At 40.0% G+C, this 62019-nt stretch overlaps 1 long non-coding RNA gene across 1 annotated transcript; it reads right to left on the minus strand.

Moving 5' to 3' along the window:
- Positions 1 to 31927: 31927 nt before the first annotated feature.
- LOC143434806 (uncharacterized) lies at positions 31928 to 43342 on the minus strand. The gene is made up of 4 exons (XR_013104568.1): positions 41508 to 43342; positions 41056 to 41167; positions 34149 to 34327; positions 31928 to 33179 (listed from the first exon to the last, which is right to left on the minus strand). It is a non-coding gene; the product is annotated as an uncharacterized LOC143434806 (long non-coding RNA).
- Positions 43343 to 62019: the final 18677 nt, after the last annotated feature.

Below are 62019 nucleotides of genomic sequence, written 5' to 3' on the forward strand. Positions count from 1 at the left end.
CTTGAAGAAATGTCAATCTTTTTCTGATTTTCCTCACCAAGCTCAGATTCCATCCCTTCTCTTAGTTCTCCAGTGCAACGTGTGGTTGCGCTTACACACAACACGCATAGTACTTACTTCAAAAGAGTCGACTGAAGGGTGTTGTACAACTAACACTATCTTCCTTGCAACACTGTAATCACAGCTTTGCTGAGGTGGTAACATCTAAAGGCACGTGTGGTCTAAGAAGATGTCTTCTTTAACAGGAAGACTTCTCACTGATTGCATATCTTACAAACTGGTCTGAGTGTGTATATAAACATGGAAATTGCTTCAGGGTTGAACACAGTCCTGATAGGGTGTTTGTATTCTGTTGCCTCTCTGGACTGACCATTAAGCCACAAGAACAGATGGTATGAAGATTTTTTTGGGGGGGGGGGTTCGAGACAGGGTTTCTCTGTGTAGCCCTGGCTGTCCTGGAACTCACTCTGTAGACCAGGCTGGCCTCTAACTCAGAAATCCGCCTGCCTCTGCCTCCCAAGTGCTGGGATTAAAGGCGTGCGCCACCACCGCCCGGTGGTATAAAGGTCTTATCAAGTCCCACTTGTGCACTGAGCCACCAGATCTGTGACTGGAGAAGCAAATGAGAATGGTACCAATCTGTGAGGTTTCTGGGACCTGAGGCCAAATGTTTTCATGTCCAAAGCTGCCAAGGAATAAACGCATAATGCATTTCAAGTACTTATTTTTCACAGGCAGCATGGGAAGCTTGTTTCCTAAACTCACCCGTTTGGTTCTTTATCTAAGTCCTTTAGGCAAGACTACTATTACTCCCATTCTAAATCTGAGGTGACTGTGGCTGAAAAACTAAGTAGTTGATCATAGTCACAAAAGTAGAAGGCAGAGAGAGAGAGCTGCCATGATGATGTAATACTAGATTTCACTAACCACTGCTCTCTCTCTATAGTCCTCCCTACTACATTATACAAGGATGTTGTTGCTGCTGCTGTTGCTGCTGTTGTTCTTGTTGCTGTTGCTGCTGTTGCTCTTGTTGTTGCTGCCACTGTTATTGCTACTGTTGCTGTGGTTGTTGCTATTGCTGTTGTTACTATTGTTGTTGCTGTTGCTATTGTTGCTATAGCTTTTGTTGCTGCTGCTGTTGCGGTTGTTGCTATAGCTATTGTTGTTGCTGCTGCTGTTGCGATTGTTGCTATAGCTATTGTTGCTGTTGTTGTTACTGTTGTTGCTGCTGCTGCTGCTATTGCTATTGTTGTCGATGTTGTTGTTGTTGCTGTTGCTATTATTGCTGCTGTTGCTGCATTTGTTGTTGTTGCTGCGGTTGTTATTGATGTTGTTACTGCTGGTGTTGTTATTGTTGTTGCTATTTTTTTCCCATTAAACTCGGGCAGAGTCACATGGGGTAAGCGGGACTTGAACCGGGAGAGAGAGAGCAGAGGGCACGGGCTCCCCCTCTGCAGGCGGCTACTTTAGCTGCTGCGCCACCGCTGGCTTGCTTGTTGTTGCTATTGTAATGGGTGAAAAAAGTCCAATAATTTAAGATAAAGTAGTTCAAAACATTGATAGCATCTGGCTTTTCATAAAGCTAGATTTATGTGCTCAAACAATATACTTTTCTTTTTTTTTAACAATATACTTTTCTTAATCAAAATATTTATGAGCAGTCTAGATCTAACTCTTCGGAGCTTCCTTTTTCCAGAAGTTGTAGCAGAAAGTCTTAGACTGATGTTCATAGCTGTAATTAGCCATCTTTGAACTGGCCTCTGTGCTTATAATCATGGACCATGATGGATTTTGTCAACTTTACACAAACCGAGATATACATGAGAAGAAAGAATCTTGAGAAAATGCCATCACAGACTTGACCTGTTGGCAAGTCTGCTGGATATTTCATTGATTAATGGCTGATATGAAAGGGCTCAGCCCACTATGGGTGGAGCCACCCCTAGGCAGATAATACTGTGTTATATAAGAAAGCAGGCTGAGAAAGCCATGGGAAGCAAGGCAGTGCTACTCCAGGGCTACTGCTTCAGTTCTTGTCATCAGGTTCCTGACTTAAGTTTCTACCTTGACTTGCTTCAACTGTAGCTTGTAATGTTGTAATGTAGAAGTGTAACATGAAATAAACCTTTTATTTATCACACAGTTGCTTTTGGTCATGGTGTTTAAAAGAGTGATAGATATCTTAACTAAGAGAAGGACATGTATGGCTCTCAACTGTTGTGTACCAACCATTAGCATCAGAACATGATTCTGCCCCTTGCTCCTGACACAAACCATAAACATAGATATAAATGAACCAGTGGTGGAGGAAGCTTCACTGAAGAGGTAGACTTGATATCATTATAGGTGAATGGATGCTAAGCAGAAATGAACTACAGATGTGCATTATATCCACCTTGTCATACTAGAAAAATCAACTGTGATCCTGTCATATAGCTGAGAAGATTTTAGTTTCTGCATCAAAAAGCTTTCCTATGATGAATTACCCTGTATTGAGTCAAGACAAGAAATAGTCTGTGGTATTTGAATGAGAATGACCTCCATAGGTTCGTATGTTTGAATACTTGGTCCCCAGGTGATAGAACTGTTTGGGAAAGATTAGGAGGTGTGAACTTGTTGGAGATGTGTCACTGGGTGTTGAGCTTTGAGGTTTTAAAAGGCCCATCTCTCTCTCTTTCTCTCTCTCTCTCTCTCTCTCTCTCTCTCTCTCTCTCTCTCTCTCCTTCATGGTTGTGGATCATGGTATAAACTGTAGCATACCTGCTGCCTGCCTATTGCCATGACCCCTGACATAATGACCTTGGACTCACGCTCTGAAACTGTGAGCTCCTTATATACTCTTTCTTCTATGAGTTGCATTGGTCATGGTATCTTATCACACAGTAGAAAGTAACTAAAACATCACTAAAGAAAATTAGTGACATCTCATTGGAAAGTTACAAGACATGCATGCATCAGATTTGCAGCTGTGTAAATAAACCAAAAGCAATACTACTGTTATAGGCAGCAATATCTTAACATGTCATAGGTTTTATGGAGGTAAAATATGAGGGAGCTTCAGTTCTCTCCTGTGCAGACAGTTTATGCTAACTTGACCCAATTTGTCATGATACATGTGCTTTCCTTCATTAAAAGTTTTAGCCACTCAAGGCTGTAATTTAGTTGGTACAGTATTTGCCTGCCATGCATGAAGCCCTGATTTCCATCCCCAGCACCACATAAAACTGGTCAAGGTGGTATATTTGTAATCAAGCACTCGAGTTTGAGGTCAACCTAGGCTACAAGACCCCTGTAACCTAAGGAAAGAGAGGGAGTTGGTCAACAAGTTCAGACAGTTCTGTAAGTCAATGAGAACTTAGATCTACTTTTCCATTGAAGACCTATTATGAAGATATCCAGGTTCCAAGGCTAGCCCAGGAATATTTGTCAAGTAATTTGAATACTCTCAGCATAGAGCTTTGGATGTTATAGAATAGCAGACTAAAGTTGCTATTATAAGTATTAACAAAATAATCAAAATCATTTTTCAGTAAAAGTTAAGGTGTTGGGCACTTATTAAGTCTTTTATTCCACTTCAAAGAAGATATTTAATATAATTCAGCTGGGACTTTTTTTTCCTTAATACCAAGGAAAAAATTAAGGAATTATTTAAATATCCTTTATAATAGAATATTTTATTAAAACTTTAATTAGTGAATTCATGTACTGTGGTTATAACTGTATCCATGCAAATAGAAATAGTATTTAATGAATTTCTTTTGTCTTAGCAGAATTTCTCGGAAGTCTCTTCACACATGTGCATGGGGATGCTGTCCACTCACAAGGAGAGGACCGGCTACTAGCAGTACCAGGAACAGAACTGCAGCTGGGACACAGCCTGAACTCACGCCTTCATTACCCACACCCTTCACTCTGCAGCCTGCAGGATCTATGCCTGAGAGCTGTTTGGGAGACGAAGTATCATCCGGGATTACTAATGCAGACACTCTTTTGACATCAGTGACAAGCACTTTTAGTAACTTGCATAACTTCTCAATGAAATTACCTTCATTTACTAATTAATTTCAATGATCTCTTATGGGATGATTTGATGCTGATTCCACTTTTAATTATATAAGTGCTGAAGATGAGCTATCTAGCTGATAAAATTTATATGACCACTGGTTAAATTTAGGAGAAATTTTTATTAAGTTTATTTTATGGTTGGAGGAGAATTTAGTGCCTGGGTCCTGTATTTACCTAATTTTTACCCCCTTTATCCTTCTGCAACTTCTCCCGTGGGCCCTTTTCATTCTCCTCTTAACTCATGGCCTCTTGTTTTAACTGTTGTTACACACACACACACACACACACACACACACACAAAATGCCAAGTCCAATGTATGTGCATATGTTTAGGAATAACAGTTGGGACTGGATAACATATCAGGGACCTCATCCTTTGTCAAAAATCACTCCTCTCCTCTCAGCAGCCATTGGCATGGCTCTTCATCTGTGGTAGGGCCTTGTGGAATTTCTTGGGGTGGTTTTTAAAATCAAATGTATGCTTAGGACATAATAAATAGCTGCTGTAGTGGTGCATGCCATTAATCAGAAGCAGGCAGATCTCTGTGAATTTGAAGTCAGCCTGGTACACATAGTAAATTCTGAGACATCTGGGGCTATAGAGAGAGAGACCCTGTCTCAAAGGAAAAAAGGAAGGAAGGAAGAAAAAATGGAAAAGGAAAGGAAAGACAAAAGAAAAGTAAGAAATGATAAGAAAGAAATAAAAAATAAATGTAGAAAATGATGTCAATGCTGACACTACTACTATCTCAATAAAGTTTGAGCTTCTATGTTCCAAGTATTTGCTACAAGATATATCAAAAGGATGAAATGGACATATAAGTTGACTGAAGTTTGCTTTGTTCTTTCATTCAATCAACAAACTCATTATTGAGTGCCTAGTATGTGGCATGTGTCAGTCATTTTTGTAGATCAAGGAAGATAGAAGAAAACAATACAAGGCCCCCTGTTTTCATGAAATTTATATTATGCTTGGTTAAGACGCATGAGAATGCATCAGATATTTGCATTATTTTAATATGGGGGTAATAAAGATACAATGGGGTAGTAGGGGGTAGTGATCAGGGGAGAACTTCCAGAAAAATGATAACTGAAAAGAGACTTGAATGGGTAGGCGAGCCACACAAACCCAGAGGTGCTGGGAAGCAAAGATCCTGACACAGAAAAGACGTAATTATGTTCAAGGAAGAAGGAGCAGCGTTATGGTGTCTACAACAAAGTGACGGAAGATGCTGAGAGGAGTGGGAAGGGCACATGGTTTAGGACCCTGAGAGGCATCTAAGACATGTTAAGGTTACTCCAGGTGTGAGGAGAACAGGGATGTTGGGAACTGGAGAATGCCAAGATAAGCAGAGAGCCAAGGAAGCGCTGCAGCAGTGGTTCTCAGTCTGTGGGTCACGACCCTTTCACAAGGCGTCGACTACCGGATATTTACATGATTCATAACATCAACAAAATTACAGTTATGAAGTCGCAACAAAATAATGTTACGGTTGGGATCACCACACCATGACGATTGCATTGAAAGATCAGAGCATTAGGAAGGGTGAGAGCCGCTGTCCTACAGAGACCAGTGAGCAGTTAACAAGGGTTGAGTGTTAGCATCTGCGTAATTGCAATCTTGACTCTTCACTGCCAGGTTTAAAATATGAAACATAAAGATCATTTCTGTGCAAATGGTGTGTTAAGAACAACACACACACCACACACATCACATCCCAGCTTTCTAACCAGAGTGTTACAAACTTAACTCAAAATAAAATACCTTTTTCGGGGGGCGGGGGGAATATTGTGGGAGAGGGTGACCCGGGCAGTGAGCAATATGTACAGTGAATAAGGAAAATAAATAAATAAATAAAAATAAAAGCCCTGTTTCTATTAAGGTTGTAGGGGAACTGCCTATGCAAGCTGCCTACTCACACAGTTTCTTTGTGGATGGTACATTAGAATATAGGAGCTCAGAATATTCTGGAACACCTCTCCCACCTTGCCTCTTGTCTCTTGCCCCTGTTGGCAGCCTGACTCCTGGGTGCTGCTAGAAAGTAAAGCAGAGCTGAGCCACAAGCACTCAGCCTCTTCTTCCGCAGGAAAACACTGCCATCTGGAGGCTTCCAGGATAAACAGATAAAATAAATAAATAAAATAAAGTGGAACCAGGGCCGCACGCACACACATCTGTTCATTTCTATAGACAACATCTTTTCTCTGGAGAAAAATTATACAGTCATTAACTTAAATAAGACATCTGACCACTTTATTGCTTTGACAGGCCTGCTGTATTAAATGGAAACCTCCGGCGTTGTATTTATAAACCTTATTTTTTTTGTGTGATCTGTTCACTCATTACCAGTGTAAAGTGGATGTCACTTTTCCACTCCTACTGTGCCAGGTCCCAGCCTCCTTTCTGATGGCAAATCTTCTCCATTTCCTCCATGTTTATTGACCAATTCAGGCTTTCCCTTTGTTTGATTCTGATTAATTATATTTTTCTAAATTAATCAACTCTTTCATCATTTCAAATATATTTTCATGGTTATATGTAATATTCTTCTATAAAATTTTACTTTTTTATTTGCCTATATTTATGAATAATTTTTAATCTTTCATGTTATCTTTAACTTCCCCTTTATGTAAAATTTGTTGGTGCTGCACTATTGGGATTGAATTCAGCGTGCCTCACACACATTAGGCAAGGACTGCACCACTGAGCTACACATCCAGTCCTATCATGGGATTTTTGCGTGGCAGAAGGATTTGGAGTTCACGCTACTCTGGGCGACAACATTGTAAGCTATTGTGTTGACAGACACAAGACTAAGGAGTATGGTTTAGGGTCAACTTCAAATTAGCAATGACATAAAGACTGGATCAATTAAATGTCAATAATTAAATCTTCTGTAAAGGGCTGGAGAGGTGTCTCATTGGTTAAGAGCACTGACTGCTCTTCCAGAGGTCCTGAGTTCAATTCCCAGCAACCACATGGTGGCTCACAACCATCTGTAATGGGATCTGATGCCCTCTTCTGGTGTGTCTGAAGACAACTACAACAAAATGATTTTTGAACAAAATCAAAGAGCAAATCACAAAAGTCAAATGAAAAAATATTTTTGTACAGTTTAGAAAAAGCATAGCACAAATGGAAATCAATTTAAAATAATGATCAAATTGGCTACATGAAAAGAAAAACTATGAAACAAAAGTACCATAGCTAGAAAAAACATTTCTGAGAAATATGGTAATCACAGACTAATTCCCTTAATATGCCTGCTAATTAGATTGCATCAACTTGATAAAAATTAAAGTCACCCAAGAATCAGATTGGCTTGTAGGCATGTTTCTTTGATTGCTGTGGGAGGGCCCAGCAGACTGCAGTCAGTGGCATCCTGGAGCAACTGGTCTTGGGTTGTACAAGAAAGTAAGATAAGCAAGCCATAGAGAACACCAGAAAGCTGTGGTCCTCCATCCTCTATGCTGTCTATAAGTCCCACACTATGTCCCTGTTGGCTTTCTTTGGTGATGGACTATTATTATAAACCCAATAAACCCTTTCCTCTCCCAAGATGTTTTGATCAGTGTTTTATCACAGCAACAGAACAGGGACTAGGACACACCTGAAACATTTATTCTGTGAGACACTGTGGTGTGATTATAGGACAAATTAGGAATTGAAGAAAAGTGTATAGACCTCATATGGGGACAAGGACTTTTATTCTGAATAAAGATCTCAAAAGTTAAGGAGGAGAAAGAGACAAAGGAGGAGACGGGAGAAGAAAAAGTAAATATACAATTAAAATGTGTAATGAAATGAAGAGTTGTTTATCAAGAATGTGGTAAGACTAGCAAGCAAATGCAATGAGAGACTGTCAGCATTGTTGGCTATTACAGAAACTCAAAGTAAAACCATGGTATGCTCATCACAGGACTCCTAGAACAGCTACAGAAAGAATGATGGCAGCATCCAGTGGTCCCAGCACAGGAAGACGATGCACCATTCATGAATTCCTGAGAAGAGTGTAAAATGATACAACTTTGAGAAATAATTTGGCAGTTTCTTCAGACACCAAACGTGTATAACCCAGCTGTCACACTTTGGGAGATTTTTTCCAGAGAAATGAAATTTGATACTTATACAAAAACCTAGGTAGAATATTCACAGCGATTTTACTTTCAACAGCAAAGGAGAAGGCAATCAAATGTTCTTCAACAGATAAATGGTCAACCATATACCAGTGTACTACCAATACGCAATAAAAAGAACAAAGCTCCACAACACTCAGCCAGGACAGATCACAAGGTAATTCCACTTAGCTGAAAGCCAGCCTCAGATGGTTAAACGCTGTACAACTGCATCCACTCACCACTGTCGAGATGTAGAGCAGAGTGATGTCTCGCTTCTAGGTGACAGCGTCAGGGCAGATGCAAAAACAGACTCGGCCAAAGAAATAAAATAGTTGATACGAGTCTACACGTGGGATGAAATCACATAGAATCTTATACGTAGGTAGATGAAAATTATACAATCTATGCAACTTGTTACTACTGGAGAAACTAGACAAATGTGTGCTAGACCCTGAGTATCCCTCCTCATCCTATGAGTCAATAGTCTAGACATTTTAGGTTAATGAGGTTAATGTTACAGCCTACAAATAGAGATTTAGATATTCTCGGCGTCTTAGTAAGAGTCGCTATTGCTGTGATCAAACACCACGATCAAAACAACTTGGAAGAGAAAGTATTTATTTGGTTTACAGTTACACATTGCTGTTCATCACAGAAGGAAGCCAGGACAGAAACTGAAGCAGGACAGGAACCTGAAGGCAGGAGCTGATACAAGGGCTGTGGAGGGTGCTGCGTACTGGCTTGCTCATTATGGCTTGTTCAGCCTGCTTTCTCATAGAACCCAGGACCACCAGCCCAAGGGTGCCACTATCCACCATGGGCTGAACCCTCTCCCGTCAATCACTAATTAAGAAATGCCCTAGAGCCAGATCTTATGAAGGCATTTTCTCAACTGAGGCTTCCTCCTTTTAGACAACTGCACCCTGTGCCAAGTTGACGAAAAACCAGCCAGCACAATTGACCCCTTGTCAACTTGACACAAAAATACATCTTCATTAAACCACAACCCTTCTTTTCTTTCCTTCCTCAAAATCACACATTAATACAAACATTCCCAAAATTAAAAAACTCACAGGCCTTAAAAATACAAATAAAAAGGCAAAGTCTTTTAAAATTCAAAATCTCTCTGTGGGCTTGTGTAAAAGCAAAATTAAATATTTTCTTACTTCAAAAGGGGATAACCAGGGCACAGTCACAATCTAAACAAAACAAAAACTACTCCGACAGAATGGATATCTCAACATCCAATGTCTGGGATCCACTCACCATCCTACAAAGGGCTTGGGTCACTTCTCTGGCTTTGCTCTCTGAACCATACAGAAGTTGTCTTCTAGGCTCCAGCTGGCTCCACCCTACGATGACTACTGTTCTTGGTGGTCATGCTATGATTCTGACTTCTCCAAAATGTTGGGGTCCCTGCTGCAACTAGGCTGCACATTTACTAATAACCTCTTCTGTGCTCTCTTCAGGGACTCCAGCCCTGCCACACAGTGCCAAGCCTCAGCTGTTCTCTGTGACCCCTTCATGCCTTCAAAACCAGTACCACTTGTATGATTCTTATACTACGAAGTTTGGCTGCAATGTAAGGCCACTCCTAGAACACAGCTTCTATGTGCTGAGCCTGAGGAAACACTTCCCAGAAGATTTTGCCTCGGTGATGATGTGACAAGCCTCAGCTGCTTCCATGACCCTTTCATGTCTTCAAACCAGTTGGACCTGGGTGACTCTTAAACTACCAAGTGTAGCTGCCAGCACATGGCTGCTTCGGGAACACAGTTTCTTTGTGCTAAGCCTGAGGAAACACTTCCCAGAAGACTTCACTCCAATGATGCTGATCTTTTCATAATCACAACTGAGTCTTTGTCCCCAACAATGCAGCACCCATTGTCCCAAGAAAGCAAAGGTTTTACGCTAGTGTTTTAGGCCTCCTGCTAATCACAGCTGAATCATCAGCTCTGGCTGGCCAGACACTAGAAATTCTTACACAAAAGGCCTGGGAGAATCTTTGCTTCCCTGTGAAACTTCACAAGCCAGGCCTCCATTGTTTGCACTGTTCTCAATATTCTTCTCTTCCTGTTCTGTTCCCACAGAACATCTCATCAAACTCTCAACATGCAATGGCTTTTCTAGCCTAAAGTTCCAAAGTCCTTCCACAGTCCTCCCCAAAACATGATCAGGTCTCTCATGGCAGTATCCCATACCTGGTACCAACTTGTCTCAGTTAGGATTACTATTACTGTGATGAAACACCATGGCCAAAGAAACTTGGAAAGGAAAAATATTTGGCTTATACTTCCACGTTGTAATTCATCACTGAAGAAAGCCAGGGCAGGAACTCAAGCGGGGAAGGAACCTAGAGGCAGGTGCTGACACAAAGACCATGAAGGATTGCTGCTTACTGGTTTGCCCATCATGGCTTACTCAATCTGCTTTCTTATAGAACCTAGGACTACCACCCCAAGGATGGCAGTACCCACCATGGGCTGGACCCTATCACTAATAAAGAAATGCTCCACAGCCAGATCTTATAGAGACATTCTCTCTAAGTTTAAGGTCAACTTGTTCTACATAGGGAGGTTCAGGCCAGCCAAGAAGACCCTATCTCAAAACAAACAAACAGCCCAGGAAGTAGCATTGTTTGGAGGTGTGGCCTTGTTGGAGTGAGTGTGTCACTGTGGGGGTGGCCTTTAAGATCTTCCTCCTAGCCACCTGGAAGACAGTCTGCTCCTGGCTTCCTTTGGATGAAGATGTAGAACTCTCAGCTCCTTCAGCACCATGCCTGCCTGGATGCTGCCATGCTTCCTGCCATAATAACACTGGACTGAACCTCAGAAGCTGTAACCCAGCTCCATTAAATGTCCTTTATAAGAGGTGCCCTGGTCATGGTGTCTCTTCACAGCAATGGAACCCTAACTAAGACAAGTCTTAAGACTGTAATTCCCCCACTGATTCTTAAGATCCCCTTATGAGGTTGAGCACCCTTGTTCTCTGTGACCCAGCAAGGGCTGCCCCTCATCAGTTGATCACCTTGTTTGAGTTGCTCCATCTCCTTATGACTCACTGTCCCCTTCCTTCTGAGTAGTAGAGACAAGTGTGCCGCGCCGACCACCCTGACCAGCAGGGAAGAAAGACTAGCACACCAGTTCCTTCCAGCGACAGTTTTACTCAGAATGACTTTCAGTTACAGAATCAAGGGTGTGCCCTCGTGACTCCCGCTAGTGCAGCTTAAGTAGCCTCCAGTGGACTGCCCATCAGCCCATACTACGTTCCACTCCACCACAGGCTGACACCCATGACGAGAGATCAGGCTACTGGCAAACTCAGCCTCCTCACCAAATAAGGACTTGTTTACTCCAAGAGGGCTAAGGCAGTAGGCACCATCTTTAGGGCGCGGCAGAAGCTTTCCACAGACAAGTACAATTTCTGCTTTACAGGAATGTTAGGGTAATTACCTAAGTTCATGTGTAGAAAAAAAATTAGGACAAAGACCCACTAAGTAGTTAGCACTAATCAAATGACTTATATTTTGTTGTATAGTTATAATCCAACTTTAAACTATACTCACTTCAACAAGGCCACACCTCTGAACAGTGTTACTCCTGGGCCAAGCATATTCCAACCACAACAAAACTCTACCAAGCACTGAGATTAAGTGATACATTGGTTACTCGGCATGAGCAACGCCCTAGATTCAGTCCCCAACACCTCAAAAAAAAAAAAAGATAGAAGCTTTGTCAAAATATTAAATAATGTAATGTTTATATCTAGAAAAATGAAATGAAAAGAAGGCAATTAATGAGTTTACTTCTGTATACACACTGTAGGGAAATTGAGCAAGATCTAAAATTTTCTCATATAGCATGCTTCCTATGAACGTCTCTTCCACTCCTTGGCAAATTATAATACTTCTCTTAAGTCTGGCTCATTTTCTACTGTTCAACCCTTTGTACCTTTGGTATTGTGATAATACACATACACATATATGCATAACACATATATGTATATATGTATATATATGAGAGATGTATGTATATGAGATATATGTATATATAATACATATATACATATATATGTATATTTATATATACATAAATCATATATATATGTATATATATGATTTTGTTAAGTGAATTTTTACCAGTGTCCATTCCTCTAGGACATTTTTTTTTCTTCACATCTACCCTCCCCTGCATTTTTATCTTTGCCAGATAATTCTAATCATGTGATCATGGGTTTTTGTAAAGTGTCATACAATTTTACCAATGGTAGACACAGAGGCAACACACCACGGTTTTGTTGTCTGTGTGTGAGCTGAGTAGCAGAATCTAAAACAATTGATGCTCTGGTTGTTAACCATGATGCCCAGCTGCTATTGATGTCATGATCTGTGGCCTCAAGGGCTAGAGGCTCTATTTGTTCTTCACACAGCTGCAGGTAGAATGCAGCTATGGTTATGATTGGGAGAGTACTGGTATTAACACATAACAACTGACATTTTTATTGAAAATATATGCTTTCAAACAATATTTTTTATCACAGTTTCCTCTATCACCTTCTTCTAGATCCAAATTCATGACTTTTTTCTGTCTTTCATTAGAGGAAAAAAGGCAGAATAGAATAAAACAGAGAAAGAGAAAAAAGGAAAAGACCAAAGGAAAAGCATGAGAACAGCAGAAAGAGAGAAAGGGTGAGGGAAAGAGGAAGACAGAAAAAGAGAAAACCAATAAAAACATAAAATCAGAAGCCATAGTATATAAGCAAATGACCAGTAAGGTGAAAAACATTTAAATCTCTAAAAATACTAGTGAGTTCATTTTATGCTGGCTGTCTCCTGCTGGGTTTGGGCCTCCCCTTAAGTGTGGTTTGTATACTGAGTGAGACTCCCTTAGACTAAACTGGTTTTTTCGTTTGTGAGCAGTTGTCAATTGGACACAGCTTCCTGGCTAGGGATGGGATATCATGTCCACTTCTGCCTTCTCAGCACTGTGGCCCCATCTGGTTTTTACCTGTGAACATGCCGTGTGTGCTGCCGCCACCATCACTGTGAGTCCACGATGACTCATGGCTGTGTCTAAAGGGGTTTCTTTCTATGATGTCATCCATCCCTACTGGCTTCTACAATCTCCCTGCCTCCTTCCTTTTTCTGCAGTTTCCTGAGCCCCGAGGGGAGACGTGTGATAGAGACATCCCACTTAGACTATCTCTCATTGCCTAGTTGTGGGTCTTCGTATGTGTTCCCATCTACTGCAGGAAGAAACTTCTCTGATCCTGACTGAGCAGGTCAGTGATCTATGGTCATAGGAGAATCTCACTGGGAATCACTATGCTGCTATATAGTGTCCTTTAGCAGAACAATGACATTTGGTGTTCCCTGAGATTCTTGGTCACCTGAGCAGTGACAGACATGGGTTCAGTCTCATGTAGTGGAGTGGGTCTTAAATCCACTCAGATAGTAGTTTGTTACCCCTACAAATTTTGTGCCACGATTGTATCAGTATAGCTTGTAGGTCAGTCATCATTATAGATTGATGGTTTACAGCTGGGATGGCGTTTACTATTATCCTCTGGTGGTGTGCAGAGTACTTACCAGTACTGTGAAAACTACTTGGTATGGGTGAAGGCTGTAGTTAGGCCCATGTTAAATGAAATATGTAAGTGCTATCTTCAGCAAGGGGGCCTTACCATTATTTGTAGAGAGCTACAAATAGCTTTGGCAAAAGCTTGAGTTGTTTGGTAGTTTCCATGGGGCCCCCATGGCCAACAACTCAACAAGATAAATTTAGCCGGGCCGTGGTGGCGCACGCCTTTAATCCCAGCACTTGGGAGGCAGAGGCAGGCGGATTTCTGAGTTCGAGGCCAGCCTGGTCTACAGAGTGAGTTCCAGGACAGCCAGGACTACACAGAGAAACCCTGTCTCAAAAAACAAAACAAAAAACAAGATAAATTTAACCCATTCCTAGAATTGGGAGTTTTATTTGCTGCTGAGAGTTGTCTAACTGGGGCTTTGTATCTCCATTTTGTATCTTCGTTATTTGCCCCGGCCCGCAGGGATTCGACGAGACCTTATTTGGGCGAGGGTCATTGCTTAGGGCTATCCTACTATGGAATCCTTATCGCCCTAGACCTTCCCACTGTCATAATCTTATCACCCTAGACCATCCCACTGTCATAATCAGCTCCAAGGAATGCCAGACATTCTTTAAGTTCCTGGGACCTGAGACCTGTGAACATCCTTTCTTAATCTTGTACTGACTAGACTTTCTAAAACAGCAGGTAAATTCCTGGGCTTGGCTCCTGGCATCTGCTCCCTTTTAACAATTTTAAAGGAGGCTGGCAGGCAAATGCAGACATTAAGAAATCTCATTGGCAGATAAATGGGCATTGACCGGAGGGGGAAAGCATTGACCTGATCCTCCCAGTATCATTTGTAATGGTCTCTTTTTGGGGAGGAGAGGGTTATTTATCTCATGGGCCATGTAGGATATCGAGGGTCCTGGTTGGCTCCTTTGAGACACAAGAAATCAACACCAACCTCTATGCAATCAGGTTTGCTTTTCAGGGGACTCAGAAGCAGACGATTTGGGTCCTCCCCCTGCGGTACCTTGTCATGAACCCCTTACAGGTACCCACGTTGTATCCGTGCCATGCCGAACCAACGTGCATAGATCTGAGTTCTATGCAGCTCCTAAAGGAGATGTGTCGTCGCAAGGCTCAGCCAAGCCTCTATCAGCCGAATCAAGTCTATGATAATGCACTTTTAGATGCCAAGGAGTCAATTTGTTGTTTTACAAAGCCAGTGAGTCTGTTAAAGGCCCACGGGTGGAAAGCCAAAAGGCGAAGGGGACTGGTCACAGGGCCCAGGATGGAAGGGAGAAAGGTAGTAAGCCAAGGAGAGGCAGAAAACTAGTTTTTCTTGTTCTCACTGTTTCTTCTGACATTCTAATCTCTTTCTGATCTTGACCACACTATCTCTAACTACCCCAGTTTAGTCAGTATAAAAACAGCATTCCTCCTTGGGGGGTGGCACAGAGCCCCCCTTGCTGAAGGAAAAGCAGATGAGAGATTTTTTTCTGATGCCAATCTCTAGCTGTTCGATGTCCTTGTCAATGGCCTGTCAAGGTTCTGAGTAGTACTAGTCCCGAGGCCTGCATCAGGATCAGAACTTCCAACAGCAAATACCATGGGTGGCTCATTTTTATCTGGAAAGGAATAAGAAGGGAATTCTCAGGGAGATTTCTCTTCCCTGGATTTCAATTGTTATCCATTTTATCTACAGTTGGGTCTGGCTTTGTGGAGGTATCTGTCTGTTTCGCCAATCTTTCTGGCAGCCATCTAGCTGAGCCTTTTTTGGTATCAAACAGACATATCAATCCTCGGCCCCATATGAGAACTGAATCTAGGCTGTTCCATTTAAAGGTAAGAAGGTCCTTCCACATAACTGTGGCATAATTTTTATTAGTCTCAGGGTGCCAGAGGTGATCGGCAGCAGATTTGCCATGAGCGTCCAGATTTAGAAAATTAAGAACAAGGCATGATGGAGAATATTTCTAGGAGACCCCTTCTGGGGGTATAACTCCCAAGCTTTGTTTTTTTTTTTTTTTTTTTTTTTTTTTTTTTTTTGAGTTCCTTGCAAAATCAGGGCAGAAGCAACAGTAGCTGCTCCTTCCACACTGAGATATTATTTTATGAAGATATTATTTTAAAGTTCCACAATACGTGTTTCCCAATACCTTGTCCTTGAAGATTATAAGGAATCTCAGTAATATGGGTAATATTAAATTGTCAAAACATCTCAAATGTCTGACTGCAATAGCCAGTTCCATATTCTCTCTTAATCTGATATGGAACACCAAACATAGAAAGATAATGTAGGCAGTAACTAATTACATTTTTAGTTGCTTCTCCTCTCTTAAAGCAGTTGCAACTAGAAAGCCTGAAAAGGTGTCAATTTACGTGTACCTGTTTTAATTTTCCAAAATCAGAAATGGGTAACATCCACTTGCTATAATTGATTATGTATAAGTCTTCAAGGATTAACATCATTATCAAAAAATTAAGGACACAGAGAACAAGTTTTTGTAATTTGACTTGCACACTCTCTAGAAATATCAAATTATTGTCTCAAGGTATTACTATTTTGATGATACAAAGAATAAGATTGTTTGGCCAATTGTTACTGTGAGGCTTATAATCTGCCTGGTATACAAATCTGCTGTGGCATTGCCCTGGAGTCCAGGCAATCCAACCTGAGCTCTTAAATATCTTATAGAGTTAAGGAAAAGTGTATGTTTCTTAAACTAAGCTGTATTTGTAAAACTTGAGAATTAGCAATATCTTAAAAATGAACAATTTTAAGCAATTATAAACCATGAGCTATAATATACTGGCTATGAGTATACAAATTGAAAGCTTGATTTTTTTTTTCAGCATTTCAAACAGTGGCTACAGCACATAATTCAATTATTTCTGCTGAAGCAGGGGAAACTTAAGAAAATGAACATGTGATCCAATTATATATATAGTCTTCTCATTAGGTGAGCTGTCTGTAAATATTTTCTGCCTTTGAATATTTTCTGGAGCAACAAGCACTCCCCAAAAATTTAAAGCTCGTTGTATGAGCGTGAAGGCTTGCATTAAAACTCCTTCAGAGAGATCAACTAATAAAATACCATGCAATGAACAATATACACTGAAAGATTCAAACTCTTAACTTTTTGTATTAAAGCAACAGCAAATTTTGTACATAATATCTAATGATATTGCTTCATGGGCTCTCAAAAATTATAAGCATACTTACTGAATGCAAACCCCTCACCTTCACCAGGATGTAAAGGAACGGTATAAAAACACTGTTCTAAATTTATAATAATTCTATACGCATTTTTTGGAATGGCAGCTGGAGTAGGCAAATCAGGCTGCAATATCCCACAAGTTTCATAAATCTTAAGTTTGAACTTTGTTTTGGATTAATTATTTGTTTTGAGCAATTCTTTTATTAGCAGGCACAGCTATGCTATAGAGGAAAGCAGGCATAATTTTAATTTCTCCACCATGCTCATTATATAACTTCTGGCCCATAAATTGTTGTGAATGTCTTTGGGTCTGAGGCTGACCTTTCTTCCCCAAGGAAGAAGCAATGTAATAAACTAATTTTGGGAAAACACCTTTCTAGGGGCTAGTCAGAGTGACCATGACAAAAGGAATGTCACACAAGCTTTTGCTAAACCCATTCTGAGCTTTGTCTTAACTCAAGTGTGAGAGTTTTTAATCTGGGCCTATTTCTTGAGGCCTGGCCCAACGATTATCCTTCCTGTACTGAGGACAAATTCCAGGGGAGTGATTCTGCTGTCTGTGTATGCCTCTATTTTTTGGACAATCTTTCCAAAAATGACTCATGTCTCCATACCTAGAACATTCCTTATTACCTCAGTGCTGTGAAAGCATGGCTTGGACTAAAGTTAGCATTCTCATAAGCCAAATGTGTAAAAAACAACTCCTGCCTGGGGTCTCTAAAATTTCTACCAGCGCTTTTAGCAGACTACCTACAAATTCCTAAAATGGTTTATCAGGGCCGTGTGTGTTCTAGATAAAACTCCCACTGGGATCTCAGTTTAACTATATTTTTTAGTTTCTTTTGCAATATTAGAGTGTAACCATAATTTTGGGAAACAAAACCAATTTTTAACAATATAAACAATTTATTTTCTCTAATATCAACACCAAGTACATTACTTTCATGTTACTAAGTTTGGCTGTCAGTTCTTATGTATGAATGCATGATAGTGCAGCTTTTAATACCTCTTAAAGAGACATTGTTTTAAATCCTATCTTTATACATCTGGTTTCTGAATGACTCCAATCCTGAGTTACCAGTTTTAAGCCAACTTTCTGTTACCAAAGTTGCAAAAAAATTTTTTAATCATACCCAATAACTTATAGGCAAATAATCTATATCCAAGACATGCAGAACATTTTATACTTTTGAAACCAGTCCGAAGCAAAAATGAAGTGGCTGCACATATATTTAGACTAAACAAATTTTTCTTGCTTTTTCTAGCTGTAATTTCAAGAGAAGCACCTTGTCACCTGTTGAACCCAATAATCATAGTCACAGATTTTTCTAGGAGAAACATCCATTAGCTCCTTACCATAGAAGCCATAAAAAAACCTGCTGGCCCCTTTAAGAGCAGCTTTTATATCTCCAAAGGCCAATTGAAACTGCTTTTTATTTTTGCTTTTTCTTCTCTCTCTCTTTAGTTAAAAACTAAATCAAGGGCTTAACAACTAGCAGATAAAGCTTTAACCATTTTCTTTTAAACATGAAACATGGAACAACATTCAAGCAACGAAACAAAAACACAGACATAAACTGACAGACATGGACAGACTGGTGCACCAAGGACAAAAAACAGACATAGAGAGCAGTACTGAGGGTCTCTCCCGTAGGAGCCAGAGAAAAAGCAGGACAGTCTCCTTAGCTTCTCCTGCTCCCAGGAAGGCTCTAAAATCGCCTTTTTCTTTTCTTTTGCTAACACGGCTAGAGAGTGGACAACTGCATTATCCCTTTCTCTCCCCCACTTCAAGGTTTAATGTTTTTATCTCCTCCTTAGGAGGTGTAGCATTTTTTTTCATCAATAGTCTCCTCTTGGGGAAACATCAACAAACATCACCAATGAAATCTTTTCTATTTGGGAAAAGGGGAAAATTCTATCTATCTTCTCTATTCTAACTCTATTCTAACTAACCTAACTCACTATTCTAACTAACTCTATTCTATTTGTGTTTTCTATTTGGGAAAAGGAAAAAATTCTATATTCTAACTCTCTATTCTAACTCTATTCTAACTAACCTATTTGTACATCTTTCAGAGTACATGGTCACATGTTACAAGGTTCATCACAAGTTCACACCAAAATTCCAAAGAATTTTCTAAGATCCTTTTTTCTTAACCCTTACTCCTCGTGCCTTGAGGGACTCCTTGAGACCCTTTAAGAACAAATCACGTTTGCTCAATGCTTGTCCCATAATTGCGTTGTTTTTTCTTACCTTCACCGGATCAATCTCACAGGCGGGTGACTCTGCGGTGATCACAATGCGGATCTTCTCTCTTCTCTCCAGAGAAGCGTCGATCCTATGCTTTTGGGACGTCCCTGTGGAAGCAACATTCGATCGGACCCCAACCCACAGGCCACACATCGGGCGCCAAGTGCCCCGGCCCGTGGGGATTCGACGAGACCTTAGGGAAGGGGGCGAACGAATGAAAGGACAAGAGACACAAAGAATGAAAGCAAGTCTGGGTTCTGATCAAGCTCTGAAAGTTTAATTTTGGGGGCAGGTTATAAAGACACAGCAAACCGGGAAGTTTGGGCGAGGGTCATTGCTTAGGGCTATCCTACTATGGAATCCTTATTGCCCTAGACCTTCCCACTGTCATAATCTTATCACCCTAGACCATCCCACTGTCATAATCAGCTCCAAGGAATGCCAGACATTCTTTAAGTTCCTGGGACCTGAGACCTGTGAACATCCTTTCTTAATCTTGTACTGACTAGACTTTCTAAAACAGCAGGTAATTTCCTGGGCTTGGCTCCCGGCAATTATTTGGTGATTGTGTGTGTGTGTGTGTGTGTATACACATTACTGTAGTAGGCTTCTATATGACCCTTAGTTTTGGCAGTCCCTCCTCATATTCTCTCCCTTACCCTTTCTCTCTCTGTCTCATATATATATATATATATATATATATATATATATATATATATATATATATATCAGGGACACAGCTGGAGCTTCAAGTAGATCTATTCCTGAGGAAACACTACACTGATTTCCATAGTGGCTGTTCAAGTTTTCACTTCTACCAGCAATGCAGGAGTGTTCCCTTACCCCAAATCCTCACCAGCATGAGCTGTTGGGGGCTTTTTGTTTTTTGGTTTTGGGGGGGTTGTTTTGTTTTGTGTTTTGTTTTTTTTTGTATTGATCTTGGCCATACTGACTGGTGTAAGATGAAACTTCAAAATAGTTTTGATTTGCACTTTTCTGATGAGTAGGGATGCTGAGTGCTTTTTAAAGTATTTCTCAGTCATTTCTGTTTCCTCTGTTGATAACCCTTTGTTTAGATCTGTATCCTATTTTCTAATGGGGTTATTTATTTGTTCTTTTTATGTTGTTTATATATTTTAGTTTTTATATATTTTAAATATTAGCCCTCTATCAGATGTGAAGATGGTAAAAATATTTTTCTATTCTGTATCCTGTTGCTTTGTCTTATTGATGGTGTCCTTTGCCATGCAGAAGCTTCTCAAGTATCACAAGGTACCACTTATTAATTGTGGATTTCAGTGCCTGTGCTAATCGTGTTCTGTTCAGATGGTCTTCTCCTGTGTCAATGGGTTCAAAGCTATTCCCCACTTTCTCTTCTATAGGGTTCAGTGTATTTTGTGTTATGTTGAGGTCTTTGATCCATTTGAAGTTGAGTTTTGTGCAGGGTGATAGATACAGATTATTTGTATTCTTCTACATGCACGCACACAGTTAGACCATCATCATTTGTTGATGCCTTTCTTCTAGTGTGCAGTTTTTGCTTCTTTGTCAAAAAATTGTGTTTCCCTAGTTATGTGGACTTCTGTCTGGATCTGCAATTTGATTCCATTCTTTTTTTAATGCAAATATTTTGCTGTTTTTTATTACTATTGCTCTGTAGTACAAGTTGAAACCAGGCATCGTGATACACCTAGAAACTCTTTTATTATTCAGGATTGTTTTCAATATCCTGGTTGTGTGTGTGTGTGTGTGTGTGTGTGTGTGTGTGTGTGTGTTTCCTAATGAATCCAAAAATCATCCTTTCAAGTTCTGTGAAGAATTGTGCTAAAATTTCAATGTGGATCACACTGAATCTGTAGCTTGCTTTTTGGTAGGATTGTAAGGTTATTTAAGAGGCTACCTGATGTCCAGGTCCAGGAAATACCAGAAGAAAAATTACAAGAATTTGGTAAGAAAATTACTACTATGCACTTCTGATTGAGCATTACCAAACTTATAAAGCCTTTGATTAACATTTTTTAAAAGTGTATAAATGCAAAAAGGAAAAGGGGGCATGGGATAGGGGTTTTCTAAGGGAGGGGTAATGGGGAAAGGGGATGGCATCTGAAGTGTAAATAAAATAACCAATAAAAAAAATTTACTACTATGGGCACAATGATGCCAGTCTTTTCAGAGACTTTCTCAGAACTATAAAAGATACTGCAGAGGTACTCCGTTCTCTCATATTTCACTGGTTTAAGTTCCATCCAGAGGTTTAACTTACATTTACAATCAGATATAGAGAGCAGACTAGGCCGAGAGACTTAAGAAAGCATGGTTACGAATATGAACTGTGTGGAAGCAGCTTTTGTTGGGGTGCTGAATGTCAGGTACAGGCTGGGAAAAGGCAGATCATTACACTGGAATGTACTTCACAAACAACACCCAGAAATGCAATGTTGACCAACTGAAGAGCTGAATTGTATAACCACAGAAAATTGGGTTTCTGTTGGCCTCAGCTGCAGTCTAGAATCTAAGACTGTCACAAACTCTTTTGTGCAGAAGAGATCCTCTTGTTCCTGTCTTCTGACCCCTTTAGCTGTGCCCTTTAGCTACTTCTTCACTCCCTTACACTCCTTCCTCAACAGGGCCATTCCATCCTGATCACCACTCTCAGGGGAAACTTTCAGATGAACTTAATCCCTCTAACTTCCATGAGAAAAAAAACATGGCCAGCTTTCATGAAAATAAATATAGCATTACTTGCTGATCCAATTTTTCCTGACATGTAAGTTATTGCCTATAAATTAGTTGGCCAACTTTTGGAAGTTGCATTAATTCTTTTGGGCCAATTGAGTACCCTTTAGTGCACAAACAGCAATAGAAGTTAAATTTACAACCCTGAGGATGAGAGCCATTAATCCAGATCAAAGCATTCCAGGGACCAATGCCATCACTCCTCCTTATATAGTTTTCATCTGGGTTATGAATAAGACATCTTATTCTGGGAAAAGAAGTATTATGTCTTTGGGACATTTAAATTCTTGATTAATAGTACTAAATATCTTTAAACCTTCAATGAATTTGTTCACAGTCTCTTTGTTCCCCTCACCCCTGGGGCTCTGGGCTCACCTAAGGTTGGTTTAATTTTTATTGCATAATAGCAAACCAAATTTCTTCTAATTGTGAAAATGATAGGAGCAAAATTGAGGTTACCAAGCTCACCTGATTTGGTTTGTAGTTGTTTCCTGTAGAACCTTTCTCTTGGTCATCATTAACAGTACGTTTTTCCGACTTATAAATTACTTGTTATTATATTATATATTCCATGTATTATGATGGATAATACATTTACTTTTTCTGGCTGAGGTTATCCAAATACCACTATTTCAACTTAAAATTGGTTTGTAGGTGATTTTTCTTTATAGTTCCTATGATGGTTAATTGTATGTTTTAAATTAGGTGGGCCATGGTAGCCCAGTTTTTGGTCAAACACAACACTGGATATTTCTATGTGGATATTTTGTAGCTTTGAGAATAAGCTTTGATAAGGTGAATGATTTTTCATATGTGAATTGTCCTGGAGTGTTCAAGTTGAAGGCACCAAGGGAAAATCCTGAGATGCTCCAAGGCAGATGGAATCCTGCTTCCAGGTGACCCCTGGCCTGAAGACTCCATTTATATATAAATGGTAGCCATGGAGAGGCATTGATCTCACTGTTTCAAAGAATGTATTATAGAAAATACTGCTGAGTCACATCTCTCTGTGCCCCCAACTAGGTTAACATGGAGTACACACCATCCAGCTGTTTGTGGTTCATGACTCATAAAAATGGGTACCAAATAAGTAAACTGTAAAATTTTAAATTTAAATTTAAATTTCCAAGACTTTACCCACCTCTAAAATGTTTTGTAGTTTGTTCTTAGTTTTCATGTGCCAGCATCATGTGCAGAGGCGCAAACTCTCAATGGGCTCCTGAGAGCAAGAAACTGTGTGGAAGCTGAGCAGTGGTGGCACACTCCTTTAATCCCAGCACTTGGGAGGCAGAGGCAGGTGGATTTCTGAGTTCAAGGCCAGCCTGGTATACAGAGTGAGTTCCAGGACAGCCAGGGCTACACAGAGAAACCCTGTCTTGAAAAAAAAAAAAAGAAAGAAAGGAAGGAAGGAAGGAAGGAAGAAAGAAAGAAAGAAAGAAAGAAAGAAAGAAAGAAAGAAAGAAAGAAAGAAAGAAACTGTGGGGAGACTCTGACCCTGCCAATGGCTGATGCACACCACTAGACTTATGGGAACATTTTCAGCTGTCCAGGACTAGTCACATTGCCAAGTAATTTGTGATTGTACAAACAATCACAGATCAAACCTTAGAAGAACCCCTTGGGTGAATTTAACCCACAGTTAAACCTACAGAACAGTGAGCATGTCAAAATTTTGCTATCATATGACATTAAATTTTAAAAAAGTATCTCTTTCCAGTCTGGGCCCAAGCACTGAGCAGATCCTGGGCAGCAGCTCTGCCCCAAATCTCACAGAACCCAGAGCAGACCTCAGGCCTCAAAGGAGCTCTAACCCAGGCAGTATCTTAGGTAAGGAGAAAGCAACACTGGCCCCAAACAGGGAGTAACTAGGACCCACTAAAACCCAGGAAGTCACTCAGAGCACTGGTTCCTTCTGATCTAGACCCGAGCACTGAGCAGATCTTGGGTGGGAACTCTGCCCCCAATCTCACAGAACCCAGAGGAAGTGGGCCTCACAGGAGCTCTAACCCAGGTAGTATTTTAGATAAGAAGAAAGCAACACCAGCCCCAATCAGGGAGTAGCTGGGACCCACTAGGACCCAGCAAGTCACTTCTGGCCCAGAGCCTTGGTTCCTTCCAGTCTGAACCTGAGCACTGAGCAGATCTTGGGCCCCTGCTCTAACCCTACTAGCAACACCCACCTCACACAGTTCTGATACAACCAAGATAATAGGAAAGACAGGCTCCAGTCAGAGACAGTGAGTACAGGTAGCACTAAGGAGATCCAGATGACAAAAGGCAAGCACAAGAACATAAGCATCAACAACCTAGGGTACTTGGCATCATGAGAACCTAGCTCTCCCACACAAGAAAGTCCTGAATTTTCCATATCATTAGGAAAGCAAGGTTCAGATTTAAAATCACTTCTAATGATGATGATAGAGGACTTTAAGAAGAACATAAATAATACTCTCAAAAATTTTGAGAAGAACACAGGTAAACAGGTAACAGCCCTTAAAGAGAAAACACAAAAACCCCTTAAAGAATTATAAGAGAACACAACCAAACAGGCAAAGGAATTGAACAAAACCATCCAGGATCTAAAAATGGAAGTAAAAACAATAAAGAAATCACAAAGGGAGACTACCCTGGAGATAGAAAACCTAGGAAAGAAATCAGGAGTCATAGACACAAGCATCACCAACAGAATACAAGAGATGGAAGAGAGGATATTAGGTGCAGAAGATACCATAGAAAATATTGACACAATTGTCAAAGAAAATGTAAAAAGTTATTAACACAAAACATCCAGGAAATCCAGGACACAATGAGAAGACCAAACCTAAGGATAATAGGTATAGATGAGAGTGAAGATTCCCAACTTAAAGTGCCAATAAATATCTTTAACAAAATTATAGAAGAAACCTTCCCTAATCTAAAGAAAGAGATGCACAAAAACATACAAGAAGCCTATAGCACGCCAAATAGACTAGACCAGAAAAGAAATACTTCCCGTCACATAATAATCAAAACACCAAGTGCACAAAACAAAGAAATGATATTAAATACAGTAAGGGAGAAAGGCCAAGTAACATATAAAGGCAGACCTATCAGAATTACATCAGACTTCTCACCAGGTACTATGAAAGCTAGAAGATGCTGGACAGATGTCATACAGACCCTAAGAGACCACAAATGCCAGCCCAGGCTACTATACCCAGCAAAACTCTCAATTACCATGGATGTAGAAAGCAAGATATTCCACGACAAAACCAAATTTACATATCTTTCCACAAACCCAGCATTACAAAGAATAATAGCAGGAAAGCTCCAATACAAAGAAGAAAATTATACCGTAGAAAGAGCAAGAAAGTAATCCTCTTCCAACAAATCCAAAAGAAGATAGCCACACAAAGATAACTTCACCTCTAATAACAAAAATAACAGGAAGCAACAATCATTGTTCTTTAATATCTCAACATTAATGAACTCAATTCCTCAATTTAAAGACATAGGTTAATTAACTGGACATGTAAACAGGACCCAGAATTTTGCTGCATACAGGAAACCCATGTCAGTGACAAAGACAGACTTTACCTTAGAGTAAAATGCTGGAAAACAATTTTTCAAGCAAATGGTCCTATGAAACAAGCTGGAGTAGCCATTCTAAAATCTCCAGCCCGAGAACACAAAGGGAGGGACTCATGGCTCCACCTGTATAGGTAGTTGAGGGTGGTCTTACCAGGCATCAGTGGAAGTGGCTGGCCTTGGTGCCTGAAAATTTGGATTCCCTAGTGTTGGGGAATTTCAAGATCAAGGAGGCAGGAATGGGAGGTTGGTGGGAGCACACTCTCATAGTAATTGGAGGAGGGAGATGGGGTAAGGGGTTAGGCATCAGTGGAAGTGGATGGCCTTGGTGCCTGAAAGTTTGGATTTTCTAGGTTTTGGGGGATTCAAGCGCAGGGAGGTGAAAATGGGAGGATGGTGGGAGCACACCCTCATAGAAACTCCCAGAATTATATGGATTAGACATGACAGAAACAGGATGCCAGAAGACTACATTCCAAAAGTCAAACAAAAAATATTCTTGATACTAAAATTTGTTTTGAGAATTGCAGAATACACAGCCTTGGTATATCTACTCATCAAGCAAGCTGAACAGACCTGCTCAAACCTCTGATGTCCTGGAATTCCAGATGGATGCACTGAAGACACATCGTCAGAGGCTTATCAATTTACTCTTCCCCCCTCCCCGCCCCTCTTCTATTATCTCAACACCCGTAATCAGCTTGAAGAAGTTAATGAAGAGTCAGCGCCTCTATTCCCTGGGCTTGGGGACTGAGGTGGTTAATACTGGGCTGTCTTTTTAGGGAAAAGTAGTGGTTTTGTGAGAACAGGGAGGATTAGCTAAGATTTATTGCATAGCCATAACCTATTGGTAGAAATAAGTATAATTGTTATTAAAATGAAGTTATAATTTCTTAAATGGCACAAAATTTATTTTGATTTCAAATTTAAGGTTTTCATTGGTACAAGCTTCTTATTGATATAAAAGGGAGATGAATATTGTTATTGTCATAGGCATTGTGCCTATATAACACATTTAGGAATACAAGGCTTAGACCCAGTCCTTCTTTATCTTTCTTAACTGATTTGAGATGGTTAGCCTGTGAGTTAAGGGCCTATAGCAAATTCATGTCTCTGAGTTTATTGTTAGGGTGTTTTCTATATTTTATTTAGAAATAGCTGAGAGGAGTTAACAAATAACAGTCCAGATTGCCTTACATGAATAATTGGTTTTCAAAACATCAGAAGTCCACAGAATTGACATTACAAACATTTCTGTATTAATGTTCATTTTGATTAGAGACCTGTCTGCTCCTGACAGCTTCCTGTCTTGGATTCTAAGAAGAAATTGAGCATCTTTGGAGTTACTCCAGTTGTGGTGAGACAGCCACTAGACAAGAATTGTCTCTTGTCATCTATAGACAAATCATTGTCCAGAAAAGGACACACTTGCAGAATAGTCGACTGATTATATCTGCCAAGACAGAGTAATCAGCCGTTAATAATTCTGCAACACTAAGGTCTGTCAGATGATCCTGGGCCAGATGGCTGAAGATCAGATGCTCCAACGTTTTGTAGTATAGGGACTGTCCAAGTGTTCAGCGGTCTCTATAAATTGGCTAAGATTTAGAAGCTATGCTTTGTGCTTCCCATAATTTCAGTGAACTCAGTCATTCTGGATTTCTGACGGGGTTGAAGAATTATAGTCTCATAGCCAATCCTGGCTATTTACCTTGAGAGAAAAGATATGAGAGGATGTTTTTCAGCAGACATTCATTCTAAAGCCAAGAAAAAAAGCCAGGTTCAGAACTAAGTCTTTTAATTAGGAGGGATGACAGAGGTTCTGTTTAGTCAACAAAATGATGGACTGGGTATTGGGTCTGTCTTGTACCTTACTGATACAAATTGGTATAGTTATGCTCTGATTGTATTTTAAGAGAAAAGTTTTATTTTAACAGGAAGGGTGATATGTAGGAGGAGCTAAGGTGGGAGGAGTACGGAGAAGAAGAGGAGGAGTAAGGAGAGGAGGAGCTAGGTGACAAGAGGGGGCAGGAAATGTATCTCCACCAGTCAAAGATAATTGATATATCTAGGTTGGGTATTGGGTCACACTTCTGATTGTATGGGCATCTTGTAATTGAGCATTACCAAACTTATAAAGCCTTTGATTAACACTAAAAAAAAATTGTATAAAAGCAAAAAGGAGAGAGGGGTTGGGATAGGGGTTTCTAGGGAGGGGAAATGGGGAAAGGGGATGTCAGCTGAAATGTAAATAAAATATCCAATAAAAATATTTTAAAACAAAAAAAAGAAGTATTTAAATAGTAGTAAGGAAGTGGTGTATACCTTCAATAGAAGTATACAGTGACTGAAAATGTAAGGTGATTGTGGACACCACCAAGGTTTGGATCTCCTCATTTATATCAGGCAAAAGAAATTTAAGAGGAAAATGTTTTGTTAGAGCTCAACAGGGTTAATATAATTATAAACTGTACATTTCCGATAAAATATTCTTAAAACATGGAAAGCAGAAAAAGAGTTAGAATTACAAGAAGCAAACTCAAAATCAACAAAACAGTGTATGAAAGAAGAAAGAGGTCATAGGATGGAGACACAGGTCAGTGATTAGAGCACTGAGTGCTCTTTCAGAGGTCCTGAGTTCAACCCCCAGTAACCACATGGTGGCTCACAACCATCTGTAATGTGATCTGATGTCCTCTTCCAGGCATGCAGGTGTATATGCAGATAGAACACTCATATACATAAAATCTTTAAAAAGAAAGAAGGAAGGAAGGAAGGAAGGAAGGAAGGAAGGAAGGAAGGAAGGAAGGAAGGAAGGAAAGAAAGAAAGAAGGAAGGAAGAGGGCAAAAAAGAGTGTTTCAGGACAGATCTTTAAGGCACCATGGCTGTGGTTACCTATACAAGACTGACCCACTTCAGTGTGTGTGACGGAGGGATCTTAAGGCCACATTCCTCACTAAAGGTCTAATGTTCAAAAATAATAATACAAAGAGCGAGATAGAAGTATACACCAGTGAAAGTGACAAAGCAGCTCATGCTGGCAAGGATATGGGGGAAGGGGAACACTCATCCATTGCTGGTGTGAATGCTAACTTGTACAGCCATATGGAAAGCAGTGTGTTGGTTCTTTAGTTGTTGTTGTTGTTGAAGACAACACCTGCACAACATACTGAACATGGAGAATTTGGGCTGGCGCCTACCTAGAACCTCCATCCCTTTCTGACTTGTGTTCATGCTACTGGAAAGTACTCTGTGTGCTCTCAAAGGCGAATGGCAAACACCAACCCGGCTACAGGCCTTCAGTCTACAATGCTGACCTGCACAGAAGATGCACTAGTGTAACAGAAGTCTAGAGCTTGTGGGACTAACCAATCAGATGTGATTGGATTTAAGGCCCACCCCAAGAGATGGAACACATCCCCAACACTGCTGAGGTAGCCAAGAACCTAAGACTAGGTAGAGCAGGGACATACAGAAAAACCAAATACTACTGTCTGTTAAAGTAACATAGCTACAAAATGAATCCTAATGACATCCTACTACATTTATAGATCAGTACCTTGCCCGACCATCATCAGAGAAGCTTCCTCCTCCAGTATGTGAGGATAAATGTGGAGGCCCACAGCTGGACAATGTGCAGAGAGTGAGACCTTGGAACATGTGGTCCTAATTGAGGTATTTTCATCAATTCCCTCCCCTCATGGCTCAGGGAACCCATGGAAGAGGAGGCAGAAAGAGTGTAAAAGTCAACAGTGATGGAGAACACTAGGGAACCCGTACTTTCTAAACTCTGCAGGAGCGGTGCACACATGAGCTCACAGAGACTGTGGCAGCATGCACAGGGCCTGCACATGTCTGGGCCTAAACAGGGTCCCAGTGCTGAGAATAGAAGTGAACACAAGCCCACTTCCCTAACCCAGAAGCTATCTCCAACTGACAGACACTTGAAAATGAAAAGCTGGTTTTCTCCAATGAAGTGGTGCTGGGTATACAAAGCACTCTTAAGGGCAGGCCCCATGTCCAGCAGTAGATGGCCTACACAAGATGAATTTTGTGATATTTTTGGAGGGTTGGTTTTGTTGTTGCTGTTAGGTGTTGTTGTTGTTTGTTTGGTTTTTTTTTTTTTTTTTTGGTTTGGGGTTTTGTTTTGTTTGGTTGGTTGGTTTTGTCATAAGCTTTGAGCATTGTTTTCTTACCCTACAGGACTTTTACTCATATATTATGGCTTCTGTGTTTTTACAGTCCTCTGGTGTTTGTGAATGTGGTGTCTCTGTGCCTGTATTTGCATCTTGTGCTTCTTCCTTGGCTCTTTACTTTTCTGTTCATTTGTTTGTTTTGTGCTATTCAGGCTTGTTTGTTTTTCTTTTCATTCCTCCTCTCTCTTCCTCCTCTCTCTTCCTCCTCCTCTTCACCCTTTCTTGCCTCTTCTTCTTTTGTAGGTGTTTGTTCATTTTCTGATGAGAAAGAACTTAAAAGGATGCAGATTTGGGTGGAGAGAAAGTAAGGGGAATCTGGAGTTGTCGGGAGGAGAACTCATAATCAAAATATATTGTATGAAAAATAATCTATTTCCAATAAAAAATAAATAAATAGAAAGTGTCAAAGAATAAACTTTAAAAATTAAACTGCCAAAAAGGGGCACAAGAGAGATTTGAATAATACATTTAAGATGCTGAATTTAATTAAAAGCCTTTGTGTCTCATGCTTGGCAGAATTCTAGGTCTCGAAATGGCCCTATGATATATATGCCTTGTACAAGCATCTCCCCTTAAGCATATAAATATGCCTGCAGATGTGTGTGTGTGTGTGTGTGTGTGTGTGTGTGTGTGTGTGTGCCTGTCTGTGTGACTTTATATGTGAGTGTAGATGCCCGTGAAGGTCAGAGGGCATCAGATCCTCTGGAATTGGAGTTACATGTGGTTACAAGCTGCCTGATTTGGAGGCTGAAAACTAAACCCAGGCCCTCTTCAAGAGCAGCAAGCTGTCTTAACTGGTGAGCCATGTTTCCAGCCTCCAAAACTGTTAAATAGAAACAGATGAGACGTTACAGGTTAGCAAGGATACATCTTGTTTACTTTTTCTACTATGTAAGGTATCTGGTTGGTGAGGCATATTTTTCATATTAAGAGGATCATGAGTCAGAAGGTTTTAAGGTAACGTATGACCTTCTTTAACTTCACTTGAAAATGGTTTTATGATTTATAGGATTCCAGCTGTAAAATTTCATCACATGGTAGGTGTTTTCTTGATAGACCTAATTTAATGCTGGGATCTCACACTCAGCTGCATAGCAAATAACATATATGGATGAAGGAGACTTATTTTTGAAGCAGATATGGTGGGGTCTTTGGTCAACTAAAGAAGACATGCCACATATTAAAATATCTCTGATTTGAGGGATAGTCTTGCTGAAAGGCCACTATTTTGTTTCTTCCCTAAAATGAAATCCATATGTACAGTTGTTATCTCTATTACAGATTAATCAAATTTTGACATAGAGATTTTTTTTATATCCATTGTCTCTACAGTGAGGTCTTCTAATTCTGTTCATCTTCATATCTCCTGGATACATGCCCAGGCACACTGCAGCCTGTCACCAACGTTTGTGACAAGAATGGAAGACGAATAAATAAATAAACAAGAAATCTGGCTGAAAATCACTCAAGCAACAAACTAACATAACAATATCAAAAGTAATGAAATCAAAACATGAGCCTGGGGTACCTCATAAAGGTCTGCTTCTCTATGGTATGACATGCAAACATAAATGCTCTCTCTCTGCTCAAGGGCACCTGAGACTCTAGAAGCTGGAGTTTTAACAGCCATTAATGTCTTTCAGTTTTAATTAGATGACCAGTGATTATATTATTATCACTAGAAACAGGCAGATAAGATGTCACTGGCAGTCGGAAGGCTGTCTCACTGGTCCATTTATACAGTGACAGCTTCCCAGCTGTGAGCTCTGCCCTGTTCTTCTGCCATCTCTGGTAAGAAATGCTAATTCCTCCCTGTTTGAGGACTTCAGTATATTTTTCCAATCAATCTTTTAGAAGAAACCTTTATTGAGAACATTCTTAGAAATGGAACTCCACCCTAAAGGAAACTGCTGAGGCTTCTTTCTCTCATTTGAACCCCTCCTTAAAATGGTGGGCATAAGGAAAGGTGAGAAGAAAAGGGGGTTCAACATCTTACCTTAATGCTTTGGGAAACACCTCAGAGGAGGTAGGGCAGCCAGAGAGTAAGGTCTGGAAGGCAAGGATGGGTGGAAAGTGTCACCTAAATATTGTTGAAGCTGTAAAACAGAAATGTCTTAAAACCGGAACAATCCTGAGTCTCGAGAATCTCTTATTTTTAACTTGTTTTTATTTTTCATTTAAACAACCTTTTGAGGCTCATTGCATTTTTCCATTTTCATATAAACAGTTGGTTATATTCAAAACATGAAATATTAAGAGAGAGAATTGCGCTTCTGAGGATTTCCGATTAGTGAGGCCTCAGCTACTTTCTAAATGGAATGCTATTAATCAGGTCCCAAAATGAATCATAAGAGAAAAAAAAAATGGAAACCCTCCATTTCAAGTATGGCCTTCAAAATAGCCAAAAAGCACAAGATGGGCTAACTCATTTGGTTAAGTATTTTAAACCAGTGTCTATGCAAAATAAGGAAAACTAATTTATATATTGTTACTAGGTAAAGGGTTGTGTACTGAGATTTCTGAAATAGGCAAAATGCATGTCACACATTTTATCTAAGTCATTAATTTGTTCCATAAATCCATTTTGTCTTTGATTATGTTCAGGATGGTGTCTAAATTCTGGGAGTACAACTAGTAGTGGTGGCCCACGCCTTTAATCCCAGCATTTGGGAGGCAGAGGCAGGTGGATTTCCAAGGTCAAGGCCAGCCTGGTCTACAGAGTTCCAGGACAGTCAGGGCTACACAGTGAAACTCTATCTTTTTTTTTTTTTTTTTTTTTTTTGACTGTTTACCTGATTTTAATAACATGACATAAAATTTTTAAAATTGATAAAATCATTATGCAAAATACATACATGAATACTATCTTCTTTTAAAAATATAAAATAAATAAGCAAGACATGTGAAAATAGGCATTTCCATTAATTAAATTAAAAATTTTTTAAAAGAAAGTTTTCCTTTTGTTTCATTTGGAGAAGGGAAACTATCATTTAAGACACTATTCAAGTTTATTAAAACAAGGTTTAAAAAAGTATTATAAAATGTTTAGCTTTCATCTGCCTCAACGTTTTGCATGTAACTGTACTTTCAGGTTGGCTAACACCCTAACGCTGGATGAACGCCACTCTGGACTCTAAAGCATTGATCTCTTCTTGCAAAGTTTTCTTTGCATCTTCTAACATTTTCTGTGTTTCTTCTTGAGAGTGACTAATGAAAATGTCTCTGATCAGGTACAGAATCATTAAGCAGTCATCGTCTGCCAACATGATGTCATCACAAGCATCCTCTAAATTCTGGAGGTGCTTCTTCTTCACTTCTTTTTCCTCCTTTAGCTCTGTGATTCAACTCATATGCCAAGCAAATTTGTTTCTTTTTTGCTGATCTTCAAAAGTAACATTGACATCTTCTGTAGCTGCCTTCTTCATGGTGGCCTCCATCTTGTGAAACCCTGTCTTGAAAAAAAAAAAAAAAGATTGTGGAAGTACTTCATGATATAAAGAGTCCTATGAAGGTGAGTTCAAGGTCAGAGGATATACAAACGCAGTTGCAGCGTAGAAACAGATGGTAAGGGTACGTGGCACAAGCCATTGATTGTGGGAAGCCATGGCAAGGCATTACTCTTGGCAAACACTCATCCTTGGTTCTCCTATCTACTATTCTTCTTTCTGCTTACATTCCTTGATTCACTTGTCAGTTCTCAGAACCTCAAACAAGGCCTCATAGCAACCCACCATAGTAACCCTTCCTCTTGATCTCTAGATTTAGCCAACATCCTGCTAGATAGACGTTTTTAGAATCCCTGGTAGTGGCAAGGGTTTGTGAGAACAACAGGTATAACTTAGTTAGACCCCTACAGCTGCTGCTAGCTTCCTCCACTTGCAAAGCCCTCTTTCCTTTCCTACCCCTCCCCGTATCTTGTTTTTAGAGTATATAACCTGTGTGAACAATAAAAATTTTGCCAGCTTGATCAGACTTCTTGACTTGCTGTGCCTCCTTATTTTCTCTCGCATCTCAGTCCTCTCCACAGGGCCTAAGGGTCCCACTTGATTGTCCAGCTAAACTGGACAATTGATGATTTTGCTCTCACAAGCCCATCATTTGCATTGTGTGGTAGAGGTGCAACTTGACAATCAACTTTCAAAATTACCCACTTACTTAGTCAGCAGGTTGGAAACAGTTGTTGCCTAGAAACCCAGATGGAAGTTTGATAGAGGTCACCTCTATCTAGGGGGCTGAGTGGACTTCCAACATGGCAAAAGGGTATAAGAAGAAGCATGCTCAGACTTGAGTAGAAACTACAAACTTCATTAAAATCCCAGAATCTCATGTCAACTGCATTCTATCACCAAGCAATTTGAAAACCAGCTTAGGTCTAAGGGGAGAAAATGCAAACACCAGCTGCTTGCACACAGACATCTTACCATTAGTAGCACCCAGTCTACACGGAGACGAGTCTCTGGTCCCATGACAAACTGAACCCAGATGATCTCTCCCAAGGTAAGATGGGGTCTCATGGTATTGACCACTATCTGCCTCTTTTGCATTTTGCTGTGTAGCTTCCTGTGGCCATGAACCAACCAGGTTCTCCTGAAAGGGGGGGCTGGAAATGAAAAGGGGGATAAAGGACAAGATAAAGACGAAGCCAAGACAAAGTTCTCTGATCAAGGCTCGAAGTTTAATGCTCAGCTCTTCAATTTAAAGGGTAAGCCCCACCGAACCCCTTCTTGTTTCAGCCAGAGATGGGTGGGGGAACCCATCCTTAGTCACAGCCAGAGATGTCTCAAGGCAATCTCAGTGGGCAGTTATTCTTCTAAGTTCCTGTAGCAGGTTGCACATGCAGCCAAGATGGGTAACTCCATCTAGATCCCATTTTTAGGTCTATTGTGGTAAACAAGATCTTTCAGGTCTGCTCAAGGCTGGGGGGAAGGCACATTGCTGTGCTTACTCAATGCTCTCTGTTTTGTGGGTCTCTCTATTCTTTGTCCCTGACATAGTTTCTATTTGTACATTAGATTCTTTAGACTACTTTTCTAACTATGATATCTTTTTATTATTATTTTTCATCTCTTTCTATATTCTGCAAATAGACAACTGCCTGACTTTCATCTTCTATCATTCTATTGAATTTTCTGTGAAGGCTACAGGTTTTAAGTTTACTCTGTTTTGTTCTTTATACCTTTAAGAAGTATATTCTTATTTCAAAATTTTGATGTTTTATTTCTTCAAGGGTATTAAAAATAGGGATCGTTGTTGTTGATGTTGTTGGGGTGTTTGATTCTGTATGAATAGCACTCTTTTCTACAAGTTGCTATTCATAGATATTTTTATTTTTATTTTCTATAGTATGTTTCCCCCATATACCTAATTTTGAGTAGCTGCATGTCTTTGTTCAATGTGGGCCACTATAATACTAATTAGAAGTGCTTGGTATGCAAATGACGTCTATCACCTTAGCACTCCCTGTTAATTTGTCTGGCTAGGCCATTTTTGTCCAAAACCCTAGTGCTGATGTTTTTCGATATTTCCTTCTCACTTGATTATATTGTTTTCTGACATTCTGACTAGGATGTGACAATCTGCTTGCTATGCTGCTAATGCTCCATGTCTCCTAATGCTGCACATTGAAGCCTTGATCCCCAAGGTAGTACTACTAGGTAGTGGTCAAACCTTCTAGAGGTAGGGCAGATGGGAGGAATTAAGTCACTGGGGGTGTTTCCCTTGTAGGAAATATAAGACTCTAGTCTCTCTTTCTCTCTCTCTCTCTCTTTCTCTCTCTCTCTCTCTCTCTCTCTCTCTCTCTCTGCCCATGGGGAAACCATTTCTGTTCTGCTACATGGTCCATAATGTGTTACCTAATCACAGGTGCAAAAATCACATACTGGAACCTCTGAAGCTATAAAATATTTTTTACTTAATATATCCATTGTCTCAAGTATTTTATTATAATAACATAATACATATTAGTATCCTGACTGATTGTTGTTTAGCAATTTCCTTTAAATTGAAATATTTCTTCCAGGATAGAGGTTCCATAAGACTCAGGAAATAAGCAACTCATAAGTCTGAGGAAGTTCCTGAAACTAAGTCATACAGTATGACTTTGTTCAGGCTTCCAGAACATTCATCATTGTATGACATTTTCCAGGGAGACACAAACAATATGTACTCACCCTAGATAGGGTCCTGACAACAGACAAAAGAAATGATTTCATGAAAGTCTAATTTGGTGAACCCATAAGTTAACTGGTGTTAGTTACAAGAGTGAGGATGAGGTTGGTAACTTACAGGAATATGGGTTAGGGGTGACAGAAATGACTCAAAGGCAGCTAGCAACACCATCAAAAGACTCACCTCTCCCCATTCCCCCAGTGACAATTCAAGAAATCTGTATGCCTAGACTCTGCATGGTTTAGAGGTAGCTCAACAAGTTGAAGAATGTCCTCTTCACAGAGGTTCTTACTTTTTATATAACTAGGGTGGGGCCAGGGAGGGTGGCTTGGGAATCTTTAAGTTAAGTTTGCTCCTGCATTATGCATAGAACTTGTGTACTTTCAATTGGGAATGTAATTCCCTTTCCTACTAATCCTGGAACTCTAAAATTGCTAAATTACTGTATATTCTATGAATACCAAGTTTCTACAGACTTTGAAAAATGTACTTGATGTTTAGAAGTTTATTGGATAATACAGCATTTCATGGTGTAGAAAACTAAAACTAGTGTAGCTGAATTCCTAAGACTCCATTTGTCTAAAACAGAAGTGCTTGAATTAGGAATTAGACATGAAATGAAATTTGGCATATTATGTCTTTTAGGTAAGAATTCTTTATATTTTTTATATTTATATTTTGCATAGTGTTATAAATCCTATTGTATAGGCTTAGAGTTTTTAAAACCTACTTCTAATAAGGATTCTCAAATGCTTCAACCTCTCTTCTAGTCTACCAGCCAAAGGTAGGGGAGAAAAGATAATAAATAGGACAAGGGGATAGGAACCTGTTTACAAGTATTTCTTTAGGGTGATTTCAATCTCTGTTGTCAGGATACCAGCAGTCCAGGTCAGTAGTGTGAGGATAGTAAACACAAATCAGTAGCAGTGGCACTACCCAGCAGAAACAGCCAGGCCTCCAGCGAATCAGTAGGAGTCAGCAGGGGCAACTATGTCAGCAGGGATGCCAGAAGTTATCTGCCATGCCTCTCTCAACAAAGTGAAGATCAGAGAAGATGAAGACAAAAGACCAACAAAGTTTTGCAATGCTAGTTATGCAAGTGTCCCATAACTGTCTGTAGAATCCTATTGACACTCTCTCCAAACATCATGTATTCTTCCACAGGTCTTGCCTCAATAAAACACTACATGAGTTGGCCTCACTGAGTGAATCTGCATCACATGACCCAATCAGAAACTTCTACTTCACTATTGCCTTATAGACCATCAAAGAGAAGGGAACTAAAAAAGTTATTACTGGTGTTTTGGGAGGTTTATGTTGAAGTATATATTTGTGGGGAGCCAACAGAAGGTGGCTATCATCCTTGCAGCCATCTTGAGCCATATACCCTGACAAGAGACTTGTTTGCAATAGCCTATAACAGCTGAGCATACTCTAATAACATCTTGTTTTAGATACCCAGGATTTTCCCTTGGGTGTGTGAGACTTAAAGGCGTGACTTAAAGGCATGACTTAGAAGCGAGACATATAAAAGGCGAGAGGCAGACAGAAGAAATTATTAGACTTAGAACTTGAGACTTAGGACAGGTAACTTGGAACTGGGAAAGAGACTAGAAACTTAGGAACTAGGATTAGGACCTGAGACTTGGTGCTAGGAATTAGGAACTAGGAACTAGGGAATTGGAGAGAAGAAGAGAGACTGAAGAATAAACAGGATTGAATCACACTCTGTCTGGTCTCCATTCGTCACATCTGTCCTCACTCTCTCTCTTGCTGAACCCCAACCTAAGAACTGAAGCAGCTTGGGGCAGTACGACTCAGAACAATTTAGCCCCCAAGGCTTTTGGCAGTGTGGATTCCAATATCGATAGAGCGGTCCCCGGCATTTTGGCCCCCAAACATGGGGCAGTGTGGTTCTCAACATATATTTTAAAAGCTGGTTAAACCAACTGGCTAAGCTGAGGCATCTCTGCCTAACTCAGCTGCCATGTTGTGTGCCCAGAAACCACGTACACACCACAGCTAGAAATGGCCAGCCCTGCCACCCACAAGATACCAATCTTCCACGCTGTCTCTGCAAGGCTGGGCAGTGCCCAGACCAACCCGCCAACCACATGGGCTTGGTACAGATGAGACTTTAATTCTTAGATTATCCAAAGGCTTTATATATTTGGTAATGCTCAGTAACAATATGCCCATACAAAGAGATCTGTTTCCCAATTAGCTAACCTAAATAAAAGTTGTTACCCACGACTGCTCTCCATACCTGCATGGCTCTTCATCCTCCTACATCTCTCTCTCTCTCTCCCTAGCTCCTCCTCTTCCTTCTCCTCTTCCTCTCCTTACTCCTCCCACCTTAGCTCCTCCTACAGGTTTATTTTGTTTTGTTTCTTTTGTAGGAAAACTTCAAGGTGTTCACAATGATTTCTAATTTTTGTTTCCTTACCTTTAGTTTCATCAGCTCTGAAAAAAACCTACGAGAAAAAAAATACCTCAACTTTCCATCATAAATGTGACACTGTAAAATAAAGTTATGGGCCAAGCACTGTGTAGGGGCATTTAATAAAGCCAGGGTATTATTAGAAACACTTTAAGACCACATGCAATAATTCCTTCATTCTTGACAGCCCATGTTTTAGAAAATTACCGTATCTTTTTGATAATTAAAGCTAATCAAGAAGTGATTTTTGCTTTTCCACTATCAAAATGAATTCCACTTTATGTCTTATTGCTTAATTACAAGATATAAATCTTCCCTGCTGAGAAAGATGTTTCATCATATGAAGACCAGAATTGCGGGGTTTTGGGTCCACCTTCTGACTAAGCATGAAGCAAGAGTGACATCTGGTGGCCAATGGGCTTAGCACATGCAACTGTGCCCTTAGAATTATTTCCTGTATTTTAAGGCTCTTTTCTATTAAAACACTTACACACACACACACACACACACACACAAATATTCAAACTTATGTTTAGGTGAATCATATTAAAGTTATAAAAAATGAAGTATGAATAAGAAATGAAATATTCTCAGAGAAAATTTTGAATATAAAAAACATAAATGACAGATTCATGTATCTTGTTTTATTTATTTAGAAGAGACAAAAATCTGATTTTACATAATAAAAAAAGCATATTTATTCTTCTGAAAATATGAGGCTTCACAGAAGATTCTTCTCATGAATCATTTTTATGAAAATAACATCAACAAAGAAAGCAGATATAAATATTATATGAATATAATTCATTTAATCCTTTTACTTATACAGTATAAAATGCAATATTAAAATGAACTCTCTTGTCAATAGTGAACTGAGGGAATGCACTTGAACTTGTATACAAGCTTTAGGAAGCACTGACAAAGAAAATTCAATACTAACTGAAGCAAAATATAAATAAGTACAAGAAGTAAAAAGAGAATGTCTGTGTAGCCAAGGCCTTGTGGGCTTATCTCTGTTCACCAGAAAGCTGAGAAAGCTTTGAGCAGAAGGGATAACACTCTGCAGAGAACAGAAAACCAATTGGTTGTTCAGTGCCAAAGGGTCAGTTCTGAAAACATACAGACGTAGAACATTATATGAACTGAACAGGTTAGATTTTGGAATAAATATAATATTATATATATAATATATATATATATAATATATATAAAATCATATATTATATAAATAACATGTATTATGTATATATGTATATATTACATAAATACATTATGTGTATGTATTGTATATGATATGTGGTGTGTGTGTGTGTGTGTGTGTGTGTGTGTGTGTATGCATGCACACATGCATTCAAAAATAATTAGGGAAAAAAGAAGCCATGAACTTGAAAGAAAACAAGGAGGGGTACATAGGAGAGTTCAGAGGGTAGAAAGGGAAAGAAGAATTTAATAAAGGTAGAATTTCTTTCCTATAAAGATCAAGGCATTGTGGCAAGACACTGAAGAAAAACTGTTGCTATCCCTTTGGAGGCATTAGAGTCCAGTGTTGTAGTAAGAAGAGTAGATAGAGTGTATTTTCTGAGCATGTGTGACGGTTTGTATATGCTCAGCCTGGGGAGTGGCACTATTGGGAGGTATGGCCCTGTTTGAGTAGGTGTGTCACTGTGGGTGTGGGCTTTAAGACCCTCATCCTAGCTACCTGGAAGTCAGTCTTCCACTAGCAGCCTACGGATGAAGATGTAGAACTCTCAATTCTGCTTGCACCGTGCTGCCTAAATACTGCCAGGCTCCCACCTTGATGATGACAGACTGAACCTCTGAACCTGTAAGCCAGCCCCAATCAAATGTAGTCCTTATAAGACTTGCCTTGGTCATGGTGTCTGTTCACAGCAGTAAAACCCTAACGAAGACAGCATGTTAGCACAAAGTGAAAGGCAGAAAAGATATGTGAAACAGCAAAGGTTTTCTCCTAAATCGACAACAAAGTGTAAGAGATCTCAACAGAGCTCACTCCTGGCCATTACCTTGTTACTTAGTGATATCAATGTGCAAGAATAAGTGAAGACATATAAGTGTAGATACATATTTATGCGCGCACACACACACACACACACAACAAAAGTAGATGAGTAACTCGTCCTGAAGAGCAGTTCACATTGTAGAGAATAGGATTATTGACTCAGCCTGAGAAAAAGTTTAGTCCAAAGAAAAGGAATAATGGACAATAACACTCAAAGTTCATTGAAACTCAGGAAGTTTACTCTCATAAATAGGAGAGAAAAAAAAAAACCCTTGCTAATATCAGAATAAAAAATGACATCGGGCATAAAATAAAAACAAAATAGACAAGTAAACATTTTAGGAATTGGCTAATTGCACTGTTAAGCTGGAAGTTTTTTAGGAATAAAACATATTCCTCAGAAAAGGGAGCCCATGACATTGTAGAATAGCGAAAGAGGAAGGCATCACAGAAGAAAAGGAAAAATAACAGACAGTGATGACTTAGAAGATAAGTAACAGAAGTCAAAGCAAAAATCATGGTGTAAACTCAGACCTGGAGCCTTTGGGATAAAAATCAAACGCACAGGCATGTCAGGGAAGCATTCATGCTTGAATCTATGCATTAAGGAATCGCTACTCCCAGATAAAAACCAATAATAACACGCTGTCCCCAGCATCACGGATAAGCATTTCAGGTCCTTCATTTAAGTGCTCAGTACCTCCTTAACAAGAAGTTCCAACTCTCCTCTAGAGGCACCATCATTCAGATTAACCACAGGTCCCATAGCCATTTTCCAAAACAGCAGAAGGAATGGACACCAGCCTCTACATCTGGAGAAAAAGAGCAGAAGCATCTCAACCCACTCCCTATTCGTGCAGCAGAACAGGTGTCTGACGTCAGTCCACAGGCAAACAACACAGTAAGATGTGACAGGCAAGAACCACCAGTGAATAAAATTTATGAACAAAGTATAATGGGAAAAGGGACAGTCTTGAAGATTGGCCTAATATCTTTCTAAGATGGGTATTTTTTTTACTTATTTATTTTTATTGTATGAAAATATTTTAATAAATAAAAAGAAAAAATAATATACTCTCAGGAATTGTTTTTTAACCTTTTTAAAAATAATTATTTATTTTATGTATATGAGTATACTATTCTCAAACACACCAGAAGATGGCATCAGATCCCATTACAGATGGTTGTGAGCCACCATGTGGTTGCTGGGAATTGAACTCAGGACCTCTGGAAGCGCAGTCAGTGCTCTTAACTGTCAAGCCATCTCTTTAGCTCCTGAAAGTTAAATTTTTTTTTTTTACATTTTTATTGGATATTTTATTTATTTACATTTCAGATGTTATCCCCTTTCGTAGGAGGAGCTAAGGTGGGAGAAGTAACAAGAGGAAGAGGAGGAGGAAGGAGAGGAAAAAGAGGAATAAAGAGAGGAGGAGGAGAAAGAAGAGGAGGAGCTAAGGGAGAGACAGAGAATGAGAGAGGGGGACATGGAGGCTGATGGTCACTTGTCTGTAGCAGTCAAAGGTAGTTGGTATATCTAGGTTGGGTATTGGGTTACACCTCTGATTGTAAAGACATCTTGTTATTGATTATTACTAAATATATAAGCCTTTGGATAATCTAAGCATTAGAGTCTCATTTGTACCGAGCCCGTGTGGTTGGCGAGATGGTCTTGGCAATGCCCAACCTTGCGGAGACAGCGTGGAAGACTGGCAGAGCCATCTCCCACACTGGCATCTCGTGGGTAACAGGGCTGATGTTTCTGGCTGGCCATTTCTAACTGCGATGCACAAGTGGCCTCTGGCCATGAAACATAGCTGCTGAGCTAGGCAGAGCCGCTGCAGCCTAGTCGGCTTAACCAGTGGCTAGTGGCTGTTTTTTAAATAATTACTTCAACAAAGTAGTGCTCCACCTTGGGCGCCAATATATTGCAGTAAATCTCTGACCCAAATAAGACCGGTCAAGAAAAATACAACTCAATATTTATGGATATGAACTGCACACCGAGATTGGGCAGATGTACTCTATTCCCCAGCTATGAGAACCCTTATAACTTGCGGTTTTTCCAGGCCACGTGCTTCTCCTCCATTGTCCTTCCACCTCCTGCTCCTCCATTGACTTCCTACTCCTTCACCTTTATTGACTTCCTCTTCTGTCAACCTCCTCTTCCGCCGACTTCCTCTTCCACTCTCCTCCCCTAAGCCTTTTTCTCCACCTCTTCTTCTACTGCCCAGTCACTGGCTCTAACCTTTATTTTACAAATTAAGGTGGACAGAAGGTTCACAAAAAGTCACCTGTGTACTGACTCACTCCTTCTCTGAAGCCTCTCTGAGGAAAGTGGAACTAGCATCAAAATACAAGGCTGAGGTTATCCACAACACCTTTTCCCCATATTCCCCCCATAAATCCCCTATCCCATCCCTCCTCCTTCTTTTGCTTTTATACGATTTTGATTACATGTTAAGTATTAAGGTCAGTTCTAGGTTGAGGAACCAGCAATACAATAGATGCAGTCAAAGAACAAGGAAGGCAATAAACAAAGTTCCGAGATTACTCCTGTGATTACTATTTCTAAAGGCTTATCAGGATGACCAAAATATCTGAGCCTACTTCCCTGTCCTAGCCTAAAGTCATTTTTATGCCTGAAGCCTACTTCTTTGTTCTAGCCTAATGTCAGATTCCTGCTTGAAGCTCATTTCCTAGTTTTTGGCCAATGTAAGATTCCTGCCAAGCAGCCCCAAAAGCTTTCCACATCTCCCCATTTTTTATTTGATAAATAAGACTGAGCCTTACTTAGGTTGTTCTGACAAGAATGCCTTCCTTGCACGTCATGAAATATGCATTATCAAAAGCAATGCACTTCTGTCTTAGGTTGGTAAGGCTCTGTGCAGATTCTAACCCATCCTTAGCTTGCCAGCCTGTTAATTTAATAACTGTCTAGGGGTTCATTTTCAGTTTCAAGTCATGTACTTTGGCTGCCAACATGTTAATGTTAAAGACAAGCTTTCACATGATGGACAGTAATAAAAGTATCCCAGGACAAAAAAAAAAAAAAAAAAAAAAAAAAAAAAAAAAAAAAAAAAGGCTAGCATGATCAAGCTATATATGCCATTCTTGAAGCTTGACCAAAATGGAAATACTGACCTCAAGCCATGGATAATTTTATCAGCATTATCTGCAGCATCAAAGCTCAGCAGAGCAGTATTTTTTAAATTCATAAGCTCACTATGCAAAGTCTAAAACATCCAGAGACGTGTTAGAATTATGCCAAATACCCTGCAAGTATCTTTTAACTTTTCCTAATTATAGCCAGGCAATGGTGGCGCATGCCTTTAATCCCAGCATTTGGGAGGCAGAGGCAGGCGGATTTCTGAGTTTGAGGCCAGCCTGGTCTACAGAGTGAGTTCCAGGAAAGCCAAGGCTAACAGAAAAACCCTGTCTCAAAAAATTAAAAAAAAAAAAAAAAAAAAAAAAAAAAAAAAAAAAAAAAAAAAAACCTTTTTCCTAATTATAATGACTATCATTGTAAATTTTAGAAGTAACACTACTACATTGGTATTTGGCATGACACTCAAGATGGCTTCTTACTCTTAAACTCTGAACCTCCTTCCAATAATTTGAATAGGATAAAGAGCATCAATCTGATGTTCCAAATGTCTATCTAAATCCTTTTGTATACTCAACACATTCATACCATTATTTTCGCTAATTATTAACAAAAGTAGCTGTCTTAACTTCTTGTGTCAAAGCAATTGCAGAAGCACCGGTGCTAGCAATTAATGTAATTAAAGCTGTTATACTGGCAATAATCAAGCCCTCTTGCTTCTGTTTAAAACCTAACTCACTTCTTCTAGTACTTGCAAGCTTTTTTTCAGAAAAACAACATTCTGTAATACTCAGGGCAATAAGACAAAAGCTGGTTGATAGACCTCCATAACAGACATGCCATGTTTCAACACATTAACACAATTAGAAAGTGTACAATCAATGCAACTTACAATAAATACTGTAGAAGCAACAAAAGTAATTTTAACTTGACAAAAGAACCTTAACACATACACTAATGCTTGTTAGAAATACAAATCCTGTACCAACTTTATCTCTTGCTAATATAACATCATAGAGAACTGCAGCAAACTTCCAAATATGTCTCTGAAAATGTCCAGATCCAGCCTTCCAACTGAAGACTATTATTTCCAATATTGGATTGATTTCTAGACTCATGATTGAGTTTGAATAACTGATCACACTTAAGGAAAATACAAGAGTCATTATAACTTCTCTTTTTAATTCTCAGTCTAAAAACTTGAGGCAAGGCAGCTTGTACCATCTGGGATATAAGAAAGCAAAGGTGGGTCAGGAACATATATATAATACAGCTTCGAAGGTCACCATTGTCAGGGCACACATCAAGCTCACAGGTCAGCATCCTTCTTTGTCCCGGTATCAGCATGTCTCACTAATCACTCTGGCAGTCACCATGCTTTGTCAGCATCCTGCAGGAAAAAAACAAACATGCCCTCTTCCCCATATTAAATACCTGATGGGGATCATGCCATATGGCAGTAAGTGGATCCTTCATTTTCACCTAGGCATAAGTATGCCTAGCTGTAGGGTGCCATAAACACTCAGCAGAAAAAGAGCATGATTTAAATAAATTTGTGGTATACAGAAACATACCTTCCCCTTTTTTATTTTATGAAGATATTATTTTAAAGTTCCATGGGCCCCTTCCACAATACATTTTCCTTGAGGATTATAAGAAATCCCAGTAATATGGGTAATATTAAATTGTTGACAAAAAGTCTCAAGTGCTTAACTACAATAGCCAGTTCCATTATCTATATTATTATTGTTGTTATCATCATCATCATCATCATCATCATCATCATTATTACTGGATATTTTATGTACTTACCGTTCAGATGCTATCCCTTTTCTCCATTCCCCACCCACCAAAACCCCTTATCCCATCTTCTATGAGGGTATGCCCCCACCCATCCACCCATTCCCGCCTCCCTGCCCTCCAGTTCCCCTACATTGGGGCATCCAAACTTCCTAAGACCAAGACCCTCCTCTCCCACTGATGCCCCACAGGGCCATCCTGAACTATATCTACAACTGGAGCCATGGGTCCTTCCATGTGTGTTTTCAGGTTGGCAGTTTAGAACCTGAGAGCTCTGGTTGGTTGGTATAGTTTCTTTCCCCATGGGGCCTCCAGCCCCTTCAGCTCCTTCAGTCTTCTCTCTAACTCCTCCATTGGGGACCCCATAATCAGTTCAATGGTTAGCTGTGAGCATCCACCTCTGTATATGTCAGCCTCTGGCAGAGCGTCTCAGGAGACAGCTATGCATTTGGTGACTGCACATGGAATGCATCTCCAGGTGGGGCAGTCTCCAGGCAGTCCCTCCTCCAGTCACTGCTCCACATTTTGTCTCCCCACTTGCTCCCATGAGTATTTTGTTATTCTTTCTAAAAAGGACAAAGCACCCACACTTTCTTTGGTCTTCCTTCTTCTTAAGCTTCATGTGGTCTCTGAGTTGTATCTTAGATATTGGGAGCTTTTGGGCTAATATCCACTTATCAGTGAGTGCATACCATGTGTGTTCTTCTGTGATTAGGTTTCCTCACTCAGGATGATATTTTCCAGTTTCATCCATTTGCCTAAGAATTTCACAAATTCATTGTTTTTAATAGATGAGAAGTACTCCATTGTGTAAATGTAACACTTTTTCTGTATCCATTCTTCTGTTCAAGGACATCTGGGTTCTTTCCAGCTTATGGCTATTATAAATAAGGCTGCTATGAACATAGTGGAGTATGTGTCCTTGTTGTATGTTGGAGCATCTTTTGGGTATATAGCTAGGTCTTCAGGTAATAGTATGTTCAATTTTCTGAGGAACCTTTAGACTGCTTTCCAGAGTGGTTGTACCAGCTTACAATCTCACCAACAAAGAAGGAGTGCTCCTCTTTTTCCATATCCTTGACAGCATCTATCACCTGAGTTTTTGATCTTAGCCATTCTGACTGGTGTGAGGTGGAATCTCAGGGTTGTTTTGATTTGAATTTCCCTGATGACTAAGGACGTTGAACATTTTTTTTTTTTTTAGGTGCTTTTCCACCATTCGAGTTTCTTCAGTTGATAATTCTTTGTTTAGCTCTGTACCCCATTTTTAATAGGGTTAATTGATTGTCTAGAGTCTAATTTCTTGAGTTCCTTGTATACACTGGCTATTAGCCCTCTGTTGGATGTAGGATTGGTAAAGATCTTTCCCCAATCTGTTGGTTGCCATTTTGTCCTATTTCAAAATACTGGGTCCTGTTTACATATCCAGTCTGGTACTGTATGTCTTTTTTTGGTGAATTGAGTCCTTTGATGTTAAGAGACATTAAGAAAAAGTGATTGTTGTTTCCTATTATTTCTGTTGTTAGAGGTGGAATTATGTTTATGTGGCTCTCTTCTTTTGCATTTGGTGGAAGAAAATTACTTTCTTGCTTTTTCTAGGGTATAATTTCTCTCCTTGTGTTGGAGTTTTCCCTCATTATCCGTTGTAGGCCTGGGTTTGTGGAAAGATATTGTGTAAATTTGAGTTTAACATAAAATATCTTGTTTTTTCCATCTATGGTAATTGAGAGTTTTGTTGGGTATAGTAGCCTGGGCTGTCATTTGTGCTCTTATGACATCTGTACAGGATCTTCTGACTTTTATACTCTCTGTTGAGAAGTCTGGTGTAATTCTTATAGGTCTGCCTTTATAAGTTACTTGAGCTTTTTCCCTTACCACTTTTAATATTCTTTCCTTGTTTTGTGCATTTGGTGTTTCGATTGTTTTGTGACTAGAGAAATTTCTTTTCTGGTCTAGTCTATTTGGAGTTCTTAGGCTTCTTGTATGATCATCAGCATCTCTTTCTTTAGGTTAGGGAAGTTTTCTTCTAAAATTTTTTGAAGATATTTACTGGCCCTTTAAATTGGGAATCTTCACTCTCTTCTATACCTACTATCCTTAGGTTTGGTCTTCTCATTGTGTCTTGGATTTCCTGAATGATTTGGGTTAGGAGCTTTTTGCATTTTTCATTTTCTTTGACAGTTGTGTCAATATTTTCAATGGTATCGTCTGCACCTGATATTCTCTCTTCTATCTCTTGTATTTTGTTGGTAATGCTTGCATCTATGACCCCTGATTTCTTTCCTAGGTTTTCAATCACCAGGGTAGTCTCCCTTTGAGATTTCTTTATTGTTTCTACTTCCATTTTTATGTACTGGGTGGTTTTGTTTAATTCCTTCACCTGTTTGGTTGTGTTTTCTCATAATTCTTTAGGAGATTTTTGTGTTTCCTCTTTAAGGGCTTCTACCTGTTTATCTGTGTTCTCCTGTATTTCTTTCAGGGCATTATTTATGTTCTTCTTAAAGTCCTCTATCATCATCATGAGAAGTGATTTTAAATCTGAATCCTGCTTTTCTAGTGTGATAGGCTATTCAGGATTTGCTATGGTGGGAGAACTAGGTTCTAATGATGCCAAGTAACCTAGATTGCTGTTCCTTATATTCTTGTGCTTGCCTTTCACCATCTGGTTATCTCTAGTGCTACCTGCATTCACTGTTTCTGACTGGAGCCTGTTTCTCCTCTTATCTTGGTTGTGTCAGAACTCCTCAGAGACCATCTGTCTCAATGTTCCTGTGATCCTGAGCCCCTGGAAGTCAGGCTGCCTCTTGGATCCCAAAATCCTGGTGTGACCAATCTCTTGAGATCCCGTGATGCTATGATTCTATGTTCCTGGGTGTGTTAGAGCTCCTGGGAGTCCAGCCTCCTCTGGGTTTTGGGGGATTGGGTGCAGAGCTGATGCTCAAGGTCTGCTCACAGCAATGGTGCAGACTGGAAGGAAACTGTGCCACTGTCCTGGAGTCCCAAGATGTTTATTAATGAAAAAGAAATGTAGTGTTTTATTTATTTGCAGGATTTTTATGAAGTTTACAAATTTAAAAATAAATTTAAAACTTTAACATTGGACATGTTTACATAGCTCTAGAGATCAAAAACAGGCCCTTATGCTTGCATAGCAAGTACTTTTACCTGCTGAGCTTTCCAGCCAGCCCAATATTGGCTTTTAAGTGTAAACTTTAAAATTACATATAGAAATAGCAATCAACATTTTTGGGTTAACCTTGTATCTGGTAACCCTGTTGTCATTGCTGGCTAGTTTCAGAAGTTTTTTTTTTTTTTTTTTAAATCCTTTGCTTAGACAATCACATCATTGTTAAGAGATTGTGTAGCTATTTCCTTTGGAGTCAAACACTTCCTCCAGGCAGGAGTCTCTCTAAGATTTGAGAAACAACTAAATTCACAAGTCTCAGAAAGTTCCTGAAATTTATGAGATTCACAAGCGTACCTAAGGTTACATAAACTGTCACAATACCTGGGGAGACAAGACTGTCAGTAGCAGAGCAGTCAAGCTGTCTAAAATTGTATGGGGATCTCCAGTGATGCAGCTCTCATGCCATGTACCTTGCTGGGGCCAGCATTTTGGTGTTGCCTTCAATCATCCACACTCCTATCATAAGCTCTCAGCCACCCTGTAAGCTACCTAATGCTTCCTGGGTCACTAAGTTAGAATTTTACTCCCTGATTCACAAAGTTAAAATTGGGTGAATGCTTTCTTGGGTCTGTCATGGACCCGCCATTAGAGTAAATGGACAACATTTGTTCATGTCTCCCCAGAAAAAGTCAAACAATGTAAGCTTTTATGTTTTTTCACATAATACATATTTTTATTTACTCTTGTATAACTTTAATTCACTTACCATATATTTTATAGAATTAGACTGTGGATATAAAAGAAAAAGCGTATTCCCCCAGTTTAAAAAAAAAATCTGTTTACAAGGTTAAATATATAGTCGAATCTTTCATTAAAACCATGTTTTCTTTTTTCTGAAAAAGAATAATCCTTGGATGACAATCAGTTTGTGTTCTGTTTCAGTATCTCTTCTCGTGTGGCTTGTAGTTGGGCAAAAGTTTAGTTTCAGTTACAAATAATAAAACTAGCCAGGTGTCTCTTTAAGAAAACTTGCCAATTTCACATGGCTATTTTATTTTAGAGACATTTTCTTGCCTTATAGAGTACAACTCAACTTGCTAACCAATTTTCTCAGTTGCCATTTGTCAGTTGGATGAGGGCAACTAAAAGGACATGACAGACCAAGTCATGATTGAAGTGGTCATGAAAACTCAGCACAACACTGGGGCCACCAGGGAAATTTCCCAGCCCTCTATGTAGAAAGTTCAAGTACAGCCAACAGAGTCTGTGGGTTTAACCCTACATTGGATCCTGAAAAATGGCATCCAGAGCTGTTATACAGTAATGGTAGGACCCCAAAGGGCTGTTATGCCCTGGCTGAGACTTTCCGTGTGCTACTGTCTGCAAAGTAACATTCTTCAGTTTTTCTAAGAACAAAACATCCTGTTGCAGGATGATGCCCCAAGAAGGGAATTTACACTTGACATCCCATTGCCCCCCAGTTCCTGTTTTTCCCTGAGTTTGTGTTTTTCCTTCCCTGGCTTGGTGTATATATTGAACCTACCCAGTAAAGGCATTGGCATTCTCTCACAGTGAATGACCTGAGTCTGAGTTGTTCTTAAACCTACGCCCGAGCTTGGTACCATGGGCATTGCCAGCGCTGTCAAGTAGCTATAGGAAGAAACTTGAAACCAAAGATTTCCTGAAAGATTGCAGATAATGGCCTATTTCTCATGTTAGAGTCAGCTTCAAGAGATGTACAGGAGGAATTTAGAAAGTAGAAGAGAGGCAATAGTTATTGCTTTCTGCAGGCTACTGGAATGAGAGACCTCAATTCTCTGGGTACCCTCTTCCTGAATGTTGACTATGTAAACCAGGAAAAGCAACCCTTAGACCTGTCACCAATGCTTCACTGTGAACGCACCAGTGACAGCCAACAAAATGGAGCAGCTTTCTGTAGACTTTTATACAAGTTCTTCAGAGCCCTGGTGTAGCACTGGTTAATGTTTTCCCTTAAGTTCTTATTTGTCTAGTTTTTGACACACACCATTCCTTCTCCTCTTCCCCATCCCCTCTTCCCCTCTTTCCCTCTTTCCCTTCCCCCTGTTTCCTTTTGTTAATGTCTTTGATGATCTTTTTTCTCTTTTCATACTAACGTTAGCTGGTGCCTGTTTATTCCTCTATCAGCCTAGCCTAAAGTCAGGGATAAGGCTCAGATCTCAAAACACGACATCTTGGCATGATACACCGTTTAAGCTGATGGATTCTGAGAACACCATACAAACAGCAGGACCTTTCTCTGCCTGAAATGGACCATAAAACCTATGAGAGTCAGACTTCAAGATGAGAGCTGCCCTCTCTCTGTCTTGAACACTCTTAGTTAAGACTACAGAGACTCCACTATTCCATAAACACAATAAACAACATGATTCAGTTGTCACTGTTTCTCTCGGGGCTTTCTGAATCTCATCAAGGTTTCCCATATCAAATAAGGATTATTAAATACATTTGAACAATTTTCTCTTGTTGATGTTTGTTAGTTTTATTTCATTTTCAGGTCTGAGAGCAAGCCCTGACTACTGAAAAAATACGAAAACAAAACAAAACAAGCCAACAAACAAAAGCCTTTCTCTTCTCCATGCAGATCGGCACATTGCAAATCCTGACACACCTCCAGAGAGTTTTGTATACCATTCCTTTCTCATCAAATCAGTAAATCAGCTTGTTTGTCCTACTTATTTGACTTTTGCGTGTGGGTCTTTGTTGTTGTTGTTGTCATAGTTGTTCTCTGAATCTTCATAGAGTTTGTCTATTTTCCCTCAAAAGTCCTCATTTTACCCTAACAGCTCACGACTGTGCGCTTGTGACTAGTTTATGCTGCTTCCTCTGTTTTACCTTTAGACAGAGACAGACACAGGGAGAGACAGAGAGACAGAGACAGAGGGACAAAGACTGACTGATTGATTTTAGGGGTTCTGTGCAAAAATCACTTAGGAAAATATAAAAGGAAGTTAATCTTTCCTGCCAAACTGTATATAGTCTTTAAAACCTTAGTTGATTTTACTAAATGAGAAGCTTCAAAGAAGTTGTTTTTCAATCCTGATTTTCTTTCTTGGTAGCTCAACTGTAAAGAAAAAGTTCCATGGGTTGAGGCTTTTCCCCCTGAAGCTGCCTTCTCATCCACCGGATACAGGTTTCCTTCCCTTTCCTCTTCTGGGCTGGTGATTTTAATGAACACCCCACATGCCTGAAGCCCAATATTAAAAGTAACAGTAAATGGCTTAAGGATCAATTTTTTTTTTCCTAGAGCTCAGTGTCCTTTCAACTTTATAAATCTCAGAGTTCTTCTAAGAATTCTGCTATAACACTTTTTCTCACAGGTCCCAGGGAATTAATTACGGAAATTTTGCTTGAAGCTGTCATCTTTCCTCATCAAGTACCCTGCTCTTTCTGGAAGTCTTACAACTTGAAATGCTGTTCTCTCACCTAGGACACAGCAGGAAGAGTGTCCACTGCATCAAGTGCTGCCATGGCATTGTGAAACTAAGGTCTAGCTCAGTGGTCCTCATTCTTCCTAACGCTGCGACCCTTTAATACAGCTCCTCATGTTGTGGTGACCTCAACCATAAAATCATATGGTTGCTACTTCATAACTGTAGTTCTGCTATTGTTATGAATTGTAATGTAAACATCTGATATGCAGGATATCTGATCTGCAACCATCAAAGGAGCCAAGACCCTTGAGTTGAAAAATGCTGGTATAGATGAATGAGCAACGTTTCAGAGTCAAGTTGTAACATTCAGGTTGAGTGGCACATCACCTATTAACTGCGATTATTTATAACTATTGTCTTGGCTGTTTTGTGTCATAGACAAAACAGTACCATCTACCACCATGGAGTTGTTGGAAGAACTAAATTTTATAATGGTAGTTTTCAAGACACATCACCCTGATATGTACAACACTGGCACATTGTTTTAGACTGAAAGAATTAGAAAAAAAAAATCATCAGAAGGGCAAGAACTCTCTTACCTTCCCACATCTTTCTGAAGTGGAAACTTGAGGGTTCTTTGGAAAGTTGGTTGTATTGGTGTTTTGCTGGGGCAAACACATGAAGGAATGTTTAGCTGAAGTGGACACAGGTATGAAAGGCTAAGACAGAATCGTAAAGGAACCTTTGGCTGAAGCAGACACAGGAGAGAGGATGTTCTGCTAAAGCAATCGCGTATAAGGACACATGATGAAGGATTCTTTGCTAAGAACAGACATGTATTGGTCTGCCTTACACTGTAGTTAAGCTGCATTTGTCAGGACTCCATAGAGAGAAATGTACAAAAAAAAAAAAAAAAAAAAAAAAAACAAAACAAAACAAAAAAAAAACCTTCTGGTGGTGTGCTGCAGTTTCTGGCTTCTTCTGAGGACTCAGTCTGATTGTCAGGGTGATTTCAGCTGAAATAGTTACATCTGCTGAGGCAAGATACATGCTGAGGCATAGCACATGGAGGACACGTGATGCTTGGAAGGTATAAATACAGAGACAGAGCGTTGGTTACTGGTACAGCTAGCTGTGCAATGCTTATGGGTCTCACATCTTTGCTGATCTTCACTTCCTTGAGAGAGGCATAAATCTTCTCTGGGTGTTCTTGCTGGTCCCTCCTCCTGACTGGAGCAGAGGCTGAGGCCTGGCTCTCTCTGCTAAGTCATGTCACTGCTGTTGCTATCCTGACTCTACCAAACTGGACTGCCGGTGTATCTGTGAAGTCTTTGCAAGTGAATCAAGCTGTCACTGCTAACCTGTGAACTTAACTACCAATTTCCAGACAACACAGACAGGAGTTGCTCCAAAGAACTTTTATAAACAGGTCCACTTTCCTCATATCCTTTCTTTTCCACTATCTCTGGGGGGGGGGGGGGGTGGGCTAAAAGGGTTTAAGAACCATCATTAAAAATAAGGTTTGAAAAATTAAAGTTACATCTTTCTTCTCTGAAGCAGTTCATAAATTTAAAAGGGATCTTCTGGTCATTCTTGAAGCAGTCTATAGGACCCTCACTGAGAGGTCTTTTCTATGTCTAAAGGGAAGGAGCACCCTTAGATCTGAAAGTAGGTTCACAGAAAACCATTTAATCCAAAAGATCTTGTTCTTCCAGAATCATCCAGAGGCAATAAAATTTCTGCATGTATTTTAGAGAGGAATGTTAAACCATAGTAATGTCATTCTTGATATTGGTATAACCACATCAAATAGGTTTAAACCTTGGTGTATACAAAACTCAGAAGCACAACTAGAGGCTGAAGAGAGAAAAATCTAAGAAAAGAGAAAAGTTTAGTGATGAGCAAGGGGACAGCGGACCTATTAACCAGGATGTGTACTTTCTGAAGAAAGAAGCCAGGGTTATTTGGTTAGGGAGCCTACATATATCCATACAGAGAATAAAACATAGGCTATGTACATTCATATTGGGCTTAGTAAAAGATATACATTTAAAAATATATAAATTTGGAGAGATGGCTTCGCAATTGTAAGAGCACTGACTGCTCTTCCACAGGTCCTGAGTTCAATTCCCAGCAACCACATGGTGGTTCACAACCATCTGTAATGGGATCTGATGCCCTCTTCTGGTGTGTCTGAAGGGAGAAACAGGTACTCACATACATAAAAAAAAATTTTTAATTATCATATATTTATTAATTTTTAAAAATAGATACAAAGGGTACCAAGCATACTTCCAAAGGAAGAAAGCAATCAACAGTCCTACCCAGTTATGGTGCCTATGTAACAGTGGCCAGCACAACATAATCAACCTAAGGGATACAGTAGTGGCATTTGTAACCAACATGTAATTGGATTTAAGAGCAACTCAACAAGAAGAAAATCATTCCTGGTGCTGGAAACCTAGCCAATTACCCAGGACTAGTGAAGTCATGTATTTTAGAACAGAAACTACCACTGACATTTTACTAAACCGACATAATTACTAACTACATTTTAAATATTTCCTTGTATCCTCAATAAGTGTAGTCCTCGTTCCTTACGAGGGGAACTTTTCTTTGCAATAGACAGAGAACATTTCAAGACACCACAGTCAATCAAAATGCAGTGCTGTGGAGCCGGGTCCAAAGGATACATCTGTAATACAGCTCCTGCACCTAAAGCTTTCGATGGTTGCAGAAGCAGGGATGGAAAGAATGTAAGAGTGAGTGGATCAAGGCGTGTTCTGTAGACTGTGTCTCCTAAGAATGTCTGAAACTACATCTATAAAATCTTAGGAATAACGAGGCCCAAAGGCGAGCTGAACAGGAACAACAGGAACAACAATAAACATGCTGGCGTGGACCCAGGAAATCCAAGGAGGGCTCAGCCCTACACAGACAACTATGGGTCACTGAGGAGTGCGAGATCAGGAGAGCTAGAATGCTGGAGAAATCCGGAACAGCCACAGTGAGAGATCGAATTAAAAGCACAGCTTCTGAACATCAGTGGGACTCTGAGGGAAGTCTTTCTGAGGGAAGAGCACACTAACTGGTTATCCAATACCAGATGGTCAGGCCTAAAATATAAATACAAGTAACATGGACTGAGCAGGTTATATTTAAACACATACATATATGCACGCAATAACATTTAATTTAAAAGAGGGCATGAATTTGATAGAGAGTCAGGAGGTGCATATGAGAGGCTTTCAAGAGAGAAAAGGGAAAGAAGAAATAATATAATTATATTATCGAATCAGAAAAATTTAAAAAGTAGTGACTGTGGCATGTGTTTTGGGGTCCAGCTGTGGTTCTGCATCCTCTGCTTCCTCCCTCTCAGGGTGTCCAGACACCGCTGCACATTGGACTGGATGGATGAGGTAGAGCACAGTATGGGTGGGGTTTTGCAAATACGAACACAAACCCTAAAATAGGAGTTTCAGAATAGAAAGGGGGAGGTGTGACTGGGTGGAGTAAGGAAAAGACAACATTCAATGGCTATCTAAAGAGGTTGCCTGTATTTCCCAATAAGGAAGGCAGGCATCGTTAAGGGTGAACCAGCATATGAAACATGGAGGCAGGATGACTCAATGGCCTTATCTGGTCCTATATAGGCATGTGTGTAGAGTTTTCACTGAAATAGTAACCAAAGATAACAAAGATTAACAGACTCTGAAGGTAGTGAAGGTAGCAACTTTCCACATCTTGTTTGGCTGCCTCCAATATCAACATATGAGTAACTTTGCTTGCTCATTGCACCTCTTATTCTGGTCAAGTTTGACTTCTGCAACCTATCTCCCAATATAACATTCTGGTTTCTAGAATGTAAACCTAGTGAGAAGCAGACATTTTGAGAGCTTAGTTATACACTATATGTTAGAAGTATTCAACTTAAAGTAGAATATTTTGAATAAATAATCTTCTGAAATGGATTAATGAGATAATGCATCAGACAGTGACTTAGACCCAAAACACTGCAAGCTTCATGATCAAAATCCCTGAATGTATGTACGACTTTCCTAGTTAATGAAAAGATTTAAGGGGCAGAGGGAACTGAGTAACCCAGTTGGGTACTGTGAAAGAAAAAAATCAAAATTAGTTTAGGAAACCAAAAGTGATAGCTAGAATGCTGAAGTCACAGCCACAGTGAGAGACGAATTAAAGGCATAGCTTCTGAAGATCAGTGGGACTCTGAGGTTCACAGCTTCAGAGGGTTAGAGTCCATGACGGTGGAGCAAGGACATGGTGGCAGGAACAGGTGAGAAGTTATATCTCAAGAGAAAGAGACACACTGGGGATGGCAAGAGTCTTTTGAAGCGTCAAAGCCTGCCTCCCCCCCCCCCCCCCCCCCCCCCCCCCCGTGACATACCTCCTCTAACAAGGCCACACATCTAATCCTCCCCAAACGGTTCCTGCAAAGCATAAGGAGCCATTCTCATTCAAACCATCACGTGACCCTAAAGCGACAGGAGAAGGCATTAGCTCTTTTAGGAGACACTGACTTTCCGGTCCAATAAGTCCCGCCCCCTGGTGCAGTCCGCGTAATCTCCCATGAGGCTTTGTTGGGTCTACTCATCTTTAAGAAAGACATCTATCATCTATGCCATACCACCCTGAACATGCCTGATCATGTTTGATCCTGACCCCTCAGTAGCGTCAGAACTCGTTTGTACTTAGATGAGAGAAGGATGTAACTTCTCGTTGTTCTTTTTCTGTCTTTTTCTTTCAGATGCTGCCCAGAACCTAAGTGTGCTTTCTCTGGTACTTTGGGCTTCCTTACTCTTTCTCTAAAGCTTCTCTCCCTGCCACGAAACTGTTTTTGCATCACGTGGCTATCTGGACCAACTGTTCTTTCAAACACCGGACAAAGGCTGAGGTACATATTTAACATATCAAAGCGGACCAGGCTACCAGGTTCACCAGGCTGCCAGGTTCTCCCAGCATCCCTCAGTCCCTGCCTTTTACAGGGTATGGCTGCCATCCTGGGTCCCTAACCCCAGAACTTTACAGCTTAGGGGCTGGGCTGCACTTCCCCCAGAGACGCTTCCCAGTACAATTCTGACATTTTGGTTATCTGCCTTATTTGTACCTTTGGCCTCCTGCTGCTGCACCTGGGTCCCGGCTTGCTTCTCTCGCTTCCTCTGCCCTATCTCCACACAAGGCTCAGTGTCTTAATCACTCCTGAACTCTCCCAGATGTGTCTGCCTCAGGCTATGCTCTGCCTCTTATCTACAATAAACTTTCTCCTCCTCTGTACCTAGGGGCGGTATGTCGGTATGTCGTTTCCTTTCCTTTTTTCCTGTTTTCCTTTACCTTCACCAACTTGACTCCCTCCTCCGGGCAGTCACTGAGATTTACAGCCTGCCTTCTGTAACGTTTCAACTTTTAACTTCTAATTAAGCGTTCTTGAGCTTCCATTTCAGTTTGTTCTTAAGGGTTTTTTTGTTTGTTTGTGTTTGTTTGTTTGTTTGTTTGTTTTTGTTTTTTTGTTTTTGTTTTTTTGTTTTTTGTTTTTTTATTAATAAGACTAAGAGCCGCAAGAAAGGACCTTGATACTTAGGGTGTCAATGTTAAACAAAATGTAATTGTGTGTGTGTGTGTGTGTGTGTGTGTGTGTGTGTGTGTGTGTGTGTAATTTTCCCCAGATCCACCCTGACTTTTTCTCCTCCCAACTACAGGAAATACTCTACTACTGAGATATTGCACTGGGCAACTTTTTAAATTTTAAGAATGAGTTTTTCTAAGTCGGGTTGACCTTGAAATCACTCTGTAACCCAAAAAAGTCTTAGCTTGTGATACTTCTGCCTCAACCTCCCAAGTAGCTGGAACACCTGGGCCAAACCACTTCCGAGGCCTTGCTCTGGAGCAGGCTCTTTTACACAGACAGTGAAACTGACCAGAACAAAAGTGACGTGAGTTAATTTTTCCTTTCCTATCTAACTATGCCAATAGTGTTTCTAAGTGATAATACTGTCAAATAGAAGAACAATTATATTGGTACTGCTTTGAAAAAAAATGAAGTCATCCTTTTGCTGGAGTTTCTCAAGGGAGAAAATGAAAGCACAGGAAATACATTAGTACAGCTTTTCCTAAACAGTTCCTAGGAAATGGTGTTAGGGAAGGCAAGAAGTAATAGTCTTAAATAAAAAGTCTTAAATTAAAATTAAATAGTCTTAAATTAAAAGTTAGCCTGGAGAAAAGGATCAAATGAAAGAAAGGGGGAGCAGTCTGACCACCTGATTCTTAGTAATCAGTGTTACCGTTACTATGTGCGTCTGTACCTCTGGTCAGGCCGAGATCTCTCCGGAACCATGGGGATTAAACAGACTTTTTCTTTGTATAACAGGAAGGATTTACTTCTTAAGACCTCACTCATTGAGTTGTTAATGAACAGTTTCTCCGCCACAGAGACGTGGAAGAGCTGATTTGAGACAATTAAAGGTGTTATTAGCATCCAAATGAGGAAAAGGACCCTGGGATTCAGAGTGTAAGAATAGAGACAGGAAATAAAGGCAGAGTTAGAAACTTAGAGGAAACCCAGGCTCAGAACACTCAGTTCTGGTTAGGAAAAAAGGAAATTCTATTTTTCTTTGGAGTCAATGAATCCTGCCCCCTGCCAAATTCCAATAGTAATGACAAAAGAAAACCCTCCTTTCATTCTGTAAACGTGTTAAGGGGCACAGTGACACACACAGAAATTCTATGACAGGGCCCAGGGATTAAGGTGGCCAGTAGAAATACTGCAGCAGGATGAAAAAGTCTATTCCCAGCTTCAGTAACTTGAGCACACAAGTAAATTGAGATATTTCCTGGGCCTTGTTTTACCTAAGTTGTATAATTGGCCATTGACAGGGTAGAGACAGTCAATGTTTTTTTGGTTTCTTGTTTTATGTTTTTTTTGTTTGTTTGTTTGTTTTTTGGTTTTTTTTTTTTCCAAAACTGTAAGTAATTTTATTTTTGCATTTCATACATATTATGTTATTTTCCATTGATGCAGGCAAGCATTTGGACTGGGAGCCAGGTTTCCTGATAAGAACTGCGCAGAGGTTGCCTACCAATTTAAGAAAAGGACCCCAAAGTAAACGCGTTTTCTTTGGTAAAAGCTTGAACTGTCCTTGGCCTTGTTTCCCCCTCGGCTCAGTGTTGCCCTTGCTTAGAAGCCAACGTGCCCATTTAAATGTAATGTTAAATCAGTGTTTGTAGGTGCAGGCCTGTAACCCCAGCTGCTCAGGAAGCCAAGACAAGAGCATTACAAACTCAAGGCTTGCTTGGGCTAAGAGTGTGTTCAAAGGCCAGCCTGGGCAACTTGGTGAGAACTGTTTCAGATAATTCAACAAATGCAAAAGCCAGGCTGATGGTTAGAGATCTGGTTTTAAACTAACCACTTTAGTGTTTCCTCATTTCTCTCCCTGGATGAGCATCCCTTGCTGGAAACTGCACACTGTAACTGAACATGACAGACACGTGGGCCTTTGTGAATGGGCCAAGTGCACTGACCAGTTTATCCTCCTTCCATAGCTCCATGCAATAAAGACTTATTAACTCCAATGCACTGCCTCTCAGAGACATCCCATTTCCAGGAAACTGGTCCTACGTTACAGAAGCTCTGCCTTCTCTCTTCGTCTTTGGCTCCTATCTAAGAGTAATTAATGTATAACAAAAGACTTTATAAAACTCACTCTCTTCTTTTCTATTCTAACGAAGGGACGCTAGACTCTGCTAGGTTGACTATTAATACTATCCAACCAGGCTTTTTGGCTGGGAGTTCTGTTAAGAATGCCTCCTGCTGAGGCAGGAGGATTGAAAGTTTGAGAACAACATAACAACGTGTCTTTTAAAAAAGTGTTTTAAGAATATTTTGTTCAAGTGTGTTCTGATTTTAAAAGCACTGATCTTCACTTGAGACTGAAGGTGATGGGGGTACAAGAAGCAGGATAGAAGCTTGGTGTGTCTGTGCCTTCATGTTACACATCTCTCTCATTACCTTAGACTTTGGTCCAAATACTGATCTAGTTCATACAGACACATGTTAATCATCTAAGAAGTGTTGATCAAAACTGCTAATATAACATTCATTGCCTTAAATTTACTTAACTTTTCTCAGTCCTCTTCAGAATTCCTCCAGAGTAACTAAGATATTTTCAAGATTCTAGCAACAGTGAGCCTTATAGATATATCACTTCTTGCCCAGAACTGGGCCAGTACCATGTAGAATCAATTATAGGCACCAATAGCCTATAGGCACTCCTATCCCTAGCAGTAATGTTTCAGGGTGAGGGGAGCTGTTAATCAGACGCCAAGAAACCAGCCATCAGCTGACCATAAAACCAGTTTGAGCAGAAGTCTTTGAAAAGGCACCCCTGTTGTTCATCCCTACACAACCACACAGCTACCTCCATTACACAAAAGATAGAACTATGTCTACACTGAGCTTCTTTGCTACCACGGCCACTGGGCCACTGTGTTTAGAGTCTTAAGATAGCAGGCCAGTAAATCTAGTGTGTTAGGAGCCCTAGACTCAGGTATTCCAGTAGCAGTGACATGGTGGAATAGTGTATATTTTGATAGTTGCTTGTGAAAAATTACTGAAAGGCAGCTGAACTCATTGGAAGGATGTAGTCACTGCTGTAAGGGTTGACAGCATGGAACTACTAGGCTGAAAAGAACGCAATGTAACAGATGGATGGATGGATGGATGGATGGATGGATGGATGGATGGATGGGAAAGCACTGGGGTTATTTGCAGTCAGTGTCCTCCCTGGGCAGAGAAGGCATAGATAGTGTTTTCTCTTATGTTCATGTAGGAGGGTACATGAGCACATTTCTGAGCATGCTCAGATTAAAGTCATAGATCAAATATTTCAGAAGGAAAGATGGGAGACACAAGATTGTTTCTAGATAAATTTGGCCCAAGGGCACAGAGTACTTTTTCAAAAAGGAGAGAGAGTAGATGTGAATATTTCTGAGCATGCTCAGTTCAGTACTATAATGAGCCATGTTTACACTACATCACCTAAAAGAATGAGTCAGAGAAGCTCAGTGACTTCGGGTTCCATGAAGGTCCTCTGAAGAGTTGTAGTTGAAACAATGAGAAAAACATTGAAGCTTCAGTAGTAGTGTTTAGAGGAATGGCAGCTTTACCTCTGGGAAGTGTAGGCATTTTCCCTTAAAGTTTTCTTCCTCATAGCCAGGACCACAATCAGTTATACATGGACACTGGACCACTCCTGTCATAGTGCAGGTCCTTGTGGTATAACCTAGCTTAGTACCAGCTCTGGTGACTTAGAGGCAGCCTTCTAACAACTTTGTCAGCCTAATGTGGAGAGAGACTTCATTCTCTGAAGGTAGAATAGGGTGGGTATGCACAAAACTTTGTTGGGCTAGTGAAATCTAATACTGGGTTAGAACCTAATGGGTTCCATTCCCAGCCAAGTGAAGCCAGAGATGGCAGTCTATTGTAGATTTCAGTTTCTCCAAAGGCTAGCAGATTAACTTCTGTATGATTATTCTTCCTGCATATTTATTAGTTTTGCTTGTTGTTTTGTTTTTCTGTTTTGACTTTTTTTTTTTTGAGCCAGGTTCTCATGTTGCTCATATGGTCTCAAACTTGCAATGTAGCTGAGGCAGGTCTCTCTCTCTCTCTCTCTCTCTCTCTCTCTCTCTCTCTCTCTCTCTCTCCCTCCCTCCCTCCCCACCCGTGTGTGTGTGTGTGTGTGTGTGTGTGTGTGTGTGTGTGTGTCTGTGTGTGAAGGCATGTGTACCATGGTGAGTGTGGAGATCAAAAGACAATTTGCAGGAGCCAATTCTTTCCTTCTACCTTGTAAGTCTTAGAGATGGAGTTTGGTTTGCCAGGTTTAAGTACTCTTTTCAATGATGCATCTCACTGACTGCCAATGAACCTATGTTTTAAGCATTAAGATTACAGGCAGTGAAACACTCTGATTCCTACATGTTTTAAGAGATACCTTGCTAGAATTCTCTTTAAAGTGCTTAAGTAGAATTCTGTTACTCAGTGTACTTTAAGGTCTATGAAAGAAAGTATGCCGATGTTTTTATGTTAAGGTCTTGCAATGAATTAACCTATTTTATTTCTGTAATTACTTCTGTCAAATAGCCTCTCCCTTTCAATAACATTCCTTAATATTTTTGTACTCAAGTATGTTTTACTTTCCTGCTGACGAA

This window comes from Arvicanthis niloticus, chromosome 17, assembly GCF_011762505.2.
Source record: "Arvicanthis niloticus isolate mArvNil1 chromosome 17, mArvNil1.pat.X, whole genome shotgun sequence".
Classification (NCBI taxonomy): domain Eukaryota; kingdom Metazoa; phylum Chordata; class Mammalia; order Rodentia; family Muridae; genus Arvicanthis; species Arvicanthis niloticus.